Raw genomic sequence first — 72089 nt, forward strand, 5'->3', positions numbered from 1 at the left:
AAAAATACATATTAAGAATAAGGATAGACACACTGATACGCATGGACGGATTCATGTAGAAGGGAGTGGGGGCAAGTGCCCCCAGTGCAATTTAAAAATTTGTTAACTAATATATAGTAACAAAATTTATTTGCCCCCACTATATAATTAAATTTGACCCACTATAATTGAACTTCACTCGTCAATTTCAATAATCTAAAAACAAATAGTAATTCAAGATTCAAATAAATTTGTTATAATAACCTTTAAAAAGAAAGAGTGAAATAATTATAGATTTGTTATTTTATAATTGCAACTAATAAATAGATTTAAAATTTAAAAAAATATGTTTATATACTTAGTGAATATCACTACTATTGTGCCGTGTATATATATTATATATATTTGATTATTTGTTCAAAATAGAGGTAACTACTAATTTGATATCCAAAAGATCCAGGCGCAGAAAAAATAATTGTTAAATAATTTAAAAATTATGATAAAAAATAACTAATAAATATTATATTTATTAAAAGTGACAAAAAAATCTTTTAATATTTAACAAATGACATATTCATTTAATCTAAATATTTGATAGTCAATAGAATTCAGCCTAATATTTTATTAAATTTGATTATAAATATATAAATTTATTCTATTAAATAAATTTCAAATTAAATAGATGATCTTATTAAACTAATTTTAATATTAAATTAAAAATGACTAATAAAAATATTAATCTTATATTGACTATTAAAAATGATTTAATAATAATAATAATAAATCAAAATAATACTGTTTATTCATTGGTGTTTTTTTTTAAGTTAACTTTAGTTTTTTCTGGATAACATTAGTTGAAAAAACTTTTTAAATATGAATATTATAAAGAATCGATTTCGTAATCGTATGAAAGATGAATTTTTAAATGATTATTTAACAACATATATAAAAAAAAGACATTTGATTGTATTGACAATGAAAAAATTATTTAATTTTTTCAAAATATAACACCTAAAAAAATGAAATTTTAATTTATATATTATTATTTAAAATATTATTTTAGTATTTTAATTTGTTGATTAGATAATTTAAAGACTAATTATATTTTATAATAACAAAGTATAATTATAAAAATTATTATCATATTATGTATATTTTGTCCCACTCACAAAATTTTCTAGATCCGTCACTACTGATACGTGATGATATTTGTGTCTAATTAAGCGTGTTCGGAGATTTTTTTTATTAAGATATGGTTGAATATAATAAACACATATGTCAGACTAGTGTCATGTCTAAAATGTGTCTGACATACAGATACGACAATTCAGCGAAGTATCTGTATTTTATAGATTAATAATGATGATCAGTAGATGTGTTAAGTGTGATATCTGCTACCTAGTATGTGTTTGGATTAAAGTTTGTAATGGATAGTTTGCATCAAACTCATTTTCCAAAGTTAATTTTGATGAAAAGCAAGGTAACATGATTTGTATTTTTTTTGTATAAAAATAAATTATAGTAAAATGAATGTTGTTTGAATTATATTATTTAAATTGTGTCTAAATAAAAACTACTAAAAAGAATATAAATTTATATTACTGAGATCTGTATCTCTTTTTTTTCTTCTCAACATTCTTTTAGCTATAATTTTTTTGAGAAAAACTTAAATTTATGTGTTGAAATTTAATACTCTTTTGGTCATAATTGTTTAGTACTTTTTTTATTTAATTTAATCTTTTTAATGAAATCAATAATTTATATTATAAAAAATTAATAATAATAAACAAAATATACTCTAATTTAAAAATTTATAATAAAAATTATACAAAGCCAAAAAAAATTCATAAAAAAATTTATATTAATAAAAATAATTAAAAATTAAATTACTAAAAATGATATTATAAAAAAATTAATAGTAAAGTATCGTTTTTGTCCCCAACATTTGGGGTAAGTCCTATTTGTGTCCCTAACGTTTAAATCATCCTATTTGAATCCCTAACGTTTGTAAAAGTGATTCAATGTTGTCCTGGTCATGAGCTTTAGTTGGAGTTCTGAAAATCTCTTCTTAAAATTAGAATACAAATATCTGAAAAAGAACCGATGATCCACTCTGGATAATAGCTCATCAAAAGTTGAAACTAATCCCTCCAATATTTACATAATTCAATTTTCAGGTACATAATTGAACTTGAACACAAATAATGAGTACAATATTAAAATCGAGCATATTCAAATGAGACCTAATTGAGAATGAATACATACAAGTGAGAATAATTGAAAAATACAATCTGATCTATTAGTATAATTGACGGCAAGATAACATTGAATAACTTTTATAAATGTTAGGGATACAAATAGGACGATTTAAACGTTAGGGACACAAATAGAATTTACTCCAAACATTAGAGACAAAAATAATACTTTACTCAAAAATTAAAATATTTACTTATAAAGTATAGCTATAAAAAAATTCAAGAGAAAATGATAAATAGGTCCCTGACCTTTTGTCCCTCGGACATTTTCGTCTCTGACCATTAAAAAATACTTTTAAGTCACTGACCTTCACAAAACTTGGACGGATCAGCCCCTGACGGAGGCATTTGGACGGATCAGTCCCTGACGGAGGCATTTGGACAGAGGGACTGATCCGTCCAAATTTGGTGAAGGCCAGGAACTTAAAAGTATTTTTCAATGGTTAAGGACAAAAATATCCGCGGGACAAAAGGTCAGGGACCTATTTATCCTTTTTTCAAAATTCAAATATAAAGATTCTAATGATGATTTTTTATGTCTTTTCTTACATATTAGAATAAAGAACAAAGATGACAAAAAAAAAAAGTTCAATTATTTCTTCAACCGTAGCTATTAAATATAAAAATTATAATTTGTTGCTTCAGATAAATAAAAGTTAGAATATAAAATTATATTTCCGTTTAAAAAAAAAAAAACAAACAAAAATTAAATATATATACTTTGTGACTTTGTGTGACTCAAACGTAAAACCAAACACACCTCTGATTATTGGCCCTTTTGTGGATGAGACGAGTCATAACTTCAACTTGAACCGTGAGAAGAAAAAAAAGAAGTTAATTTTCACTTTCTTAAATATACTTCCTTAGTGCACATGTGGGGAAGTTACCTTTTCTTGTCTATTCTTTTCGCTTTCCGTTATGCATTCACTGGTTCCACGAACTAACTTGGATCCCTATACTTTTACTCTTTCTCATCCTATGCATTAATGGCATCATGTTATTCAAGTCTAAATAAACTAAGATATTTATACATGATTTTCTTCATATTTATTAGTTCAAGCAATTGATGGCTGCATGTAGCTTTATCATTCACAGGGTAACATTTTTACCTAACCTTGCGCTACTTAATATGATAAAATGAAATTCATTGACTAATGCAACATCTCATATTAAGTGCATCTTTTCTAACTAGTAAACTTGGCGCCGAAAGAGAATGAGAACGAAGTATAGGTTTATGGGTTGACAAAGAATAACGAGAAAAGTAGTGGAATTGAAGGGCGTCAATCGCGGCATCAGAATTTTCATTGATTTTTTAAATGATGATATTGACTAACATCTTTAGGATCTTATTCCTCACTTATCTCAAATGTAAACGACAAAGCTCACTTTGATTTAATTTAAGAGGAGTGTTAGGGCAGCAGATTTTGTGAGTTGTAGCCATCAATTAGTCATCAATAGTATATTTAATGATGTGAGATTTTATCTAATAGTAAAGAATCACTTATTTTTCTTTTGTTGGCAAAATACTGGCTAGATTTTAATAAATCTGCTGCCTTAGACTTTTCCTTAATTTAATTTTCCACCCGAAAGTTGTAATACAAGATTAACTATAAGTGGCAGACATATATGGCCTTACGTATATCACGGAGGAATGGAAGCCACGCGTTGCTACCAAAGAAATTTGTGTTGGATTTCAGTCTTTTAATTTCGACTAAACCACTAAAATAGTACCGAAATTTAGATTAATAACAAAAATAATCACTAAAAATATGAATAAATGATAAAAATTTAAGTATAATTATTTTCATATAAAGTTAATATAAAAATTATTAAATAATTATTTAATAAAAAATTAAATTATTTAATAATTCTCAATTTTTAATTTATTTGTTTTAAAAGTTTTCGATTTGCATCAAATATATCATCGACAAATAAATTTTCAAAAAATTTAAGACCAATTTAACAAAAATACATAAAAATTATGCTTGATTTACTTGTATTAAGGAGTTGTTCTTATGAAATTGTTATTGAATCGATCTTAATTTTTATAAAAAATTAGTTGTTATGAGATATATTTGATGAAAATAAAAATTTTTTGGACAAAATTAAAATAAAATAAAATTTAAAAATATTTTTAAAATTTTTTTCAAATTTCAAAAACAAAAAATATACTTTATCCTAATATATATTTAGCCGTACCTCATGGGTTATTGAGAGATATCACGGTCACTCCAGAACATGCATTTTTAAATGTCTTCATACCGGCACACGTCCATATCTATTGGAAAGATCACATCATATCTATATATTTGTTTGTTTGCTATGGCGATATCGCTGCACTATTAACTATATAGATGTCATGTCAAATTAAAAAGATAAAATATAAAATAACGTGAGGAGTGAACTGAATCGTTGAGATTTATGGGGCAATGCATGCTAATTTCATGCCTCCAATCTAATGAGCACTAGTGCCATGTCGTGGTCCCTCCACTGTACCGAAACAAAAACTTTAGTTGTTCGTATTTTCCCTTTGCTTTTTAAGGAGAGCCATGGCACATTGGCACCGACGCCCTTCCAACATTCAAGTTTATTACTGTGGAGCTGACTAATTAACCCCATAAATATGCTAATTCTCCATCAGTCAACAAATAAATATTGATATATCAGGCTGGCTTAACTTATATTAGTCGATTTTTCACAAAATAACAAAATGTTTTGGAAAAATCAGTTCACAAATATATTCCATCTTTCTTCCACAAAAAGTTCATGTTTCTGTAATTGTTTTTATTTTTGTTTACTGTGGTCGTAGGCTCCTAACTTTTTTCCGAATAAATTTTGATTTAAATAATATCTAAGCCAAAAGAGTGAGAGTCTACCCCACAAAGGATTTCCCGATCCCGTGTATTCAGTTAAGTATGCAAACTTTCTGATGAATATGCACGGTGTCCTTTTTTGTCGATTTCATTTATTAATATTAGAACTTCAGCGAAATAAAATTGTATGATTACTGTTCTGCTAACAGGGTTTGTTCAGCTCTTATGCTTTAGGATCTGCATCCAAATCACTTGCATGTGAGGTTTCACTTAACGTACTTGTCCTAATATGTTTGAAGTTTCTTCCTTATTTATTTATTTATTTTGGTCAAGAATAAGGTAGTAGTAATGAGGATCATGGTAAGCACGGTGAGAAGGTTGATCCAAACGACCAAAAATAATGAAGTAAATATTTACTTGTCTTCTTTTTTTTTGTTAGAATCTTATCTTCTATAAAACTAGGAGTGTTCATGGCCCGGCCGAGTCCTAAGACCCGGCCCGGCTCCGAACCTTTTAGGGACTAATTTGGTGTGATTTCACTGGATTTAGGGTCGAATAAGGGTCTCAAAAATAGACCCGATCATTATTTCGTGTTATTAGTAATGGATGATGACTATTCTTATGTGGAATTTAAGTATTGTAAACCTTAATATTTTGTGTTATTAGTCATTATAAGACTATAAGTTAATGTTTTATGTTTAAAATGCATAAAACTTTAGACTAATGCATAATATTGTGTTATTTGTATTGATTTAAATATTTGGTGTTATTAGAGAATATTAGTATTGATTGTGGTTATACTTTAATTTTAGGAAATGGTTGGTTCTTGTTATATTTTTCTAAGTAAATTTTACCATTAGTTGGAGTCTTGGAAATTTGGATATTTTCACATATTTAGAAAGTAATGTTAACGGGATGGTTTTTACCCGGTTTTAACCCGGTGTAATCGTGACCCAAAAGTGTATACGTTTTATCGGATTTAAGGCCGGATTTGGGTCTAATAAATAGACTCGGTATATACTTCGAGTCGAGTCTGGATCACATCAAACCCAATTTCACCCGACCCATGCATCCCTGTATAAAGCATATAGAGTGATACGCAGGTAAAATCTGGAACTCGCTGACTCCACATACGGCCCAAGAAGCTTACCCAAAAACGCAGTTTTGAAATACGTGTCTTTGTTTTGCATTTTAATGGCCCAGTAAAGTTATTTAGTTTTTCACACGCTCATCTCAACCCATAAAAAAATAAAAATGATCATGACGAAAAACATATAAAATTGACAAATAATCAAGGACAAAAAAAAGGCCCATAAAATATGACCAAAAAGTACGAAACAATAAACATCTGACAAAAAAAAAAAATCATAGAACCCTAGGTTCTGTTTCATTAGAATCTTAGTTTATTAGTGTTTGAATTCCTCCTATCTCACTCACGAAACCATCATCCACACCTTACACCACCTAAAATAAACATAGATTTAATATAAAGTCAAGAGTGAACTATCAATTTGATCTGTCTATTTCTCAAAATGATAATACGATCATTCATAATAAAAACAATCTATTTTAATTCCTATTCTTTGTTTCTATAACACAATGCGTCTTTGTGAGTGTTTTTTCCTTAACTCTAAATAAAAAATGTTGATTTGTCAGGTTCAGAAATAGACAAAAGCTTAATTGTTTCTAAATTCAAATTGGTTAGAAATTTATTTGTCTTTATTCTTTAAACAATATATTTTTAAAAATTTTTTATTCATTATATTAATATTCTTTTTTCAATAAATTCTTGAATATATAGTATAATAAGTATAAACTAATTAATAAACTATTTAAATTTAAAAATATTATTTATTATGAATAATTCTCAAATATAATTTTTAAATATATATAAATAATAAATACTAAAATTCAGTTAATACATTAATAACGGGAGTGGATCCTCTCCAGTGGAAAAAAAAACTGGATGGTGTCCAGTGTAGGATCTCACCCTTCATTGCTCTCTCTCTCCTATTTAATTTTGGTCCCACTTATAGAATTAAAAGTGAGAGATTACACTTTATTCTCTCAAATGTTAAAAAAAATGGAGACGATCTATTTCCCATTAATAACAATAACCCTATGATTTATTAGTATTATGATCTAGATAATTTTCATAATAAAATAAAAACTCATGAACATATTATTTGATGAACACATTATTTGATATATAGTAAAATTTTTTTGAGTAATAATAAATTTAATTTTTTATATCTTTAAACTAAATTAATAAATTAATAATATTATTGATATTTTGAGTTTGTTGAGTTATAAATGATCTTCATAATATATATATATATATATATATATATATATATATATATATATATATATTTCATTTAGTATTAGTAGTTTATTCATAGTGTATTTTAGTGTAAGATATAAAATAGAATTATTAATTTAGTTTAAAGAGAGAAAAAATTAAATTTGTTATTACTCAAAAATTTTTTACTATATATCAAATAATATGTTTATTAGTTTTTATTTTATTATAAAAATTATCTAGATCATAATATTAATATTATATCATAGGATTATTATTATTATTAATGTATTAACCGTATTTTAATATTTATTATTTATATATTTAAAAATTATATTTGAAAATTATTTATTTAGTGTCATAATAAATCATATTTTTAAATTTGAATAATTTATTAATTAGTTTGTATTTATTATACTATATATTCAATAAAATATTAAAAAATTAATATAATAATAAAAAAAATTTAAAAAATATATTGTTTAAAGAATAAGGACAAATAAATCCGTAACCAATTTAAATTTAGAGACAACTAGACTCCTGTTCATTTCTAAATCTGATATGTCAGCGTTTTTCATTTAGAGTTGAGGGAGAAATTTTGTTCTCAATATGTCAAAGACCTCCTTTCAATCTTCATTTTTTTTTTTGAAACAAAGGGAGCTCAACACAATAACATGGAGCATACAAACTAGAAAATAAAAGAAGTATGCCTACACAAGAGTTATCACTTATCTTGGCATCCATTCTTGGTAGCTCAAAATCGTCCTGCTTTGTATTTCCTCCACACCTGCTTCTTTATTCCTGAATATTCTATCGTTCCGTTCCCACCAGATGTTCCAGATTACTGCAAAAAACCCAGTCAGCCACTCCCTCTGCTCTTGTTTTCTACTGTGCATTCCCGTCCAACTTTTAAACAGTTCTTTAATGGTACCAGGAACAGCCCAATCTGTACGAAAATACCTCAACCAAGTGCACCACACCTGCCATGTAACCTCACACAAAAGAAATAAGTGTTGCATAGATTCTATCTCCTTTCAGTCTTCATTGTATTTCTTTTAAAGGAAGTGCTAGGTAAACAATGACAATTTTGAATAACATGAACAACTATCAATCAAATAAAAACACACTATACCTCTAAATTAACCATCTAAATTTTAATATTAAAATAATTATCTATACACCTAGTGACATCCCATATATATCTATTGTTCACATTATTTAATATTTTCATTGTCTACCTATAATTTTTCTTCTTTTAAAGATGACCTCGTCTTTGTTTTTCTATTGGACTGGGAAAATGAACCGGAGATGTGATTATGGTGGAACATCTTAGCTGTGAAACTTGTTTTATTTATTGCATTATTTCTTGCTTGTGTGGAATGTTTTTCTGTTGAGTTTTAGATTGCAAAACATTTTTCTTCTATTGTTAGTCTTTTTTTTTTATTATTTCGAATGTTGTTCTCTCATGCTATCTTATTGCCATTATTGGCACTTCACTTAAATGAATTACCTCACGACCTCAGCCCTCAGAAGAGTTTCCATGATGTAGATGTCCAGAGGAATGAATTTGGTGGGTGATTGATGGAGTTCTTTGATTCAAGTATTCAGATTTATTAATGAGAAACACGGTGCTCTGTAAAAATTCAGTGACTGAGTTTCATACACTCTGGGAATACTATCTAATAGTAGTTCAAATATTTAGCTCGAAGCATGGATGACGAGTTGATGACCATAACATGATCTGTGGGAATAGCATTAGAACCAAAACAGGAGTATAAATCTAAGTGATGATGAGTTGCAGTTAGAAGTCTAACTTTTTGATAAAACATCTTTGAAGTTGATGTCACTTAGTAGTTATCTTTTCTTCATCCTTTTTATATCAACTTTTTAATTTGCATATATGTTGTTTCCACTTCTGATATTCCAAATTTCTGGTAATTAATTGTAAAGGTTGGAACAAAGGATCATCAGCGCTTTCAAGCTTCTTATGCAACTATATTAAAGGCCCACATGACTGCATTGAAGAAGAGAGAAAGGAAGGACAAGAAGAAATCTGCGGAGGCTGATAAGAGAGAAGGCACTTCAAAGAGACCTAAGAAATCTTAAAGTAACAACCTTTACTGCTTGAGCTTCTATACAAACAACATTTTCTGCTGACGCCCCTCAGTCCTTTTGTTTTGGTCATGGGCAAAGTGAGGAGTCAAGGGAAAGAGGAATACATTCTAAGGCATGCGATTTGTTACATATATATTCTTTCTTGAGACCGATGTTCCTTCGGGTGGCAATAGGTTAGAATCTTCCTTCAATTCCCTTGGAGATTATAAATTGAATTTGTAGGATACTGTTGAGAATAAGGAGTATGACCACAATCCAATCAATCATGTGTCAAATAATTTGTTATTGTTATTATATTAAAATATTAATATAATAACGTCTTTGATTAAATTTAGAGATTTATCATTATGATAGTGATCATAATATTGAGAGATAAACCTTTTATAATTTAATCTAAATTGTTCTTGGTTATAGGATTATTAAAAAGGACATTAATAATTCGGAAAGATCAATATATATATAATGGTCTTCATTGGATGAAGATTAATAGATCTCATTTATTAAATTATATATATAGATGGTGCATATAGAGATATGACCATTGAATTGACTCACTCTGAGAATTCCTAATGGTTATAATTACCGCATATTTGTCAATAGGATATTCTCAAGATGAACATAGTAATAGAGTTTCCTTTGACCTGCGACTGTCATAGTAATTAACAATGTATTTATTATACTTTGATTCCGGACACCTAATACCTTAGGGTGCTAGTTGAATGGATATTGGGTATGATTTAAATACTTGTAGAATTAATGATTAGTCAATAAGGAATCTGTCAACTCTCAGTAAAGAGTTTGAGCTCTATGATTATAATGACTGAAATGAATAAAACCTTGGACAAGGGGATTGAATGAATGAAGAAATGAGTTTTTTAGGTCATTCACAGTTCATTATAATAATGGTAATAAGTTAGAGTTTGACAATTAAACCATACTCTAAGGGTTAACCAAGAGTTGGAAAGATGGAAGGAATTATACTTTGTTCTTCTAAGGTTCTTAGTAAAAATATATTACTTCATACTATCGGGTCGTTGAGGAGTGTTGCTAGACGCCAATCTTGATTAGTAAATTTAGTATGACTAATTTACTACCCGCTTAGTATTGAACCTATGGGGTCACACACTAACGAGTGTTCTAATCTTTGCTGTAGAATTATTTAATTATTAATTTGATTTGATCAAATAAATAATTATATTAATTCAAATGGAATATTATTATATTTTTTGCTAGCACCAAGAATATAATAATAGTATGATAATTGAGAATATTATATGAGATTTGAGAATAATTAGTTATTCTATTTCGAAACTTGAATTCTAAATTTGGATGAGATCCTAACTGATTCTGTTTCAAATTGAGTTATGATATGATTCATAAATTTGAAAGATTCAAGTTTAAAATAACAAGATATGATTTAAATTTGAATTGAGAATCAAATTTAAAATCAGTAACAAATCTCATACTATATATATGTATGCCAAGAGTAGAGGAATGTGAAAGAGATGAGAATAACAAGAGTTTTATTCCGTTACCTCTATACACATAAATGTATGTGAGCCTGATTCTTGGAGAAGAATTTTATGGCGTGCAAAGAGTTGCAAGAGGTTTCTCAATTTAGATCAGATATCCATTGGTCAAGGAGTTGACAGCAAAGGTTAGTCTCAGTGTGGATACGCATAGCGCCTTCGTACCATCGAAGGAGAAAGTGATTTTTACTAGCGTACACAGGTATTTAGATCTGATCTATACATTGTATATTATTGGAATAAAGTTTAAGCACAAAATAGATCTTTAAGGATTACTTTATTTTCTTCCGCTGCATGTTATGAACACATAGTAATCCTTCAGTGGTATCAGAGCTTTGGCTTTTTGTATTTAAATTTTATTCCTATCTTCTTAAAGATTGTGAATTAATAGGATTAATTCAAATTATTTTTTAAGCATGCGATGCAATTATTTCCATTGAGATGGTTTTCTAATAAATTAATAGTTAATTTATTTTAATTACTTAATTGTGATTAAATTATCATTCTTTTAATATAAAAGTTATATTTATAATCAAATATTTTGTTTGATTTTATTTATTTATTAAATTTTAGTGTGATTTTGATCACAATAAAAGGAATAAGATGCAAAATATCTTTTGTTTGTTCCTTATATATATAAGTGTATATATAAAAGTCAAATTTGATTTGATAATTTTTTTAAGGCTAAACGTTAGTACATGAAAAATTAAATTTTGATTTGATTGATGTGTTTTGAACACTATAATTTTGGAAATTAATTTTTTCTAATTTTATTGATTATAAAGAGCGGCCTGACAACTAGGAGTTTTATTTTCAAGATACTAATCAGTATATACATTTGATGTATTAAGGATTTAATTTTATATTTTTACCTAGACAACCTGGGAGTATAAAATTTAATCCATGAATACTGGTACAAATTCTCTAACAATAGAGATAAATCCTAAAAATTAGGAAATTACAAAAAATAAATTTATCTCTTGTTTACAAGGAGCAACCTGACAACCAGGAGACTTGTACTCAAAGATAGAATTTATTTATGCATATGATAATGTATAAGGAGAATTAATTTTATACTTGAACCTAGACAACCTAAGAATATAAAATATAATTCAGTTAAATAATTGTTTGACAACCAGATAATTATTTGGGATTATAATTGTATTGGATGCAATTTAATCATGTTTATTTGGAATAGATGTGAGTAACAACTTGACAACCAAGATACTCATTCGTGATTCTAAATAATTTTGTCAGAAATATAGATTTCTTGATTTACTTTTATATTTTAAATTTTTTAAATATGTCCATCTTTCGTATGGCATACTTTGAAAGTAATAAATTGGCTATATACATTGAGAATTGTTCTTATGTATGAAAAGGTTATCATGGACATGATAATCATATTGAAATAATATTGTCTAATAAAATTGGTTATAGAATAGTTAGAAGTTGTGAAGAATTTGGAATATTGCTTTACTGCAATATAGGTTGTTTTGACAACCATGAGTTCCAATTTCAAAGACAATTTACTATTTATTATTAAACATCTTGAGAAGATGTATGATGCCCAAAGCAAGTTAGTATGACTATCAAAGATTTTATTTGAACTAGTGGGAGTATTGGGTAATATATTTTGAATTAAACAACTTTAGAAGTTGAAATGCCATTAGGCAAATGGCTTTTGCGAGAATTGTTCTTGCAAGCATTTTTTGGAGATTTATTTTGTTACAAACAATTTATAATTGGCCCTAATATAATTAAGGTTTGTGGTCTTTTTTGAAAAATCCAAGATGAGTATTGAGGATGCGAATCAAAATTGCTTTTAAGGGTTGGTTTGACCAATAATAAAGATATTGAGTATTTTTATTATAAGAGCTTAAAGTAAAATCTCTAACATCCAATTGATATTAGGTCCAATAAATGAGATTTATTGGTTACCCTAAAGAAATAATGAGATTATTTTTATCACTCTTCTTATGACAAAATATCTGTGATAAGAGGTTAAACTCCTTTTTAGAAAAGAGATTCCATCTTAAAGAAAGAGTAGGAGTACAATTACTTTTATTAGAATTGTATACCACTCAATAGAGGATATACTTTCTCCTGAAAGTATAAAAGGTTTGATCGTCAAACTAACTGTTTTAAAAAGTAGCCTATTTGTATAATGATACAATTCTATAAAGAAAGATCTAATGGTTACTTAGATTTTTTTTTTCATGTTCAATAAGGATTGTCCTTAAAATAAAATTATGCACTATTGTAGTGGGAGATTTCATATTTTAAGAAAACGTGATAATTATGCAATAGACATATTTTACAAAAGGTCAAGCACATGTGCTCAAGAGTTAAGGTATTTAAGGTCAAAAGAGTTTTGATAAATACAAATGTGCGTTAAAAAATTATACACATGATTGATTGGCTCTAGTGCAAGTGGGAGATTATTGTGATAATAGTATGCCCAAGATCCAATCTATCATGATTGGCTCTCGTGCAAGTGGGAGATTGTTGGGAATAAGGAGTATGACCACAATCCAATCAATCATGTGTCAAATAATTTGTTATTGTTATTATATTAAAATGTTAATATAATAACGTCCTTGATTAAATTTAGAGATTTATCATTATGATAGTGATCATAATATTGAGAGATAAACCTTTTATAATTTAATCTAAATTGTTCTTGGTCATAGGATTATTAAAAAGGACATTAATAATTCGGAAAGATCAATATATATATAATGGTCTTCATTGGATGAAGATTAATAGATCTCATTTATTAAATTATATATATAGATGGTGCATATAGAGATATGACCATTGAACTGACTCACTCTGAGAATTCCTAATGGTTATAATTACCGCGTATTTGTCAATAGGATATTCTCAAGATGAACATAGTAATAGAGTTTCCTTTGACCTGCGACTGTCATAGTAATTAACAATGTATTTATTATACTTTGATTCCGGACACCTAATACCTTAGGGTGCTAGTTGAATGGATATTGGGTATGATTTAAATACTTGTAGAATTAATGATTAGTCAATAAGGAATCTGTCAACTCTCAGTAAAGAGTTTGAGCTCTATGATTATAATGACTGAAATGAATAAAACCTTGGTTAAGGGGATTGAATGAATGAAGAAATGAGTTTTTTAGGTCATTCACAGTTCATTATAATAATGGTAATAAGTTAGAGTTTGACAATTAAACCATACTCTAAGGGTTAACCAAGAGTTGGAAAGATGGAAGGAATTATACTTTGTTCTTCTAAGGTTCTTAGTAAAAATATATTACTTCATACTATCGGGTTGTTGAGGAGTGTTGCTAGACGCCAATCTTGATTAGTAAATTTAGTATGACTAATTTACTACCCGCTTAGTATTGAACCTATGGGGTCACACACTAACGAATGTTCTAATCTTTGCTGTAGAATTATTTAATTATTAATTTGATTTGATCAAATAAATAATTATATTAATTCAAATGGAATATTATTATATTTTTTGCTAGCACCAAGAATATAATAATAGTATGATAATTGAGAATATTATATGAGATTTGAGAATAATTAGTTATTCTATTTCTAAACTTGAATTCTAAATTTGGATGAGATCCTAACTGATTCTGTTTCAAATTGAGTTATGATATGATTCATAAATTTAAAAGATTCAAGTTTAAAATAACAAGATATGATTTAAATTTGAATTGAGAATCAAATTTAAAATCAGTAACAAATCTCATACTATATATATGTATGCCAAGAGTAGAGGAATGTGAAAGAGATGAGAATAGCAAGAGTTTTATTCCGTTACCTCTATACACATAAATGTATGTGAGCCTGATTCTTGGAGAAGAATTTTATGGCGTGCAAAGAGTTGCAAGAAGTTTCTCAATTTAGATCAGATATTCATTGATCAAGGAGTTGACAGCAAAGGTTAGTCTCGGTGTGGATACGCATAGCGCCTTCGTACCATCGAAGGAGAAGGTGATTTTTACTAGTGTACACAGGTATTTAGATCTGATCTATACATTGTATATTATTGGAATAAAGTTTAAGCACAAAATAGATCTTTAAGGATTACTTTATTTTCTTCCGCTGCGTGTTATGAACACATAGTAATCCTTCAGATACATTCCTTTTTTTCATTATATTGCATGTTTTTAACTTGTTCAGAGTTAATGTCACTTGAACTCATTGAATCATGATTGGGTTTAGAAAATTGGAAATGAGGTTGAGGTTGCTGCATCATAAGTCTGAGACTTTGTCACCATTATTGGAAGCATTTGTTTTAGACTTCAAAATGATTGAACGTCACATATTGATAAATTGTGATACATGTGCGGACGTAAATAATTTAGGTATAGGCGATTTATGCTATCAAGGTTTCATACTTTCGTTGTTGAGCAATTGAGACATACAAACTATGACAGTTCGACTTATATGAGATAAAATTTGTACTCGGTCTCTGTGTTTTAACCTGTTTTTCTTAAATGTAAAAAGCGTTTCGCCAAGATTACTTGTTAAGAATACACAAATAAAAATGTTTGTTAAATTTTGTATATGTACTTAAAAAGTAATTTACAACTATGAAGCAAGAATATCCATAACCTCAGTTCCTTGTTCAAAGACAAGTTGGGGCAATATAATGTGCATGGTATTACTATTATTTTCAAGCCATGTACATCAATGCTCTGAAAGCCCCTGACCAGAAGTTATGTCTTCGGGCACGTAGTTACATCTATATTTCAGGCAACTATTCTTCGTTTTGCTGCATTCGGACATATTTCCAAGCAAGGCTCCTTCAAGACACTATCGTCCTCATGGGGTGAAGCAAGAACTCCGAATTTGAACTGCAAATTTATTTGGACATGGTAAGAAATTTATCTCATAAAATGGAGATCCAGCAGAGATTATACAATACTTACCTGACAGCTGTAATCACCAAAATTGGGTTCCATAAGTAATGGAACTCCCATATGATCCTTGAAAGAGTGCGGCATAATAACTCTATCTTGTAAGATTAATGTGAAAAACAAAATGTGGGTGAGAACGTTCAAGTATCTATCACTAACCTGAGTTGGAAACTTACAAGTGTTGATGCAAATACCAACACACTTGCTTTCCTCCAAGTACTTACATCTCTCCACAAACACCTTCAAGATTTTGAAAATGCATCACTTATACAACACATCTAAGATTACAAAGAGTATTACTTCAAGTTTACAAAACTCAAAGGTGGCTGATTCGGTAACTTTCTTAGGACAGAATAGAGACACAACTACGTGTCTGTATATTTATTATCACGATACTATTATAAATTATAGGATAATAATTATTTATTATTTTATTTGTTTATTATCTATAAAGATCTTGGACATATTTGTATCATTTTTGCATAATTCAGATGTATCTTTTTTTTCCCTTAATTCTCTGTTATTGTTTCTAAAAAAATCACATTTACAAATATATATATATAATTTTTCTATTCAAATGAAAAAAAAAAAAAGGAACAATACCAAAAGCCTATTCAACTCTAAGACTTTGCAATTGCAAGGCTTTAGACATTATTGTCAAAGCAAATAATAGAGGAGAGGAGAAAGAGATAGAAAGCAATAACTGTTTCTTTAATTTCTCATATATCAAACCATAAAAGATAGGGATACTCCGATAAAGATGATTAAAATATCTTTTTTTAAAGATATTTGTTATTAACTAAAATTTAATACATATAATTGATTAAATTATATTATTTTTGTCAAAATTAGATCAGACAAATTAATTTGGTCAAAAAATCGATAAACCAAATCTTGAACTGATTTAAATTAATATATTTTTATAAAAAATGACTACAATAACCTTATTATAGAAAATGACTAAAATATTTTTATTATATATTTTTTTTAATTTTAAAAGTCTTAAATTATAACCCTATAATGACACAGAAAAAAAAGGTTAGAATTTAGAATTTTTAAAATATATATATAAAAAAATATTTTATTTATTTTTTATAATAGAAATATTATAATTATTTTTTATAAAAAAATATTAATTTAGACCAGTTTAAAATATAGTTTATCAATTTTTGGCTAAATATTTGATCTAATTTTGATAAAAATAATATAATTTAATTAATTATATGTATTAAATTTTAATTATTTAAAAATATTTTAAAAAAAAATACGTTTTAAGTGTCTTTATCTAAATAGTTCCTAAAAGATATGAATGTCACATTAGTTTTCTATTATCAATATCAACATTCCTATTCATCATTATTTCAATCTCATCTGCTTCGAGGGACACACTCCTAACCTATACCAATGGGCAACAAGCACAAAAACTTGGTATACAAATTTCTTTAGCATCTTTTTATTATTATTATCATTATTATTATTATTATTATTATTATTATTATTATTATTATCCACTAAAATATTGTTCAAAATAAACTTGAAATCGGCATGTTGATAATTGATAATTTCATATGCATTGTTCATTGTAACTTGATAATTTGTTAGAGTATAGATACAAACATGTATAAGTTTATTTTGAACATTGTAATTACAGAACACTTTTCAATAATGAATAGTTATTACTTATGTTATTGATATGATAGGGAAACTAAATAGAAGCATAGATGATGAAGGCAAAAGAAGTTTGAATGAAGAAGTGAATGAGAAAAATGTGAGTAAGCTACACAGTGCTTCAAAGAAAGGAGGGGGAGGGGGAGGGGGAGGGGGAGGGAGAAGTGGCGGCGGAGGACGAGCACGACGGGACTATATTGTTTATTAAATGTATTAAATTGGTGGGGTCTATATAGTTTAATTGTAGTAAATATTAAAAGTTATTTTGTGTATTTTAAAATTTAGAATTTAAAATGTCTGATATTAAAAAAAAATTTGGATAATTATTTTTTAAACTATAAAAATTTATGATTATTTGGTAAAATTATTAAAATTAAGAGAATATTATACTTACTAATTAAGTCTCAATTCTATGGAGGAAAAATAAAAGTATATTTATTACTATTGTTGTTAATTTTTACACCTAATTTTAGATATTACATTATTACTTAGAAAATGTTAAATTGAGATCTAGAGGTAAGTTGTGTTACTTCAATAGTTAGAATTCCAGTTATTAGTTGGTTATACATTAAATCTATTCTAAAGGTTACCTAAAACGTTGATTTGGGTCTGGACATTAGGTCCAAGTCCTTTTGAGGGGCAGCGCCTGACTTGTTTGGTGTTGACATGCCGTCTCATGAGAATGTGGGGGTGGTACCTGTAAGAGACTCTAATGTTTAAGTTAGTAAGGGCTTAGGCAGGTTCTTAGTAGATTAGAATGTAGATTATACCTGAGGAGTGTAGTATATTTATAGTAGAGTCAGTAATCACTTTTGTTGGAGTAGTTCTATCTTTATTGACGGATAATTGCTTCCTTTATTTTGGGAATCTATTAAGATCTCTCTACTAGATGTAACGGAGAGATATTCAGAGGTAATTACTTGTGTTAAGCAAGTAGAATTGTGTTTCTTTGTCGGTATCCAACCTTTTTAGAGAGGTCGAATAGAGGATGTAGGCTACCTCTTTAGATTGGATTTTTTATCTTTATTGGACTTGACTTTATATTTGGAGTCAGAATATAAACAAAATCCATAATGTATTATTTATATTTTCCCAATGTTTGAAGAATTTAATTTAATGCTACGTTGAGAAGTGGAGTTGAGTAAAGAATAAAGATTGTTTGTTTTAAAATAAAAATATTACAAAAATAAAAACATCAAATATAATATACACTCCCTTTCAAATTTTAATTGCAATCTTCACTATTTACCATATTTTATTTTTTGCTAATTTTTTTTTATATATATAACTTAACTCTGTTTATTCTCTAATTATTACATTACAACTCTCAACAAATATTATACCTTTTTTATATATATAATTCGATATGCTCTTTATTTTATTTAAGAGTCAAGTGTAGAATATAAATCAATATTAAAAAGAGTTTTTTTAAGTTTTCACAATAAATAATATACGTTAATTTTATAAAATTAATAATTAAGAATATATATGTCGTTTTATTTGGTAAAACTATTAGGATTAATAGAATATTAAGCCTACCAATTAAGTTTCAATTATCAAGTCTTTTATGGAGGAAAAATAAAAATATATTTATTGCTATTGTTTGTTAATTTCTACACCTAATTTTGGATACTACATTATTACTTGAAAAATATTAAATTGTGATGTAGAGATAATTAGTGTTACTTCAATAGTTTTTTTTTTTTGTTTCCCACGGTATCCCCCAACCCGACAAGTCAAGAACTAATCCGTCGCGGTACTGAGCTCCATTTAAGGGTTTGCCGCTGGCCAATGGGTTGCTGCATGCACAAGACGGGATTCGAACCCCCGACACTTGCTTAAGCGGACTAGTGAGTGTTACTTCAATAGTTAGAATAATCCAGTGACTAGTTGCTAGTTGGTTATACATCAAAGCCATAAGTATTATTTATATTTTGTCAATATTTAAAAATTTTAATTTAATGCTTTCGTGAAAAGTAAAATTGAGTATAGAATAAAGATTGCTTGTTTCACAATAAAAAATATTAATAAAAATAAAAAAATCTTATAGAATACACATTTCTTTTTAAATTAAAATTTAATTGCAATTTTCAATGTTTATCAAAATTTACTTTTCACCAAAAAAATCCCTTAATATATATATATATATATATATATATATATATATCCCTTGACTCTATTTATTTTCTATTTATTACATTACAACTCTCAACAAATGTGATACATTTTTATATACATCATTTGATATTTAGTTAACTTCTATGATGCACGGACACTGACACGGACACGAGACATGACACGACACGGGATACATCGATACGCGAATTTTAAAATTTTACATGACACGGTGACACGCATATATATAAAATATAAAGTATTTTTTAGATAAATTATAATGATATTTTGATATTTTATTGATATTAAAATATAAATTAAAATTTTTAATTATTTTTAATGTCTTATTTTTATTATATCAAGTATTTTAAATATTTTTTGTTTTGATAAATAATAATATATACTATATCTAAATTTATTTTAAGAATATATGTTAAGAATAAGACTGGACACGTGGACACGTGATGGTATTTAGGTGTGTCCAGACGTGATTTTTTTATTTTTTTATTAAGACACGGTTGGACACAGCAGACACGCGTGTCGGACGAGTATCGTGTCCGAAATGTGTCTGACACACGGACACGATAACTCAAAGAAGTGTCCGTGCTTCATAGGTTAACTTCATTTAAGAGTCAAGTGTAGAATATAAATGCTAACAAACAATAACTCAAATGGCATAGTTTCTCCATACTCAATTAAGAAGTTGTAGGTTCGAGTCTTCATATCTTCGGTAAAAAAAAAAAAAGTGTAGAATATAAATCAATATTAAAAAGAGATTTTAAGTTTTCACAATAAATAATATACGTTATTTTTTTTAAATTAATAATTAAGAACATATACGTCGTTTTAATTTAGTTTTTTTTGTTTATAGTTGAATAAAAATTTAATATAAATAATATTTAAATTTTATTTGATACAAAATCAAAGATATAGTTTATATATATGAAATGATGAATGTTAGAAATATAAACTAAAGTTTTAGAATTTTACAAATAAATATGCACGTATATTTTCTCATAAAAATTAAGATATTAATTTATTGTATATTGTATTTTTTTTAATTAATCTAATTATTTTTTGAATTTTTTTGTTATGTAATTTTATGTATTATTTGCATAAATAAAAAAAATATATGAGCTTAAATATATCAAATAATATTTTTTTTTTATTAAATAAATTTTAGTATAAGCCTACAAGAACATCTACGTAGTAGTAAAAATCATGAACATAAACCCAACAAGCAGATTCAGAATGTTGAGGGTGCCCAATTCACCAGAATCAGAATCGTCGACCTCTTTGCACATATCATACGTTCTGGTGATTCTCGTAAGTCCTCCGCCTTCTCTTCTCCGATTCACATGTGTGATTTTGTGCATCACCGAATTGAAACTCCGTGTGCTTCTCTCCTGTTTCTTTGTTATTTATTGATTGATTCTGAAATCAGGTTGACAGTTAAGAGAGAGATATGGCTTCTGTCGGAGATAAAAGAGGTAGCGATGGTGCTTCTAAAACGGTTGTAATCGCTGAATCTATGATGGAAATTTCTGAAGCACAACTTTATGATTATTATAGACAGTCCTTAAGCAGTCAGGTGCTTTTAAATTCACCACACGCTTTATTTTTTTTTTTTCTTTGTGTTCTGTTTTATGCTTTTTAATATAATCTCATAATTTAACTCTTTAGTTTTTTTTTTTTTTTAATGTTGTTTATAGGGATTCAAAGTTCCGGAGTATGGAGGTTTAATACCTGGCGGAATTGGACCCTATAGGATGTATAATGAGGAGCGTAAGCAACTTGTGACCGATTTGGCTAAGCGATGCTTGAAATTCTAGAATGACCAAAATGTTGTGTCTATGATGGTTTTTGCTTTATTGAGTTTTATTTATGTCTATAATCTCATTCACTAATGATTATTTTTATTGTTGTTATTACTATGTAGAGGGCGACTTTTGAGTTTGATAAGATTGACACGGTTAATAGCCAAGCTGTTGCTGGCTATATGTATTACATTATTTTTACTGCACGCTCTCGTGATAATGCATCTAAAACCTTTTATGGCAAAGTATGGGAAAAAATAGATCGTACCATCGATGTCAAGTTCTGTGAGATGGCTACTAAGCAGGTACCATCATCATTTGTCCATATTTAGGGTGTGTCTTGACATTTTAATTTGTTTATTTTAGTAATGACTTTGTTGTTGTGTGTGTGGATGCATTTTTACTTTGATAATGTGGTTTTGCTTTGTGATTACTTTATCATAAGGTTCTTAGATTGTGATTCATAATTATTTCTATTTTTTTTTTTTCGTCAAGATATCTCATTTGATTTTAGTTTCATGTTCCTTGTATATATTTTTTTATAATTGGCATCAAGTATTTCATAATTTTGATTAAATATTGTATTTAAATATTTTCTCCTTATATTTCATGTGGTTAGTATTTTCTCATTGATTATTTGTATTGGAGTTAATGTAACATGTTGAGATTCTCTTTCAATGTATTATCCAGGAAGCTGGTACATCTCAGGCCTAAGTTGTGGAATCTGAGTTTAGGTTCATGTTCTAGTTGTGTGTTTATGGTTTCTTCACGAAGGAAAACTCTGATGCTGTTATATAATTTTAATACTCATGAAATAGTGCAATGTGTATTAGCACAATGATAGACATAACTCACAGTTGATGAGCACTGTTTTCAGACTTTACGGAATTTATGTTTGTTAGTCAGAAAAGGTCGGTTGTCTTGAACATATTAAAGGGATTCTATCATTAACTTGCTCTATTAATAATTTTCAATTTGTGAATGGTGGTTTTGGACTGGAAGTGCTTCAAATTTTTCTCTTTCATAATATCAATTGACAGACACTAGAGTTCTGTGTTGTTTCGATGAGATAAATGACCCGAAAACTGAATATCGACCAGTTTTACTAGTTGCGAATGGTCAACTTTAAAAAAATCAAAAAATTGAGCTTCTTCATGGTCTATATATTATATTCTGATCATTCGATCAATATATAAATTATTCTTATTTGAATTGTGATTTTTCAATTATTTGTTCTACTTCTTCTTCTGTTATTCCTCTTAAAAATTTAATTGCAATCTTCACTATTCACCAAATTTCACTCTTCACCAAAAAAAATCCTTTATATATATATGAATTTAATTTTGATGTACTGTCAGTGTAAAAAATAACTACTTTTTACATTAACCGTGTGAATAGTCATCAAAGAGAATAGTTGTAATTGTAATTGCATGACTGTATAAAATGTGCATGAAAATTAAACTCAATATATATACACTTTTATTTTCCCATTGACTTTATTTATTCTCTAATTATTACAATACAACTCTCAACAAGTTTGATACATTTACATAATTCAGTTAGTTTTATTTAAGAGCCGAGTGTAGAATATAAATCAATAATAATTATATTAGAAAGAATGAAGAATATTAATCATTATTAAAATTGAATTGATAATTGCAAAACTTTCTTAAGGTAGAAAGATGTCTGGTCTCTGGTGTAAACTATTAAAAGGAAATTGCATAAACTGATCAGTAATGGAAAATTGAAAAGCATGCTTACACGCAGTTACATTTTCTTTGTCAGTATTATAAATTAAGCCAGCATTTAAGATAATTTTCTTTTTCTTTATTATAAATTAATATGAGTAAAGAAAAAGACTAGTTCTGAAGATTATGTCATCATAATCTAGTTCTATGTGCATCCTTTCTATTGGTTTTTGCAGCAGATGTTAGCTTTTATGAAGTTGATCCTGTTATTAAGTTATGATCAGAATCTTGCTTCCTGAATCAAGCCAGAAAAAATTAGAGAAAGTTAAAGCTAACTTAATCAACAAGACTGAATATGAGCATAACTTTATTCTATATTCTTCCATCCACTAAGAGTATTTCTATTACTTTTATGCTGTCTTCCAATTGTTGTGAAAGAATAACATATCACATGTTAGTTACCTTCAAATTTGGAAACTAAAAAGGAAGCTTCCACCTAATACTCTAATAGAGCCTAAGGAGGGTAAATTTATTTAATTTGCTTTTACAACTCGAAAGGATTTTCCGTGTTTTCAATTGATTATGTTCGAGTCATAAGTAGTATCACTAGGTTTGGTCGACTATATAGCTCAAACTACGCTATAACACTTTATTATGAACCATATTTGTGATTGAAATATTTATAACATAGCTTAAAGTGAGTGAAAAAATGAACATAGCTTGCAACTCCTGGTGGTTTTTTGCATATTCCATTTGTTGGTTGATTTGAGGAAAATTTCTCACTCAGAGAGCACCAAGTAAAATAAAATGCATTCTCATGTGTTTACCCCACCTTAGATTTATGTACAAGCAAGGTAGAACAAGAATCTGATGCAGACAGGGACAGGGTCAGAGGCTCCATGTTGCATTGATGCCTCATTCAGCTTCTCCTCCAAGCAAAATCCAAAATCTGCACTATCCACACACATCATCTTTTTTCTTTTATAGTGCTTATCATGATTTTACTCTGTGCCCTTTTCATGAAACTAGAGCCTATATATTTTATGGCAATGATGATTGAGCTTGATACTAATCACATAAGGGAATTAGTTCTAAACACTTATTGAGCCTAAGAATATGCTTTGAGTTGATAGACTCACTAGTGTTAAATATACCTTCTTTTTTTCGTCAAAAGGAAAACAAAGAGTGTAGATCATATATTATATAAACTCTCTACCCTCAAACACATTTCAATTCTCTTAGATCAAAGAATCTATAAACAATCACCCAAATCCACTATATTCCATACCATTCTCCATATATAGGAAGTTAGAAACAACTAACAAGTTCCAAATCTATACAAAGAACTTTATTCCCTATATAGCCCCAAAGATGAGGATAAAATTTCTTATTACACTGTTCCTTTTTGTCTCATACAGCCAAGCCATATCAAACTCAGGTTTGCATACAAGTTTCACTGCAGAAAAGAAAGGTCTAAACTCTTCAACCACCATAGTGCAAACACAGCAACCTTTTGGTAATTTGTTCTGTTCTGTTTTGATTTTTGAATATTATATCAAATAAGTGCATCATGAAGTGAAGGATTCCTGAAATTGTGGATACCCCACATTCGTTTTTGTTAATACTGAATTGCTTATTCTGTTCAAAACTGCAGAAAACTATGGGAGCATAAAAGAGACAATGATGTTTCACAGTAAAGATGAAGAAAAGCAAGAACTATCTCATGCCTCAGTAAAGAGAGCACATAGTGGTAGAGGAGCTAGTGGGGGTTCATCAGATGTTGATCGCCACCATCGCAGCTCTGCAAGCACCACAGCATCATTGTTACCTTGGAGCTCTAGATTTTGCGTAAGCATGACCTTGATATTGATGTCCTTCCATGTTAAGCTGCTCTGAGTGTAACTATTCAAAACTCCAGATTATGTTTAATGCTTTGGTTGCCTTAAGAGGAGCACCTTTTTGTACTTCAATTTGAGTGATGTGGGTTGAATCAATGTGTTATATACTTCATTGTACTTACCAAAACTCATTTGTTTAATTGTTTCACCTCTCTGAATTGGCCTCCCATGGATTATGTCACAATATTAGCCAAATCAAGTGGGCATTAGATTTTGCTGTCAATTATGAAACAAATTTGTGCAAGAAACAAGATTGAACTAATAATTAATACACTTGTCTCTAAGAGTTCAATTTATGTTTACAGAGTATAAAACTTGAAAAGGGCAATAATGAAGGCATAAGATTTTGCACACCTTCCATCCGTCGCAATATACAACTTTGTTTCTTGATCCATTGGAAGTCCCCTTGCTTTGCACACACGCAGGACCAGCTAACATCTCACAAGAGCTGTAACTCACAGTGTTTCCATCTTCCTTAGACTTTGCTTTCAACTTGTTCAGTTGGTCACGTGTCAGCTTGAAAATAGAAACCTCTGCAGCATCTAATCCTGGTTTTTGAGGTTGCCGCTGTGATACTGCTTGTGTTTTCATGGATGGTGGGGGCTTATATAGGTACAAGTGTTCAAAGCCCTATATTTTTCAGATTGTGATTTTTGGGAAGTGCCAAAAAACCAAAAGGACACATGGTTATAGAACAGCTTATTACAAGGGAGGGAGCTTTTAAAATGTAAAGGAAAATGGAGCATAGGCAAAGAAAGTGGAGTGAAAGTTTGGGAAGATCTATGGAATCAACAAGCCACTTAATAGAGGAAGCACTGACAATCAAAAAGTAGAAGAATTACTCACATCCTCTAGAGATTGGGATAGAGCGAAAATCCAAAGGAGTTTCCCCCCGGTTGTGGTAGAAAAAATAATTTAGACTTTAGTAAATAGGATCTCAGAGGAGGACATGTTATTGTGTCCCTTCAGGAAGGATAGAGAATTCACAACCAAAACAAGGTACTATGTAGCGAAAAAAAAGAAGATGAAAGAATCCACAACAACAACCCCTCATCAAACTCCGTATTAGAGGATCTATGGGAAGAGATTTGGAATATGAAGGCACCACAAAAAATCAAAATGTTTCTCGGAAAGGTCGCGCACAGTATCATACCGGTAAGAGAAAAAAAAATTGATTAATAGTGTCTGCCCAATCTGTTTGCAGGAGGAAGAGACCAACGAGCACACTCTTTTGCTCTGCGAATTGACTAAGCAGTGTGGTTCGGCTCACAGTCACAATGTATGCCAACAAATCAAAGCGTCAGATCAGTGGCTGCAATAAATGTACAGAAATTTCAAAAAAGCAAGCAAGCAGAAAAGTTCGCAAAATTTTTTTTTATAAATTATTAAATATTAAACAATATATAATTTTACAACCATTTTAATAAATTTATAATTTCTAAAGATATAAAAAATTATAATTTATAAATTCACAAACATTAAAATATTGATAATTATAAATATATAAAACCAAGTTTTTAAAATAGAATAATAAAACTAATATTGTCTAAAACAAAACATTGTCCAAAATATATAATTAAACATTTTTAAGTTTATATTCAAACATAAAATATAATTTAAAATATAACTTAGAACATTTTCAATTACCATCTTCATCATCTTGTAGATCAATAACATTATAGAAATTTGTAAAAAAATAACCCTGACAAAAAAAATGTCTGGCCCGGTGGGATGTGCCCCGTCCCACCAAAGCCCGCCAAAGCTCACGGATTAAGCAGGTTAGGCATGCTTTTTAAATTTGGCGGTCTCAAATTTCTAGCCCAGCACACCTTTTTAGCGGATTACGTGAACCAACCCGATGAATTTCGATCTGTTTGTTACCTCTAGTACTAATACATTGTTAAATAATAAAAAGAATAATTTGACTAACTTATGCCTTTAAAAGTATATTTTTTTAATAATAAAATATTCTAAATTTTTTATATCAACAATATATTAAAAATATAAAAAAAATTCTTCGATAATTTTCAGTAAAATATTTTTTATAATATTTTTAAAATATGTATTCTTAAAACACGTTAGCAAAATTCTAATAATAATAATAATAATAATAATAATAATGTTATGTTTTTTTAAATATTTTTTTCATTTTTGGTATTAAAAGTAAATGATAAGTGAGAAAAAAAAAAGTCTCTCTTACCAAAAAAAAAAAAGTAGAGAGAATCATATAAAGCTAGAATGACAGTTCATAGTGTCATCAAATTTTGTTTCCGTTAACATTACCTGCTAAGTGCTAACCCAGCTAGATTATCAAGCATTCGAACTATATATAGTAAAGTTGTCGTATATGGCCATGCATTTGCCAACCGAATAAGAACAAAATTTTGAGGGAGAAAAGTGAACAAAAATTATGCAAGAAGAAACGGGCGCCTGAAGTTTATTTCACTTCACTGCCGCTGTTCATTCGCATATGCCATCAGGCATGTGAAGATCTCTTATCTTCATCTGCTTGTACAGCCATTGCCGATTCTCTAATGTCACCTCACCACCAAGAGAGCGGGTAACAGATCCGCCACTACATGCACCTATTTTGCAACATTCTTCAAGGGACAAACCCTTCACCATTCCATACAAAAATCCACTAGCAAAAAGGTCCCCTGCTCCAGTAGCATCTATTGCTTTTGCTTCTCCTATGGCCGGGACCCGTACCATCTAACATGGAAAGAGAAGCATAGTTCATGATAGCAGATAGATATTAGATCATTAATCACATGAGCTTTAAACTAGTTGACATTATGATCGAGTGCCACAAATGTAAAACTACCAAGAAAACCTGAACTTTATCTTAATGGTTTTCCAGTTTAGATCATAATGATGTGCCTAATATGCATTCATCATAACACAATTAAAATATTTTTTGCAAATAACTAGTCCCATGCTCCTATACATGGTGAATTTTGCTGATAAGGACGATATAAGAGAATGAAGAATGCCTTTGGGCACACCCTTCTACCTCCCACCCTTATTACCTCTAAAGATTTTGATATATCTCAATTGTTTTGGTAGGCAAAACACAAATTTTAAGCCTATAAAATCTAATGCAAGAAACTAAATAAAATAAAATCCCAGCAGGAAAGCTTCATAAATCAGATCCTGATATGCACTATATTGGGAGGCAATGGCTTGAGAACAAATTCCTGCAGTGTGAACCAAACTACCATGATTGTATAGTTAGTCATGTTCTCCAAGTGATCAACGCACAACAGCAAACAGTTCACAGCAGAGTCAACTACACATTTTCCAACCAAAGCAAAAGAGAACGAGATTGGGAAAGAAGCCAGCAGGAAAAATTACAATTGAGGTGATTTACGCACCTCCTTGCCATGTTTAGCAATGCATCCATTATGGCCCAAAGTTACCACAGCCCATTTGCAATACTTAGCTAGAAATTCTACAGCAGCAACTGGATCGGCATTATGCTCATCCCTAAATGGATGTAATGTATCAAAAGAGTGGAAAAGGACTGGAGAATACATATGAAAATTATGACAATTAATAGCATGGAAAATGGTTTATTTATTCAATTAGGGTTCAGGAACCTCCTATATGCCGCAGGGTACAATCCAAATCCAAATGACAGTCACCTCACCTTAGAAGTTCCGTTGCTTCATCCTCATTGGCAAAACAGAGGTCTATATTGCCAGACTCCAATAACTTCATAAGTGGTGGCTTAAATTTCCTCACCAGCTTGCCAAAGAAAAGATGTATTAGAAAACAGTTAGCTTCATTAATTTTTTCATGGAAGAGAATAAAAGAAGAAGAAAAACAAATTGTGGTGGTTAGTACCTCAAAACTGGCCAAATCCAAAGAAACAAGAAGACCTTCCTGTTTGGCCAAAGAGATTGCTGCTTGAATAACTTCCAAATTGAGAATTGCATACCTCAAAACCAGCCACTGAAATGTAATATAGCAGCAACTAAGTTCACGGGGAACCCTTAGATGATAATATCTAATGTAACTAGTAGTGGTAGACCTAGTTAGACAGAAGCAAGGATTTATTATGCAAGCAAATGCACATTCACTTTCATGAAGAATGAATTTGATGAAGCAAACCTTGGAACCCTTGAAGTCCTCTCGAACGAGTTCGTGTGCCTGAACTTTGACAGCATTGGAGAGAGAGGGACGCATAGTACGGTTGCCTGAGTGATCAACCAAGCAGACGCACTGAGCAGTGTGGCCTTTCTTCTTGCGGAGGCAGGAGAGGTTGACTCCATTGAAGCTCATGTTGTTGAGAAAGAGGTTCCCCTGGTGGTCATCCCCGTAGGCAGCAATAATTGCAGTGGGAATTCCGAAGGAAGTGCGCAGGCCGCGGATGGTGTTGGCAACACTGCCTCCAGCGATGGTCTTCTCACCGTGATCCTCTTTCAGCTCTCTCCGTATATAATCAAGCTCTTCAATGCCAACCTGTACGGAACAAGAGCAATAGCAGCAGAATTCTTGATTATTATAAACTAGAGTAGTAAGTAGATTGGAAGAGAGAGACAGACGGGAATGGAGCCACCGGGTTCGCCGGGAATTCCATCGAGGAAGGAGGAGTCAACGAGGGCGATGGTGTCGACCATGGCTGAGGGTTGGAGACCCACCACCATGGAAGCCTCTGCTTCTGCTTCCGGGAACGGTTGTTCGGCTCCCATTGCTGGCTCGCTTCCTACGACCTTGCCGCCTTTTTTCCGCGCCCTAATTCCTAAACCTCGATCAATGCTAAATTTGAAATGGGCCGGCCCAAATGAACTGGGCTGGTCTGTTAAGCTAGGAAGATGAAATTCAAGGAAGAGGAAGATGGGATCCGAATGCAACTAAATATCGAATGGAAGAAGACGGGGAGGAGGATGCGTCGTCGTCGTTGCCGTCGCCGTCGCGGAGGGTGGCGCGGAGACGTATAAGCAAGTTTCGGAAGGAGTTACGGAAGAAGTTACAGTATTACTTGGATCAGTGGGCCCCACACGCGGGGCAAAGATGGATAGCGACACTGTTTGCTGCTGGGATCTACGTCCTCAGGGTCTACTATGTTCGAGGCTTCTACATCATCTCATACGGCCTCAGCACCTACATTCTCAACCTCCTCATCGGTTTCCTTTCTCCCCAACTTGATCCCCAGATCGATGTTTTGGAACCCAACGACGATCCTCATCATCACCATCATCATGATCATCATCCTCATGATGATGATGAGTTCAAGCCTTTCGTTCGTCGCCTACCCGAGTTTAAGTTCTGGTATTATTTCCCTCCACTAGTTCTTTCATTAATTCATGTCTAGTATATGCTTTGATATACATGCATGCACACAGGTTTTCAATCACAAAGGCAGTGTGTTATGCCTTCCTGATGACATTCATATCTGTGCTTGATGTCCCTGTTTTCTGGCCCATACTCCTCTGCTATTGGATTGTTCTCTTCATTCTCACAATGAAGCGCCAAATCATGCACATGATCAAATACAAATATGTTCCATTCAACCTTCATAAGAAGGTGACCCTTCCCCTACCATTGTCACTCATTTGTTTCATTACAATGTCGAGAGTGATATACTGATATCTCTCTATTTTTTCATAGAGGTACAACAACACCAGAAAAAAGAGTGGAATTTCCTGCAAGCCATAATTTCACTTGGCTTCCGACGATGATTTAAATTGTTAGTATAGCTTCTAGTTATTTGTTTGTAGTTGAGGGGAAAAACTAGCTGATACAGCTGGTATCTTCCTTGATTGACTTTGTAATTCTTACAATTATTATTAGGCTGTTACTTTAGCCTTTTATTTCTGGCTTTGTCTGATCTCTTTCATTGTTTGAGACTTCGAAGGAACCTTCTATAGCGTTCTTCACTCTTGATTGAAAAGGGAGTTCGAACGTTCGTGACTCTAGATGGATATAAGTATGGATTGTACATTTCTACATTTGCAAGTGGATGCCAAAATATTAAGCAAATAAGACAGAGACATTTGGAAAGAAATTATGTTTCTTTTAATCGTAAAAACTGTCAGCAAGCAAGCATCTTAAGATATCTGCTTTTGGTTTTTAGTGTAACTGTTTTAACCCCTAATGTTATTTTATTTCTTAGAAATTAGAATGCCGGCAACTTCAACGTAGTTTCGAATCATGTGAATTATTCCATAGGGTGCTCACTTGCCTTAATTACTACTATGGGAACACGTCAGAAATTCCTCCAAGGGAGTAGAAATGCAAATATATAAAATTCTATATAGAAAAGTGAAGTATGGAGGTGTTATCTTAAGCTAGTGGATGGTGTTTGACTAAAAAATGGAAAGAAAATATCTGTATGATTAGAAAAAACAACTTAGCAGACTGTTATTATGTCAACCTATAGTGTACGTGCCAATAGTGTTTTTGTTATTGCTATTATTATAAAAAGGTTGCATTATAATGTACTAGTTGGGGGTAAACATCAATAAGAGAGGGGCACGGGTTTATTAAAAAAAGAAAATAATACTAGAATGAGGGCCAATGGTAGGAAGCCACGAGAGATTCTGACTTGGAATAAACAGCCAACCATATCAATTGCTATAACAACCATCCAACAACCAAGAAAACAAATCACAAGTTTAGTTGTTAATCCTTGACTCTAATACTGGTTTATTTATAATGCATATTGAAAATAATATATCCAATATCAAATTAGTTATTAAATTTTTCTATAGCAGTTATGTTTTAAACATGGCCAGCTATGTTTTGAACCCAAAAACATTGTCTTCTTTCCTTTCTTCCTTTCTTTCTTTTCCTCTTCTCTTCTCTTCCCTGACACATAATAATAGTTAGTTAATAAGAAGATATATATTACATATTAGAGGTGCATGAAATTGGTGTAGGCGTCACAAATGAGTGAAAAAACTCTCGTTCCAATATTCTTCTTCTGGGCGTTGCTTACAATCATCACACCCACTCTTATACTCTTGTCAGAAAATTCAAAGGCTGACCTCGATGTAAATGGTATGCATATCAACACATAAACATGATTTCTTTTTAACTATATTGTGTTTGCTTACTCCTCATTCCTATAATTAATGAATGTTGTTTAAATTTATGTAGGCAACTTTGCAGGGAGTGTGACAGTTACAGAGGGAATGAAGGCGAGAAGAATGATTGGTTACACACACAATTACATGATAACAACAGCACCATTGCCAACCAAGTCGGAGGTAGCTGAAGGGAAACTGGCCTCATCACCGGCACCAGCGCCGGCACCGGTTATGGATTATTCACATCATAATCATACAAGTAACAACACCAATGATGGTCTTACTCTCTCCTCCAACAATACACACATCCAAGTCAATACAAAAGATAGCATATAAACATCAAGTACTTGCCATTATATATTTATATTACTTTGAGAAAACAAGATTACTTCATTTATTTGTACATATATATGATTTGATATAAATTTGGTGGCTGGAGTGAGTTGTTTACCAAATGTAGTTCTTCTATTGTTGGAATAATTGAAAGAATCAAACAAGAAATGCTGTTGAAATTCTTTCCTTTTCCTTTGATTTGAAAAGAGTTTAATTAAATTCTGCCGCCAACTATTATTGCTATCTAATTATGCTAAAATAAAATAGATTAACAAGTTTCTTTGGCTTTAATGTGTTATGCACTTGTACTTCATATGCCATCATTGCACATCATGGCATGATTGGTCTGCAGAATTGATTCTTACTCCACCTTCCGAAAAGGAATCACAAATTATCATGCTATTGGCAATTGCCAATGTCTAGATAGTAATAATTATTAATCTGTTTGTTAAACTATGGTGTAGGTGTAATAGACTAATAGTTAAGCTTCCCTTCCCATTGGTAAGGCTTTGACTTACTAATGAAGCATCCGGTTATGATTCATGAAATATTGGACACGATATATTATGACAAGAGTCATTATACCATTTACTTTCCTTCAAAAGGTGTAAAGCAGATTAAGTGTGCCTTGTAGTAGTTTTGATAATAGAGTTGGGTCATGTTCTCAATTCCATTGATGCTTGTAGATTAATTTATTCTGAGAGGCATATGTATGATTGGAAACTTAATTTGTCCAACTTCTCCGACGTGTTCCTCTGCTGTTCACTCTGATTATCAAGAAAGGCAAACCAGTAACTAAAATGGCTAATTCTATAATACCTATGAATTGATACCTAAATTTTGCCTAACTTTATCTTTTGTAGTAAATTTTGATTTTTTATTTTTATATTTTTTAAATTAAATATTAATTTTTAACCTTTTTTAATAAATAGACACTACCTTTTAGCCACAATAGCATTCACCAACTAAAATATGTTAAAACCAGAGAGTGGGTGACCTCAGCCAAAATGTTATTACTTGTAACAAAAAGTACAGGGTATATGGTACTTTTAACTACTTAACCACTCTGTTATGACTTATGGTTAGAGTGTTAGAACTTAGAACTTAGAAACAAGTAGCGTACTGAGATGGACATAGATTCATCGAAAGGTACAATTAAGGTTATTGATTATTGATGCTCTCTACCAACCGCATCTGGTTGTTAAGGCTGGCTCCGGAGGGTGGAGATTCCCCTGCTAAGCTAGTATTGTTCTTTTTTCTTTTATTAGTAGAATTTTCAATGTATTGGTATGTGTCATTTATTTTGGATCTTTGTTTTCTCTGTTTTGTGACCTACTTCTAATTATTTTGTTCATGCACTCTAGCTCCAGGAGCGGCCAATGCTATTCCAAAGTTTAAACTATTAATTGCTCTCAATTTTCAATTAATTATTATCATTATCTCGTAGATATAGGTTAAGTAACCATTTTGCCATTTCTAATTGGAAATTTTGATAAATATTTGGATGAATATTCATGGATGCAATATTCTTGTTTAGCTCATGTCATTAAGTGCTGCAAACAGAAAGGTCTGCATTGAACTAGTTGAGTCCTAAGGACCTTGAGCTTTAAAAAAAATAAAAAATAAAAAACTACTAAAATTAGCCAATATTAGTCAACTTTAAATTTAGGTCAATAATTTAAGATTGAACTCCATTAGAGAGACAAGAAAGATCTTGACAATATGTACGATGGGTTTTGAATTTGGCTCAATACAAAAAAAAAAATAAACAGTTATTTCAAAAAATTAACATCTTAATCCTAACTTATCAAAGGAATTTACCCAAACACCCTCTCCAAACAGTCTGCTATCCCATCCTCATCAATCATTCCACCTCTCCAGCGTTAGAAGCTCTCTCACCGGCCATCAAACAACCATCCACGTAGCTATTAAAACAATCATCCGATTATCTAGTGAAATGACCATCTAGCATTTGTTAATTGTATATACTTAAACTGAATTAAACAAAATAATCATCCAATTAAGAATTAAAATAATCATCTACATCCTTAGTGGACTAAACATCCAATTGCGGAACTCGTTAATTTAATTTCACTGTAATAATTATACGTTATTCTTCTCGAGCAGCCGCTTCATTAGCTTCGTCTTCTCGCAAACTAACTCTACCACTGTCGGCTTCACTTCGATAAGATTCTCTATCGTTGCAAGCATCGCGTAAACTGCGGCAGAATTGTCGGGATAAAATCGTTGAGCCGGTAAAAAATCTGCACCAGGAGCTCGAGAACATTGTTCTCTATCAAAGCATCAACTAAAACCTTAGCCGGTTCAACATTGTCGTCGAGGACATCCTCGTTAGTGAGGTCCTGGAGGAGCTAAATGACGTCGATGGCAATGGTTGAAGAGGTCGACGATGGAGGGGACGACATTGAGTGCGACAAGGTCAGGGGCTCCGGCGAAGATATTCAATTTCTGGAGTTCTTTGTGAAGGTCCAATTCCAAATAAGCGTACGCATAAAATGGAGCAATACGTAACTTTTCCATAACTAAATCTTTATTTATTTAAAATTTAAAATTTGAAATGATTAGAAATTAATTAAATTAATTATTAACTGATTATAATTTTAATTTAATCCTTGTTATACACATTGTATATACTAAACTCATTGTCACTCCGTACTTTTTCTTTAAGATTTAAGGGTGTGACTTAAAATTTAGAATTTAAGATAAAAAAAAAATTTAAAACATTGGCTCTGAACACAAGAAGAGAGAGCCAGTTAAAGAGAAAAAGGACATCAATAAGTGAATATTAATGTAACTCATCATTTAAACATATTCTGCACCATGAAATAATCAAAGACATGACACACTGAACGCCATTTTCACACCAGCTCTTTCTTTTTTTTTCCTTATTTTCTTTTTCTCTTTTGATTTGGGGCACCATAACACAAGAGTCTCACATAGCAAACAAGTAGTAACAAGGGTAGCAGATTGCATCAAACTCCAAAGAAAAATCTGAATTATTTTGTATAATGAGCATCATTCTTTTTTGTTTTTTAGCTGTCAAACGAACTGGTGTAGGTACTCTTCCACGGTGGTGTACTTGACATCTGGGTACAACTCGGAGGCCTCAACCCCAAAAGAAGGCTCAATCTCAAAGTTGGTGTGGTCACCCCTCACAAACACCGAATGGTTGATTGATAATATCACATTGACTGGAATAGGTGCCTCTGTAACAAAACAAAACAAATAGGAGCTGCTGTTGGCGTTGCCGCCTTTCTCCAAGAAGACCTAGCGACGCGAGGAGAAGGGATCTAGGAAAAGAGGATCGGCGACACCGGGGCTGGACGCTGGCTGAGGAGAAGAGTTCGTCGGCGACGGCGGCGCTAGGAACTGGGCGCTGGCTGCTGCTGCTGTTGGCTGGGGGTGCTAGGGTTCCGTGGAGCTGAGAGAGAGAGAGGAGGGCTAGGGTTCCGTGGTAGTGAGTGTGTGTGTGTGTGTGAGAGAGAGAGAGAGAGAGAGAGAGAAAGTGGAGGGTTTGTGCAAGGTTCTGAGAATCGGATCGGTCATCAAACCGTTCTAGTCACTGGTTTACTGGTTTATTGGTTCAACCGGTCCAACCGTGGTTCAACTAGAAAAACCGTTTTAAAATAAAATAATAAATAAATTATAAGGTGCTTTATACAAGTAAGCTTATTAAAAATATGCAAAACTCTAAAAACATGAGAAAGTACCAGTTGAAAGTTCCCAATTACAATTGTTACCAAATATATATGTCCTTTATATAAGCTAAATTTTAATGGAAAAGCATCTTATGTGCAATACATCATAGAGGTAACATTCAATAATTTTATTGACTTGAAGCTCATTAAAAACACAAATAAAAATTAAAACTCCTTGATTCTTTGGCAACCAAATGATTGAAAAGATAAGTGAACATAGACCAAATATGCAGGGGATCGAGCACTGACATTTTGGAAATTAGCAATACTCAACATCTAAAACAGAGAGAACAATTGTACAAAAATAGATATTAACAGTTTATAATTTGTAGAAGCATTGACATTTGCTTATGCTATTGCTGTGAAACATGATCATTAATAAACTTCAATACATGGAATTCATGTAAGTTGTTTATGCTACTGGTTATTAACAGTCTATATATTTTGCATAACTCATGACATTTGCTTATGTTTTTTTGTGGGAATTAACTTAATATTCTATAGTTTGTGGAAGCTTTCTTCTCCTTTTAGTTTCTTTTTTTCAATGGAAACAAGATTTAACAACAAAAATTCAACAATAAAAATTCCATCATTCATTTTAATCAGTTCAAAACAAGATACAACTTAGCGAAATTTAACTAAAAAATTTAATAAATAAATTCAGTTCAATACAATAGAGAAGACTCAATCATTCAGATAAAAGCTCATGCTTAGTATCATTTTAACAAAGTGATTACATTGAACAAATAAAAGCTCACACCTCACCATAATTTTAACAAAGATTAGTAACATTTTCAGCAGACAGCAGATTGATCAAAATTTTAACATAAATTAACAAAGAATTATCAAAGTTTAAGCATAATTTTTTTTTCAATAGAGCATAAAAAAACAACCAAACAGAGTACAGCCCAGCAGTAGCAGCAAAGTTAATCATTCAACAATAGCATTAACAGTAGTAAAATCCTAAACCCTTCATTCTCACTTCTGAACAAAGCACAAAAAAAGAAGAACAAGCACTAGCAATGTGCACCGACCTTCGATTTAAGCAGTTGAGCGCGACAGCGAGTAGACAACGGCGAGCAAGACGGCCACCAGACGACGACCACTGTTATTCCTTCTTCTCCACTTCACCACTTCCTCAGAAATTAAAAAGAGCAGCAGAAGAGTTTTAACAAAACAAAATCAACAATTTAATTTCAATCCACATTCAGAAATCCACTAAACAGAGAATAAAAGCAAGACCCGAAGAAGTGAAAAAACCCTGTAAGCAGTGCCACTAACCTCCGACGAAGAGCAGAGCGACGAACAGACGATGGCGACCGGGGAGACGACGGCAACAAACAGACGGCAAGTAGCTCCAACCCTCAACCAGACGACGTACCGAGCTACAAGAGAGTGGCTGGGTTCGAGACAGGGGGAAGGAGGAGGCCGCGGAGGCGCCGAGAACAACGGACGGTGCGGAGGCGCCGAGAACAACGGACGGCGCGGCAGGACCTAGAACCCTAATTTTTTAACTTGCAAGCTTTGCTTTTCAATTCTGAATTTCACTTAGGGGGTGTTGGGGGAAGGGGGTGGGTGAGGCCTGAGGGTGAGCGTTTATGCTTTGGTTTCCTTTTTTTTAAAAAAAAAAAGAGCTCAAAACGATAGCGTTTAAAAGAACCGGTCGGTTCTCGGTCCAATCCAACCGCCCGGTTACCGGCCGGTTCAGCGGTTTACTAACGGTTTTAGATGGAAGGTTTTATAATTTATACACTGGATTGGACCGTTTTCTTTGCCGGTTTCCGGTTGAATCGGTTCGACCAGTCGGTTCGATCCGATTTTCAAAACATTAGGTTTATGTAATTTTTAATTGAAAACCGGAAAAAATCATCCGGTTCACCGGTTAATCACCGGTTTGACCAGTTTTTTGTAGAACGGTTTTGTACTTCAATCGAATTGGCTAAATGATCGGTTTCCGGTTAATCCAGTTGAACTGGCAAATCCGGTTCAGTTTTCAGAACAATGGTCGTAGGTCACTAATTTAACCAATAAATCACTGATTCTTCTGGTTAACTTGGCTATAATTAAAAAATATATAAAAATATAAAATTAAAATTAAAATTGGCTTTTTCATCATGTTTAAAGATACTTTCATCATAATTAACTTTTACAAAATTTACTTTCAAACCTCACCAATAAACAAACAACATAATTTATTCAAGAACTCTGTAGCAAAAAAAAACTCCATTGTAAACATCTAAACCAATTAAAAATATGGTTATTGCGATTTAACCATCATAAAGTATAAACATTGAAAATATGGTTATTCCAATTCAACCATATATTCCAAATGTTAACAAGAAAGAGAATTTGGCTACGATCTTTGATGCCAGCCTAAAACCAATTTGCAATGAAAGATTAGTTAATGAGGTGTTGCCATTCAAAATTCAAAAAATGCTAGACACTATCTATCATACAATGCAAAATAGTTTCATTCTAGGCAAGTGATTATTTACCGCAACAAATTCAAGGTTTTTTTTTTTTGGTGTCTGACAAATTCAAGGTTTAGTGACGATAATAAGCAACAAATTTAATTTGGTGATATTTTTCAACAACAACAAAAATTGCTTAGTGAGATATTTAGCAATAAATTCAACTTTCAACAATAAATTCAGTTCATTGATAATGTTTAACAACAAATTCAATTATGATAATTTTCAACAACAAAAACTTTACCTCCAATTCTCCAAATATGATTTACAGCAAAAGAAAAAATTAGTTAAATTATTATTTCAATAACAAATTCAAATTTCAACAACAAATTCAAGGTGTGCTGATGATTTACAGCAATGAAATTGAAAAAAAAAATAACAGGGCTAAAGGAAGCTGAAGCTCACTTGGCTAGGGACCAACTGACAGCACAAGACGGTGTAGGAAGCTGACCAACTGAACACACGGTTGAAATAAGAAGACGACAACGACCACTACCCGAGGGAACAGATGCTGGTTCCGTCTATTTTTGCTTTCGGCGAAGCGAACGCAGGAAGACGCAACTGAGCTTGAGACGGTGACAGAGCACGACAGAGTTTGAGATACCGGAGATGAGAGAGGTCGCAGCGACACCAATCGTGAGAGAGGTGAGAGAGTTTGAGGGAGAGAGTGATGAGAACAAGAAAGAGTTTTTTTTTTTTTTAAATAAACATGACCCGGTTTGAGTTATATAAACCGGCTGGATCACTGGCTTTACTGAAGCCCATCCAAATCAAATCGGTTTTTATCAAAATCCAATGCTTAAGCAATTCAACGAGTAATTCGACCTAGTTAAATGATTGGATGACCGAATTTTCAATTGAACTGATCAGGTCGAACTGAATTTAATAACTATGAATTTCAATAAAGATTTTCTTAAAAATAATATGAAAACAACAATTTGAAATTTTAATGGGACTAAAAGCTATATTATTATTAATTATTCTATTTTATTAATTCCTTATAAAAATAATAACATAGAACTTACGGTCATATATATTATTTAGAGTAATTACTTAACCAGTTCTAAAATTTTAAAAATAAATATTTTAATTTTTAATTTAAAAAATTTAATAAACAAATATATTTTCAATGTTATTTTTAGGCATTCAGGCAATATCATTTTTGGCCACAATTTTTTGGCAATTACTATTATTAATTGTTAACTCACACACATAATAATTGAGTATTCACGTGTTGTGACAGAAATAAATTAATTATAAAAGTTTGATTAAAATGATAAACCAATTCCTAAAAAAAAAAAAAGAAGAAGGCCAACAAATTTTGATATAAAATTTTTTTTAGAATTATGCTTTCACATAGAATTAGAAAGTAATATATTCGGATATAGTATAGAAAGTAATATATTCGGATATAGTAGAGTCAGACTTTTTCGCCAACAACAAAAGAATAAATATAATTTAAAAATAAAATAAAATGAAAGAATCTTGCACAGAGTCAGAGGAGGAGTTTAAATTTTTTACTACTCTTACTAATATTCTCGCTAATAGCTTCGAATGAGAGCTAAAGTTGGTGGGTTAGCATCATAGAGGAGTTCATGAGCAATGCAGAACCGAATGCGAATCTCGAACTGGTGGCCAATTTATTCTGACAGTTTTTAAAAGGCAAAAAATAAACTGATATTTAAAAGATTTTGCAGAGCACCATCTCTCAGCTTAGGATTAGCTCAAAAAATAGTAGATGAGAGAAATGAGATGATCTAATTTCTTTTTCAATTGCTAATAAATGATAGATGTCTTTCACATTTTTTATTTTTCGTGGAACAATTCCAAATTTACCTTTGTTTGTTGTCCGTTTTTGGACCAATTTTTATATCAATAAAGCTATTTACCTTAGTTTAAAAAAAATAGTGAGATGCTTTTTGTTTTTCTTTTAAATTAAAAGTCATCTGTTTGTTGCGAGAAGGTTAAAAAATAATATTTTTTTTTGTAAAAAAATGTTTATGCACAGTGCATAAAATGATGTTTTCAAGTATTCACAAATAGCAAAAAAATCACTTTATCAGGTTGATTTAACAGAGTCAGTCTCTTGTTATAAGTGAAATAGCAATAGTTTAATATTATTTATACCCAAATTCACTATTTTGTAGTGAAGAGTAGTTAAAAATATTAATTTTTTTTATCTATATAAAGGATTGCTAGCAGCCAAATGAGAAAGAAACTTATACTTTCTCCTCTATCAGAATTGTGTTGTTTCTTTTTTTGGTGTTTCTTTCTTTCTTTAACTTCAATATCTCAAAGATTTTTAATTTAGATACAACAACTTCTTTTTTTTAGGAGTAATAGAAGGAAATGTGAGTTTATTAATATATTTTGATGGTGATGTTATACCATATGCAGAGAAGGTGTGGAATTTATTTGTAGGAATCTAATTTTTTTTATTATGTCTTACACGATGTCATTTGTAGAATTACAAAGTGGACTATGTTAACACATACACGGTGATATTTCAAAAAAAGTCAAAAGTATTTTATATATGTAACCAGTGTTAAGGCTTTGGTAGTGTAATACAATTTCAATTAATGAATGTGACTGATAAAGCCACTATGCTAGAGATGTTAATGATTTATCAACGGAGTTAGGCTCAAGTGTCGACACTAGAGTTATATGTTGAGTTCGAGAAGTTAACTATTAGTGACGAAGCAAACAAATTCTTGCTAAATGAAGAGGACAACACAGACTAGAAAGTAAACAGTAGTGACAGTGAAGAACAGTTCTTAGCCAATAATGACACGTTGGGAAGAAATGATGAAGGGAACAAAACTAGTGTCCCAAAAAGTGCATGCTTTAATGAACACAGTAGCAAGCCAATATTCCTTTGATTTGCCATCTTTCATGCGTGCTCTGGACCTCGACTCGACGCTATATGCGCCCCAGAATTTCCTGAGTTTGTAAACTCAGGTATGTGACTATCATTTTTTAAAGAATATTGGTTATTTCTATATTTCAAATTTTGCATGTTTTTTCAGTAATTGTTAATATGCTTCGTTTGCACCAAATAAAAAGAAACAAATAAGTTACATTATTTTGCTTGATATTGTAAGTGCTTAAATTAAAACGAATACAAATCAGTGATATTTTAATTTTATTTTGAGTTAAGACGTTAAATATAATGATATATACTTTTATAGAACTTTGAAATTGTTTTTCGTTGTCTGTAGGTGTTCCCTTTCATGGTAATTAGGAATTACACAATTTTTAAAAGGGTCGATTATAGGGTCTACGAGTTTGAGCCTTTGATATTTTATATGAAATGCCTGCAGTATGGTAAAGGTTGTGGTTGGCTAATTTGGGGCTAGTTTGATTCAACGAAAGTGTTATTGGAAAATTAGGCGATACAATGAAAGTCATATGTGTACTATGGGGACAATTTCTCAAGGCCATTCGAAACTGGATTCAAACACAATTGCAAATGCTATAAGGCCTCTAGTTGAAGTTGACCCATCTTTTAAGCAAAAGTCAATTGCAAAGTCTTTGGTGGTTGGGAAGTTTTCTCTAAGTATTTGCCTGCATGGTGTATGACAATGTGTGCTCAGAACCCAGGATCTATGGTTCAAGTAGATACTATATTAGCATATCATAGATCTAAGGTGGAGGAAGGTGTCAAAATAATGTGCCTGAATATTTTGGAACTTCCATCCATGCATTAGAGTGTTCCGACACTGCAAACCACTCGTGCATATTGACGACACACATCTGTATAAAAAATACAAAGGACCTCTTTCGGTTGATGTGTCTTAAGATAAGAACTAGAATATTGTGCCACTTGCTTTTACCATCGTTAAAGGAGAGACTACTGACGCATGACACTTTTTCCTAAATAATCTACAGAGGATTGTCATCAGAAGAGATGGTGTCGATATTATTTCTGATTGGCGCAACTCTATTAGCGCAGCAATGGCTATAAGTAATAGTGTGTGGAGTCCTCCTGGGGCATTTCATCTTTTATGTGTCAAGCATATTGCATCGAACTTCTTATGAAGATTCCAGGCACCGTACTTGCAGAAATTCATCATAAATATAGTTAAACATTTTCTTTATAGAAAGTTGATCTTTGTACATTTGTAATTTGTTATATACTTTTTGAATTAGTAATGAGTAGTATCATCTTGAAACAATTTTTTTTGTAGGGTATTCAAAAACAAAACAACAATACAACGAGCAGTACCAGCGATTGCGGGAGCGGAGAAAGGCATATACTCAATGGTATGTCAGGATTGATCATCGGTAGTGGGTTATGACTTTCGATGAAGGGCATTGCTAGGTTTACATTACACCCAATCTGGTTGAGTGCATAAACTCTGTGTTAAAAGATACACGCAATCTCCCTGTGACGACATTAGTAAGGGCAATCTTTTACCGCTTGAATGAGTTATTTACCTGAAAGAGCGCAGAGGCTCAAGAGCGCAAATTTACAGGCAAATTTACAAGAAGTTTTCGAGATTCGTGAGATGCCTAGTGGAGTTAAATACACGGTTGACCTCAAGCACATAATCTATAGCAATAGTAACTTCTAGGTGATTTGACATTCATGTCACCAAGTTTTTACATGTTGTGCCAACTAGCGTCTTGATTTGCGAGTTTATGTTCATGATGTCTACAAGATAGACGAAATTCATAGAGTTTACACTGAGTTTGTACCAGTTGGAGATCCAAGCACATGGCCAGCTGACACCGGACCACGGTTGATCCCTAATCCTGCAGCTAGGCGATGTAGTAAAGGTCGACTCAAATCAACCCAATATTTGAACGAAATGAATGCTCGCCAAATGTGTCATCTGCGATTATGCAACCTTTGTAGGGACAATGAACATAGGCATAGTCGATGCCCTCATCGTGCCGAGTCGAGTTCAAGTTGCACATGTCCAATTGCATAGTTAGTTATGATGTAGTTTTTTGAAAATCAATATGTTCGTAGGGTTTATTGATTAATTCAGATGTTGTCTTTGTGTTTGATGCATTGTTGTTGTTGTGATTAAAGTATTATTGTTGTAACATGTTGACATTAAGTTACTGGTTCTTTTTTTTTTTCCCTACTCATGTAACGTAAAACAGTGTACTCAATAGTAGGTGAATAAGGATCCACGTGAAAACCATCAATGATGTAATGGTGTCAATTTAGATCCCACCTAGTGATCCAGTCGCTATGGAATTCTCTATAGTCAGTGTTCTATTCACCATGCAACCTAACATTGTGATGCTACTCCAGATCCTTTTCTGGACCAAATAGAGGTTGTGGATAGCCAAATTGCTGACAAACTCGATCAGTTGGGTGTCATTCTATGATCTCAAAGTTGATCAAAGGGCCAACAACAGTTCGTACCTCATGATAAGCGTATACATCTTGTTGCACGTCATGGTGGATGTGGACTTACGGAATCCACATAAAATGTATTAGAATGTTACATCAACAAAGCAGATGTTAATAACGACAAGGATACTAATTGTTATTATAATTCAATGTTTTGAGTTATTACCACTTCAGCTTGCATATCATCAAGTATCTACCTAACATGTTAAACCCCAAAATAGTCCCTAAGATTGGCGTTGTGCACTAAAATCGTCCCTGAGATTCCAATTGCACCAATTACGTCCCTGAGATTGAAAAAAATGCACCATATTAGTCCCTGACCTATTTTCCATTAACGACGTGATGACATGGCATGATGACATGGACTGTAAGTGACACGTGTCACTTCATGATTTGGCCACGTGTAATGGTATGATGATGTGGTGACCGGTGACACGTGGCATGCTGATGTGGATGGTTGTGCCACGTGTCACAATGTTATTTGGCCACGGGTCTATTTGTGCCACGTGTTGCAACAGTATTCGTCCACATGTCATCCATTATGTCATCGTTGTATATGCACCGAATTAGTCCCTCACTTTGCATTAAGTGACTCATTTTAGTCCCTGAAATTGAATGTCGTGCACCAAACTAGTCCCTTCACCAGTTTTTTCTCATTTTTTTCTATAAATTCAAAATTCTCAATATTTTTGAATGCATTAATTTCAATTCTATTTTTCACATGTTCTTCAAATAAAAATGTTTTTATAAAATATTTTTTCTCTTACGAATATCCTAACTGCCGATTTAGAGTTGACGTGAAGGCCTTTCAAGCACCTTCACTACCATCTCCGATTTCTTTCAGTACTTTTATAAAATATTTTTTTCTTGCGGATATCCCTAATAACTGCCGTCTTGGAGTTGACGTGAAAGTATTTCAAGCTTCCCTCATTACCATCTCTAACCTCTTTCGTCTAGACTGTAGAGGTCAAAGATGGTAGTGAGGCTGTTTGAAGTGTTTTCAATCTAACTCATTTACACATAACGAAAACGTGTATTTCATAAGAAAAAAAATATTTATTTTAATTATTAATTTATTGTTAAAAACACATATTTTTTTATGAAAAAAATGTGTATAATCAATCATATAATTATTTTTTTATAATAACATACTTATATATTACAAAATTTACCAATGTTAAATTATTAAAAAAATTTATATAATTAAAACTAAAATCTTAAAATTTTTTATAAAAGCACTTGTATTTGAACGATATATAAAAAAATAGAATTGAAATTAGTGTATCTAAGATATTAAATTTTTGAATTTATAGAAAAAAAATGAGAAAAAATTGGTGAAAGGACTAGTTTGGTGCACGACATTCAATTTCAGGGACTAAAATGAGCCACTTAATGCAAAGTGAGGGACTAATTTGATGCATATACAACGATGACATAATGGATGACACGTGGACGAATACTGTTGCGACACGTGGCACAAACGGACACGTGGCCAAATAACATTGTGACACGTGGCACAACCATCCACGTCAGCATGCCACGTGTCACTGGTCATCACATCATCATACCATTACACGTAGCCAAATCATGAAGTGACACGTGTCACTTACAGTCCACGTCATCATGCCACGTCGTTAATGGAAAATAGGTCAGGGACTAATATGGTGCATTTTTTCAATCTCAGGGACATAATTAGTGCAATTGGAATCTCAGGGACGATTTTAGTGCACGATGTCAATCTCAGAGATCATTTTGGGGTTTAACTCTACCTTCATTGCTCTATGATTTTGGTGTTGCCTCAAATTATTCTACCTGAAAATATTAAGCTCCCTAATTAGAAACATAACAAAAATGACTTAATATAATAATATACAATTTACCAGATGGTAATTCTATTTTTCACATGAAAATACAATTTTATCTTCATGCCAACAGAAAGACTCCACCTGAAAGAATGGAAAGCCAAGGTATTCGCTCCCACGCCCAGATATGCAACAACATCAGTGGACCATCCATATCCTTCGTAAAATAATGCGAGACCTAACATAAAAACTTATATAGATATGTCAAACATGTCGATTCCCAGCTATAAGTTTTGATTTTTAAAAAATTTCTCAACAGGGACAAGTACTTGCAGCTCACCATTGACGTCAACTTGTTAGGAAATAAAGTGGTCCCAATCAAGTGGCATATGAGACATCAGACATAGCATTACACAAACTCTAGAGTGTCCAACGCTTTTGCATCACGGATTTATTTGATCCATGACAACTTAATCGCACTAGATACATGATCATTTTCATCTGACGGTATCCCAAAATTGGCTACGCATTCATCCATCATGTGAGAAAAACGATTGTTCGTCCTTCTACTTACAGCACGACCATCGGTTGGGAGACCATAGATGTGTATCACATCTTCCAGTGGAATTGTGCATTCACCTATTGGTAGATGAAATGTATGTGTCTCGGACCTCCATCTGCCTGTTAATGCAGTTATTAGAGATGATTTATGTTTTACTCTTCCTATTTAAGATACGTGATAGAAATCGATTTTTCGTAATGCATCAGTTACCAAGTAACTATACTAGGTGGAATGAATTTTCACGGTTTTAAAACTCTCATCGCCTGAATATAGTACGCTACTTGTTTCTAAGTTCTAACTCTTTAACAATAAGTCATAACAGAGTGGTTAAGTAGTTAAAAGTACCATATACCTTGTACTTTTTGTTACAAATAATAACATTTTGGCTATGAGGTCACCCACTCTCTGGTTTTCAAATATTTTAGTTACTCGTTTGCCTTTCTCTGTACTATATTAATTATATATTATTAATATTAATCTTATTATGATACTATATTTATTAATAATATAATACTATATTCATATTTATATGTGTAGCAAATTTTAATTTAATGATATTATATATTAAAGTTTTTAATTACTCCGCCAATCCCTATAATTTTTTCGAATTTTCAATTAGGTCTTTATACTTTTTTTTCTTTTTAATCGAATCCTTATACCATATCAAATTTTGTAATTAAATTCTCATTAACTGTAAATAATAAAAAAATATTTATAAAATATAAATTTACTGATTTACCCAAACTTTCTACCCTCTTCACCCTCACCACCATCTATCACTCCCCCATCCACCATCACCTCACCTTTCTTTTCCGTCACCACCCTCCTTCTACCAACAAATTTCCTTTCTTTCATAGCAGAATTTTTGCCATAATCAACACAAATTCATAAGGTGTAAAGCAGATTAAGTGTGCCTTGTAGTAGTTTTGATAATAGAGTTGGGTCATGTTCTCAATTCCATTGATGCTTGTAGATTAATTTATTCTAAGAGGCATATGTATGATTGGAAATTTAATTTGTCCAATTTCTCCAACGTGTTCCTCTGCTGTTCCTTTAATTAGCAAAAAAGGCAAATGAGTAACTAAAATATTTGAAAACCAGAGAGTGGGTGACCTCATAGCCAAAATGTTATTATTTGTAACAAAAAGTACAGGGTATATGGTACTTTTAACTACTTAACCACTCTGTTATGACTTATTATTCATCGAAAGGTAGAATTAAGGTTATTGATTATTGATGCTCTCTACCAACCGCATCTGGTTGTTAAGGCTGGCTCTGGAGGGTGGAGATTCTCCTGCTAAGCTAGTATTGTTCTTTTTTCTTTTATTAGTAGAATTTTCAATTTATTGGTATGTGTCATTTATTTTGGATCTTTGTTTTCTCTGTTTTTGTGGACCTCCACTTCCAATTATTTTCTTCATGCACTGTAGCTCCAGGAGCGGCCAATGCTATTCCGAAGTTTAAACTATTAATTGCTCTCAATTTTCAATTAATTATTATCATTCTCTCGTAGATACAGGTTACGTAACCATTTTGCCATTTCTAATTGGAAAATTTGATAAATATTTGGATGAATACTCTTGTTTAAAGAGAAAAAGGACATCAATAAGTGAATATTAATGTAACTCATCATTTAAACATATTCTGCACCATGAAATAATCAAAGACATGACACACTGAACGCCATTTTCACACCAGCTCTTTCTTTTTTTTTCCTTATTTTCTTTTTCTCTTTTGATTTGGGGCACCATAACACAAGAGTCTCACATAGCAAACAAGTAGTAACAAGGGTAGCAGATTGCATCAAACTCCAAAGAAAAATCTGAATTATTTTGTATAATGAGCATCATTCTTTTTTGTTTTTTAGCTGTCAAACGAACTGGTGTAGGTACTCTTCCACGGTGGTGTACTTGACATCTGGGTACAACTCGGAGGCCTCAACCCCAAAAGAAGGCTCAATCTCAAAGTTGGTGTGGTCACCCCTCACAAACACCGAATGGTTGATTGATAATATCACATTGACTGGAATAGGTGCCTCTGTAACAAAACAAAACAGCATATTAATTTATTTGATTGTGATACTAGCACTAGTTTATACTTTATACTAATTGAAATTAATTTAGGGTGTGGACAGACCTTGAATATCCTTTAGAAGTTTTTCTTCCGGGACATAAGTCTTTTCGAGGGTCTTGCCAATCTTTTTCTCCCACAAGGCAACAAGTTCATTAAAGGAGTAAGTGTTCTTAGGGGGTCTGATGTAGAGAACCTTGTTCAGTGTTCTTGGGTCATCCACCGCTCTAATGGTGTAAGTTCCAATGTCTGCCTCGCTGTTAAAAATTGCTACATGAACACAAACACACAAAGATTGTTAGTATTGTGAATAGAAAAGAAACACGAATATAGAATAATGGGGATCACTTTAATAAAGACAAAAAAAATGTCTTTTTCTTTTAAGACGTGTACACCTGTTATATTATGATTGGAAATCTTTATTAAATCGGTTGAGAGACACTAGAGCTGAGAGAGGGTGGGAATTTGGGTATGACAGCAGTTACACGGATGAGAGCTAGAGGTTCAGCATAGTGAGGTTGTGGGAGGAGTTTGAGAGTTTAGGATTGCAAAAACAATAGCGTTTGTGGAAGTGAAAAAACTAAAAAAAATTATGGTTTAGTCCGAGTCATGTAAATTGGTCAATTCGGCATTGTTATAAAAAATTGATTTTATTTTGATGAGTTAAAAAATTAAAAAATAATCGGTTCATTAATACGTCCATTAATAATATATACCTTTGGGATTTCCATCGCCCAAGATAATGACTTTGTCTCTGGGAGGAGGAGGTGCGAAGGCACCAGGCTGCACGAGTGTGGGCAAGAAATAGCCAGCAAAGCAGTTGGAGACGACATAGGTGAAAGGTATGCCTTCGGCTTCAATCTTCCTCCGAATTTGTGCTTTTACTTCAAATGCAGATTTTGCTGGCTCCACAGCATGCACACGGTCCACATCGTTGCCAAATTCCGAAGGGAAAAATCTCTGCCAACAAATAAATATCAAACCAATTAAGTTGGTTATTCATGGACATCACTCATTCCATTCAAATTCAACAAGTCAAAGTTTATGCCACGAACCTTGATGTTACCAGCTTCCTTAATAGCAGCGATGATCTTGACCTGATCGGCAAGCTGCCCGTGACCCACCGTGGATATCACCACGTCAACCTCCTTTATAGCTTTCACCAGCTTCTCATGATCATATAGATCACCCTGCGCCCCATTTTAATTAGTTTCATTACTTTAAATTCATATCTATAAACATATTACGGGAATAAAGTGAATAAATTCATACAGGAACTATATGAACTCCCAAAGACTTGAAATGGTCGATGAGTTGTGCTTTGGAGGGGTCGGAGATTGTGGATTCCCTAACCAAAGCAAAAGTGGGGTGGCCACCTTTTGCGCTTGCTTCCACTACATGCTTACCGATGTAACCGGTGCCTCCGATGATCAGAATCTTGCTCTTCTCACCAGCCATGTGTATTCTCACTCACTTGATCAATTACTTTTCGAAATGGAATGCAATATGTTGCTCTAGGATGCTTCAATCATTTAAATAGGAAAAGTTTGCCACCCATGGATGGGAATCTGTTTCTCAAAGCAAAGGGGTTGGTGGGAACAACAAAACAAAATACCTACTCTAATTTAAACAATATAGTAACGCGTGTATTGAGTGTCTTTAATTTTTTTTGTTTAAAAATCTTATCTATTTATTGATTTCTTGATAAATCAGTTGTTATATATGTTTCAATTTTCATTATTGGATTACCATATCTCAATATTCGGTTTTCAGCTCTTAATGATTTGTCTGATAATCTTTTTTTTTTTGTGACTATTTGTCTGATAATCTGATATGCTTTTAAACACGTAATAACATGCCAATAAATTATAACTCAAATGACATGATGTTTTCATATTCACTTATAAAATTGCTAATTTGAGTCTTTCTATTATCAGTAAAATAAAAAAAAACAATAACGTGTCGTTTCACATGTCAAGCGTCTCTGCATATGTTATTTTTAAATAAGCATAATAGGGCAATTAATAATTAGAAAAAATAAAAGACAAATAAATTTTTAATTTTTTAATTTAAAATAATATAAATAATAAAAAATATAAAAATGTCCCTAATTTTTTAAAATGTGAAACATTTAATTTTTTTCGTTCAAAATATATAAAGACAAATTAATCTTTTAAAATGACTTAAATATCTTATATTTTAAAAAATAAGAGACATTTTTATTTTTTTTAATTAGTCAATAATTTATTTGTCTAGGAAATAAAAAATCAAGAACTTATTTATTGTTTACTCTAAAAATTAATTGTCATCTATTTCTCTTTCAACCACATTTTTTATTTTTTTATTTTTAGGATTTAGTTAAAGTATATTTCGAGGTTATTAGTATAAAAATTTTATTAAAATGATTTATTTTAAATTTAATAAAATAAAAAATTTAAACGTCTTCTAATAATAGTAAATTTGATATTATTTCGGAATATATATTAATTAAACCTTTTTAAATATTTTTTAAAAATTTAATTATTTTAAGATTTTATTAACTAATGTCTTAAAATCAATTATTAATTAAAATAGCGAAAGAATATATTTTAAATATTTAAATGTTTGGAATCCTTAGTCACCCAAAAAAAATGTTTCAAATCCTTAGAAAGTAGTCAAAGTACAGTGCTGGCTAATTTTTTTTTCTTAAATCATTACTTCATTAGGGTATTTATTGATATTAGAAACTTTCTCGAACGTTCTATGGACTTCCACGACCACAAACAAATGGGGGTGGTTTGCTTGTCAATAGTCAATACTACATTCTAGAACGTCATTTTTATTCAAAATGCTTTGTCCATGTTCAATGTATCTAGACATATTTGTTTCTGGTCTTCTTTTAAATAGGTTTATATGTGATAAGATTATTATTAACTAATCTTAAATTTGTCAAAAAATTTAAAAATATTTATAAATTTTATTTTATTTTAATTTTATTTTTAAAGTTTTTAATTTATATTAAATATATTTTTGATAATTAAATTTTTAAAAAATTTAAAATTAATTTAATAATAATATATGACAACTATATCTAATTTATTTGTATTAAAAATTATTTTTATGAAATTATTACTGAATTGAAGTTAAAATTTATAAAAATTTAATTATACAGAAATATATTTGATATAAATTAAAATTTTTTAAAATATATAAAATTAAAATAAAATAAAATTTAAAAATATTTTTAAAATTTTTAATAATTTTTAAGAATAAAAAATACTTTATTCTGATTATTATTATTATTATTATTATTATTATTATTATTATTATAAAAAAAGGGACAAAAAATTCCTAATCTTTTATCCATGGTTCTGAGAATTGAATAAATCTGCTAGTTTTATCGAGTTAATCGAAAATTGATCAACAAATTAGTTTGGAAGAAAAATATATCTTATCCAATCTGAAATTAAATAAAAGATATGACTTTTAAATTAATTCTAACTAATTTAATTCAGCATTAATAGATTAAATCAGATTTGATTTAAATATTAAATTTTTAAGATTTGTTAACTAATTTAAATTAGATTTAATTTTTATAAATTAGATCATATTTGATTTAAATTTTAAACACTTAAAGATATAATAATTAATTTAATTCAGATTTATTTTTAATAGATGATGTCATATTTGCTTTAAAAAAAAATATATATATATATATATATATTTTGAAAAATCCTAGCAACAAATTAATTTTAAAATTAAACTATTTTAATTGAAATTTGAACTACTAAAGATAAAAAGTCCGAATTTCGAACCATAAAAGCGTGGCTATTGACCCCTTTCGCTACACTTTTGAAGGATAGCAAAAAAAAAATGTAGTCAAATTTCTATTCAATCGCCACCTCATAAAAGTGTGGCCATTGACTACTTTTAGCCACGCTTTTAAAGCGTAGTAAAAGAAAGCGTGGTCATAGATCCTTTTTTCTTGTAGTGTTCAATGAGAATTAAATTTGAATTTAATTTGAATTTAATTTTGATATGCTCCACAATGTAATTCTTTCAACTTGACTGATTGCACCTTAAGGTTGTATTTAGAAGAGAGATGGAGACTAAGAAATTAAGAATGAGAGACAGAGATGGAGAGACTGAGACTAAATTAAGTATCTGTATTATATTTGATATAAAATATATTGGGTTGAATTATATTTTAGTATTATGTTTAATTTAAGATAAATATAGAGATTAAGAGGTAGATTTAAAATTTGAAAAGTTAAATAAGGGTATTTTTGAGAATAAATGTTATTAATTTTAGTCTCCATCCTAAAAAATTTCAGTTTCTTATTTTTACTTTCTAAAAGTACTAAATGGACTAAAATTTTAGTATTGAATCTCAATCTCGCAGAATAAATTTAATATCTGAAAACCAACGCTACCTAAGTAATTTTCGAATTTAAACTAAATCCAACCAACTTAAAGGTGACTTAGAAAACTCCTGATTGCTTACACTCCATCTAAGTAGCTTAAAAAAATTCATAATTCTTGCTCTCTAAGTCGATATAATTGCATTTGAGACGAATTTTTTATTTCTTAAATCTCGAACGTCGAGATAATGTAATTATTTTATTCTTGAGCATGACAAAATTATTATCCCGTTCCTGAGCTCTATAATGACAAAATTTCCTTTGAGCATAGAAAGATATTGATACCTAATGAATCAATAAAAAATAACATTTTTTGGGGGTTGAATAGGTGTAGGAGAAACATATAGATTTAATTTGTTAGGTATGGTGGTTGCAGAGTCATTAGAAATCAAAGCGTGAGCTTCAGCTGCGACGAGAGTATTTATCCATTGTAACAACTAAGAAATCAAATTAGATTGTGGCAAAAGAAAAAAATACTGTGGATTCAATTTTAGGATATGGTGGTCGAGTGAGACCGAGAATAATGGATTTTTACTCTTTAGAAAAAGAAAATGGACGAAGAAAATGAAGAGAAAGAGAAGAGAATTAAAAGAATAATATTGTCTTTTTAATTTTTACTAGTGTATATTTCCGTGTTTAGCACGGTAATACATAAAATTATATATTAAAATTTAAATAAAAAATATCTATTGTAGTTATTATTATAAATATTTTACAACTTAAAAATATTAAAAATAATTAATATTTGTTTTAATCAATTTGGATTGGTTGAATAGTCATCTCATTTGTCCGCTTAAGTAAGTATTTGAAGTTCGAATCTCGTCTTGTATGTATAACAATCCATTAGTTAACGACAGACCCTTAATAAATAGAGCATTAATATGTGGTGGATTAGTCTTCGACTTGTCGAGTTAGGAAATCTGTAGAAAAAAATTGTATTTGTCTTTAAAATAAAATAATTTTTCATTAATAGCAATACTTATGGACTTTGTCTTTGTTGAAATTTATTTGGGACAATTTTATTTGTTGGTATCATATTCATTCTTGAAGTCAAAACAATATGATTAACATTGTTACTTGTTAAAACTTTACATTTTATGAAATGATTTTTAAATTTTCAAATTCATAAACTTATGTCATTACAAAAGTTATTAGATTAATTAATATTTCTTGATAATATAATGTACCGAAACACCATCGTTGAGTACTAATAACAACTTTTGTTATTCAATATATAATTTATTCTATTGAAAAATAAATTAGAGTTAAACCTCAGAGTGGTCCCTGAACTTGCACTCGACCCTCAAAGTGGTCCTTAAACTTGCAATGGCCTCAATATTATCCCCGAATTTAACACATGTGGTTCACGGTCGTCCCTGAAGCATTTTTCGGGGAATATTCCTTAACGGTGCGCTGACGTGTATGGAGAAGCGCCACGTTGGATATCTGACGTGGCTGTTATCATTTTTTAACTCAATTTAGTCCCTGAATTATTTTATAACCCTAATCCCCAATTTATTATCAGAAACCACTCTATTTCTTCTTCTCTGCTCTCCTTCGTCTTCTCTGCCATTGTTGAACGTGATTTGAGTGGGTCATGATGGGTGGAGTAATAGTTGAAGTACCTGGTGGTGTGATAATTGGCTTGGCCCTTACTTCCTTGATTCTGGCATTGAATACTTTGCAAGCATTGTTACATATGTTGTCACATTTTGGTTGGGAGGGGAAGAAGGCTCGACTCCATGCATCTCTTCGTCATTTGGAAAGGTACTCTCATGCTTCCTTTTTAGCTCTCTGAATTTTCATCATCCCCTCAATGAATCCCTCTTGAGTAGTAGATCTTACACACTCCCACAGTAATCCTCTAAGTTCATTGTCTTTCCATTGCTTATTGAAGTTTCTCCGCTAGTGCTATACACAAAATCTGTGGTAGACATCAGGGAAGACCTCCTGCACAGCTGTCATTAGCCCCTGTACGAAACCACTGAAATTAATAACTTACAATATCGGGACCCAAAATGGTCCCTCACCTTACATAAGTAACATCAAAATAGTCCCTACACATACATAAGTGACATCAAATTAATCCCTACACATGTATAAGTGACAGCAAATTCATCCCCACGATTTATTAAGTTCTACTCCTACCCCATTCTATCAATACAGGCAATAACAATGTGTGAAACAAACTAGTAAATATAGAAACAGAATCATGAAAGCAAAACATGGCTACAAAAAATACATCAACCTAAGGAGTTCAACCCTTACTAAAATACAATAACCAGTAAATAGCAAAGACATCGTTACCTTTTACATGTCCAAAATGAAACACCACTCATTTTGGGTGTAGCTCCCTAGATCCTCTTGCAGCAGCTGAAGAAACCACCTCCAATTATTCGTGTTCTCCACTGGTACAATGGCATATGCAATGATGTAAATGGCTGCCAAGATTTGTCCACCAAATTTGGTTTTCTGGAATGCTCTATCAAGCCTTATTAGAGGTCTGCATCCCGTCCTAAACCCATTCTTGCACCTATCCAGACAAATATACATCTTGTCAAAAGTAGACTCTTTTGCGGGGTTTGAAGTATGTTAAACTTTAGAGTGCTTCATATTTGGAAATTTTCTAAGCTTCTTCACCAACTTGTTTGCTAACCACCCTCCGTTAGCTAATTTATTTTTTGTCTCCCTTGAACAGGTATGATCATTATTGAAGGTTTTAACTTGCCAGCAAACAATCTCACTATCCTTAGAGATATAGATAACCCATGGACATTTCTCACCCCTACATAAAATCCTGCATCGTACATTATCATTTTTCTTGAATCTAACTCTTCTACCTTCCTGGATGCAATACTCCCTCACAGCCTCCTTAAAATCCATCTTCGTGTTGAATTTCATCCCTACCTCTAATTGGAGTTTTCCGAACCTTGTTTCTTCTCTGAAAACAGGAAATAAGTCGTCATCCTCTGAGTTAGGGGTGTCTTCATTTCTTCGGAATGCCAAGAATTTGTCCTATCTAACTCATCATGAGCATCATAACCTCCAAAATTCGGGCCTTCATCATAACCTCAATTTGCTGCCTCCACCCATCAGGACCCACTCAAATCACGTTCAACAATGGCAGAGAAGACGAAGGAGAGCAGAAAAGAAGAAACAGAGTGGTTTCTGATAATAAATTGGGGATTAGGGTTATAAAATAATTCAGGGACTAAATTGAGTTAAAAAATGATAACAGCCATGTTAGAAATCTAACGTGGCGCCTCTTCATACACGTCAGCGCGCCGTTAGGGAATATTCCCCGGAAAATGCTTTAGGGACGACCGTGAACCACATGTGTTAAATTCGGGGATAATATTGAGGCCATTGCAAGTTTAAGGACCACTTTGAGGGTCGAGTGCAAGTTCAAGGATCACTCTGAGGCTCAATAAATTAATATTTCCTAAACTTGTAAATATATTTTATTCTAATTTCTTACACTATTTTATTTGACAATATTTATCATTAAAAAATAGCAAATGACCATACTATCCTACAATATATATGAATATAATGTACAAAGTAATTTCTTATCTTGAAATGAATTCTGGTTAGTGAGATAAATTTTAAAATAATTTTTTTAAATTCTTACTCAAATTTAAATTTAAATTTAGAATTGATTAACAACTCATCCTTTTTTAATTTCAATAAAAAAATTGGTTAGATGCAAAATATTCAACATTTAATAATTTCAATCATTTAAATTTTAATTACCAAAAATTGGGTTAAAAATTAATTATAAAATCAATAATCGATAATATATATATTATATTAGTACGTAAATAATAATATCCAATGTATTGATTATTTATTTATTTTTGAGAGAATCAATGTATAATCAAAATTAATTTATTATCCAAATTTTTTTTCATAAACTTTGTAATATATGATAATAGTGATCTTATTTTTTATTATTATTTAAAAAATTCTTCATAATTTTTTAATTATATAATTAACTTAATTAATAACCTTTATTATTGTTTTTATACTAAAAAAATATCAATTTATACTATTTACATATTTTTTTACTACTAATAAATAAATAAATATTTACACTATTATACTTATTATTTTAGATGATGACTTAAGTTACTTATTTTGTATGTTAAATTTATTAAATATTAAGATGAAAAAATTATTCAATAAATTATACAAATAGTGATTACATAAAAGAAAAAAAATTATATATCATATATAATAATCCTTGATATATGTAGTGTCATGTATATATTAAGATTATCTATTTTAATTATGTAAATGATTATTGTTATTTTCACTTTTTTGTTATATTAAAAAATAATATTTAAAACTAAAAAAAGAGATAATTAATTTTTTAATTTGAATTAAAAAATGTCTTGTAAATATATCCAACTTTTAGATATACTAAGTGTTATAATATTAAAAATAATATAGTATTTGCTATAACAATAACTCAAAATATTAATCTAAAATATATTTGGACCTACTAAGACCTCAATGCAAGCAAGATCAACTAAAATTTATTGTTAAGGTCTCAAATCCGACTTAGGTTCATTACCTTAAAGGCCCAATGCAGATGAAGTCCACGTGTCCCCTCTTAAATCGACTAGATTGGATCTCCGTTGCTAGTTAGATATGGTAATGAATACTCAGAGGAGCATGAGAAACCCCCTTTTCATCCCTCACTCCTATTTAAAAAAAATGTCCTGTTCCTTCTCCGTCACTGCAAGTTCCTGTTTAATTACCCCTTAGAAAACGTAGATCTTCTCAGATATCTACGAATATTCTTTGAAAATTTTTGAAAAAAAATTAACACAAAAAATATAATATAATAATCATAAAATAATCAATTCAATATAATTCAACATAATTTATAACATATTCGTTATAAAAAATAACATTTTAAAAGGAGAAAATATAAAAACATATTCCAACATAAAAACATAATATAATTTTTTGGAACGATATTGAGCAACGTAGTGGCAAATTTGAGAGGCAGAAAAAGTGAGTTAGAGAGAAAGGATCGAGGCTGAGAATGAGTCTGGAAGAAAAAGAAATTCGAATTGGAGGCAGAAAGTAGGGTTACTAAATTCAAGAAATGGATTTACGTATATATAAATTAGGATAAATTAATAATTTTATATTTGCGTATATTTAATAGGTTCCATGAGGCGGGTATTTATGTCCGTGTCCCATTAGGAGTGGCAAATGGGAAAGCCCACCCTGTCTCGCCAAAAGTCCGCTATCTGGTGGCCTGACTCGGCCCGTTCTGCCTAATAAGGCGGTCCTGAATTTCTCTCCCGCCCCGCCTAATGGTAAGCTGGCGGGCTCTCCTTTTTTTATAAACCATTAAATATTAAACGATATATATAATTTCACAACAATTTCAATAAATTTATAATTTTTAAAATATAAAAAAAATATAATTTTTAAATTCACACACATTAAAATTTTTATAATTATAAATATGTAATAAACATAATTATAAATCAAATTTTATGAAACAAAATAATAAAATCAACATTGTCTAAAGTAAAACAAATATTATCTAAAATATATAATTAAACATCTTCAAGTTTATAATCAATCAAACATAAAACGTAATCCAAAATATAACTTAGAACATCTTCAATTATCATCTTCATCCTCTTGTAGATCAATAACATCATAGAAATTTTTTTAAAAATGGCCCTGACAAAATAAAAGCTTGGCCCAGCGGGGAAGTCTGCCCCGCCCCGCCCCGCCAAAGCCCATGGATTAGGCGGTGCGGTGGTAGGCGGGCTTTTTAAGTTTGGCGGTCTCAAAATTCTAGCCGAACCAGCATTTTTTGGCGGGTTATGTGGGTCATCCTGTTTGCCACCCCTAGTCCCCATCCATTTTCGCATGGCAGGTCGTGAGGATTTCATGAGTCCCCATCTAACTTCAAAATGTGAGTAATCCCTGCAAATACCCGTTTTGGTTATTTTTGTGATCATCCCTATTGCTAGCGTTCATTGGTTCGTGACGTGTAGCTATTCTAGCCACTTAATAAATTCTCAGATAATCAAAGTTTAGGTTATATCATTTTTATAAAGTCACGTGTATCCTTATTATAACAATATTAATAGAAGATAAATGGATAAACACTAAACTATTATTTGGACATAAGATGGAAAATAAGAGGAAAGAAAATGGAACGAAAGAAAATAAGAGGAAAGAAAATAAAAAGAAAATTATATTTTTTTGTGTGTTGTTTAGATAAAGAAAAAATGAATGGAAAGAAAATAGAAAAAAAACTTCTTTTACTTAGATGGAAGGAAAAGTAAGAAGAGAAAAAATTATAATAGAGTAAAATTATATTAGTGTTTTTATATATTATATATAAATTATAATTCAAATGGTAACTCTGTATTTTTACCCATGTTTGCACTTCTACATCAGTTTTCTTCGAAACTTTGTAGAGAAAAAATTTACATGAGTTGCACATACACTTTTATGTTTTTCATTCAATTTTTTTGTTGATCCAAACAATAAAAAATTAATTTTTTTCATCCATTTTCTTCTCCAACATTTTATTTTCCTATAAATTATTCTAATCTAAACAATGCATAAATAAGTCACATTTTTTATATATATAACAATAACTAATATCACATATTAGGTTAATTTACGTTGATAAATCAAAGTCACCCCAAAATTATCTGAATCACCCAAATTAAAAAACGTTACCTAGTTGTCTCCATTTATATTTCTATATAAATTGAATTTAATGAATTCGAATTAGGGTAATAAATAGTAAATCGAATATATAGGATTCGAATTACTTGAGATTGTGATTCGAAAGTAAATTGAATTGAAAGAATTCGAATTATGTCATCTCCTGCTAAATCGAATTTATAAAGTTTGATTTATATGGTCCATGTTAAATATCGAAGTAATAAGATTCGATTTATACTCACTTAGTAGCAATCCAGCTCATTGTAAATCGAATCCCCTTCGTTCGATTTAGTAGCATAGATAGCATCCAAGTAATTCGAATATTATAGATAATTAATTATGATCATTGATTATAATCACATATATTTATTTCAAGATTTATACTTCGAAAACTTAGTATATTAATATTTTGTATTTTTATTTCTCAATTTTAGACTATCACAAACATTAGTTACTCTTCAATAATGATAATGCTTTTAAAAAAATAACAAAATTAAATGATCATAAAATTATATAATAATTTTTAAAATAACAAAAAAATATACAATTACCTAAAGTATAATATTTGTGTAGTAACTGAAATTTAATTACCAATATGAAAGTAACATATAATATCATTTCGTAATTAAATAAGTGTTTAATTAAATAAGTTAATATTTATATAATAATATGATAAAATAAATTAAAATTTGAGTTTAACCATAGCAAGCACTCAAGTTTAAATTTTCATAAATTAATTTATTTTTGTTAAAATGAATTGCGCAATAAAAAAATTCATAAAAAAATTCATATATTAAATTAGAAAATAATTTATTTATAAATACAAAATTAAAAAAATTATTCTTAAAATTTGAATATGCAGATAAAAAAATAAATTATAACTTGCAAAAATTATCTCTAAAATTTATCACAATAAATAATAAAACTGTAAAAGTCATGTATTTATATAAATTAAATTATAAGATATCTAGATATTTAATCAACCTAATTAATTAGTTTGTAACTGATTTGATTTAGTAATTTTAAAAAAATTGAATAACCTTTTTAGAAATATGTCAATCTAAATAATATAGATTGAAGATAAGAAAAATAAAACTAAATTATATAATACAATATAATATTCCTAAAAATTTGTTTTATAGCAGATCTAATACCAAGATATTTGATCTAATACCAAGATATTTATCATCATCTGTGGTATAGCCTAATTTCACATTTATTTAAACATTGTTTTTATAAAAAAATTGTATTATTTATTATGAAAAAAAATATTTACTCACTATTATAGTTTAAATAGAATATAAAATAGATATTAAACCAATTTCTTTTAATAATTACTCAATTACAAATATCCATCAAGGACGTGAGATTTAAAAGTATAAAAAATAAATATAATACCTACAATTTTTACACTACCACGATAAGATGATTATCATAAGTCTTTTTAGTATAAATTAAACAGAACAACATATAATAATAAAGAAACAATCAAATCAAAAAAAGTTATAGAACACCTATCATACACTACGACGGTTAGTATTGAGAAAGCTTTAACTGTTTATTCTTTTATTAGCTAGCTATCTTTTTATCTACTCTATACTTTATCTACGAATATGTTAAGGACTAAACATATGCTTCAACCTTTCAAAATCCAATATATTCTTGCCAAACACAATATTATTATGCATTTTTTCTTTATGAAAACCATTGAATGGAAGAACCGTTGGTAAAAAGATGAGGTTCTCTTGTAATATGTATGACTTTTTATGATAATAAAATAAAAATAAAAAGCATGAAATAATACTGTGTATATTTAAGTTAATTTTAATATTTTTTAATAACCAGATTTATCATAACGTAACTAATAAACAATGACAGTTAATACAGATGGGATATGTTTTGAGTATGATATACATTTTATGATTTTGTACGAAACAATATTAGTTTACTTTATATATTTATTATTGGGTATTAAAAATAAAATATATTTGTATTATTAGCATTTTTCAAACTTTACTCAACTTTGACCGTGATTAGGCCTAAAAGATCACCTACCTTCTTGAAAATAAATGTAATCCAATCAATTTTTACCTCATAGTGTTGTACATTCGCATAATCATAGGAGAATTAACTTTAACAAGATAACAATATAATATTTAGTTACTATATGTGTATTTTTATATATAGAATTATCAATCAATTATTTATGACTTCTGATGAAAATAATATATTCAACATGGATATTGTTTGTTAGGTAAAAGATAACAGATTGACAAAGAAAATTAATTACAATGGGTATATTCATTTTAAAAAATATTTTTCTATGTAATATTACAAAAAATATCATAGTCACCCTGAATTACTACAGGTTCAACTTTCATCGACAGCAGTAGAATGTCTAAATTGAGACATTTTTAGACTATAATATTTGTCAAACAAATAATTAATGAAACACTCATCCATACCTTCTCATTTCGAGTACATTTATACATATAAAAAAAAAGAGTTGAAATAGCAAAAGCGATAAAAATGATGATTTTTATAATTTTGTGTGACTATTTATATATAGAAGACTAGAAGACCATGATTATCTAACAAAATTAATTTTATTTATTACATTTAATTTGAATAAGTAAAAAATCATCTTATTTTAATTTAGTCCTTAATTCACATAATTTAAATTTTACTCAATAAATATGATTTAATTTTATTTAATTATTAGTAAAAATATCTCGAGAACCTATTTAATATAAATTTATTATTTTAATAGATTTATTATTTTAATGATTAATTAATTAATCTAATTAATTAATTAATTCAGATAATTAGTATAATTAATTTGATTTAACAAATTAAAAAATACTAATAGAACATTAAAAAAAATAAATTAAAAAACACTACTAAATCAAATTGATATAAATTATAATAAATTATGTGATATTTAAATATCTAATGAAATCAATTAGTTCATATAATTAATTTATCTTAATAAATTGTATTTAAAGAGTTAAAAGAAATAAATCGCTAAACACTCTCATAAGCATGTCACGTCAACTCCAATACTCCATCATTAAGTGTAGAAACCTGATTTTTATATAATAGAATAAATAATAAATAGAATATATGAAAATATGATATGTGACATATTTTAATTATGAAATTGGTATTATATAATACATTTTTTCTGAATTCTTATTGTTTGTTCGTTACTAATTTTTACGTAATTACTTAATAATTTCCGCCTATAAAACTATCAACTACCTAATATTATGATTTAATTAATAAGAATGATGATATTAATATTTTTTCATAAGTCTTGTTATTATTTATAATTAGGAAATAGTCATAAATAAATTTATTTTCTTAATGAATGTTAATTTCGTTGCCAAATTCTATATTACCTTTAAAATTTTAGCATAATTGAGTTTAATTTTTACATTTTAAAATGAATTTACTCGAAAAAATTAATATGTAAATCACATTATTATTACAAAATTACTTTTTTAACATAATTAGTAGTGCTTATTTGAACCATTAAATTTAGCTTCTAATGATATTAAAGTCAACCTATTTTATTATCTTGTGCATTCAAAGAATTTACATGACTGACATAAAAATATAACAATTGAAAAAAAATATTTACAATGGGTATATTATTCATTTTAAAAAATATTATTCTATCTAATACTATAAAAAATACATCGACCACTTGAAAAATTGAGATATATTCACCAAACAAACAATTAATAAAACACTCATATGTACTTTCTCATTTTGGATACATTTATACCTAAAAGAAATTATACATAAAGAAAAAAAAAGAAGAAGAAAAGAAAAGTTGAAATAGTAAGAGCGATAAAAATCACGATTCTTTTAATTTTGTGTGGCCATCTATATATAGTAGACCAGATAACTATGATTATCTAACAAAAATAATTTGTATTTATTGCACTCAACTTGAATAAGTAAGAAATTATCTTATTTTAATTTAGTCTTTAATTCACATTATTTGAATTTGGTTCAATATATATGATTTGATTTGATTTGATTTAATTATTAGTTGAAAATATCTCAATTACCTATTTTATTCATATATTTATTATTTTAATAACTAATAAATTAATTAAATTAATTAATTAGTACACACAATAAATTTGGTTTAATAAATTAAAAAAATAAATTAAAAAATACTAACAGAATATTAAAATAAATAAAATTAAAAATACTACCAAATCAAATTGATATAAATTATATGATATTTAAATATCTAATCAAATCAATTAGTTGATATAGTTAGTTTATCGTAATAACTTGTATTTAATGAGTTAAAAGAAATAAATCAAAAAACACTCTCAGAAGCATGCCACGTTAGCTCCATCATTAAATACAGAAATCCGATTTTTATATAATAGAATAGATTTGGTCCTTCTCTTTAAATAATATATAAAACAATCTTTTTTAATAATGTTAGTGTTACGGTGGGTAACCGGAGATTAATGGGCTAGATAGCGTTGGTTGGCCCAAACGTAGGAAGGAGGTGGCTTTCGAGGGGATCTGTGACTCGGTGTTCCTCCGTCCGACTTGTATGTGTGAAAGAATGGGGGGTGGTACCTGCAAAGACACTCCGATGCCTAAGTTAGCAAGAGTGCGAGCAGGTTAGAGTGTATTGGGACTTAGAGATACCTGAATGGTGTCAGTGTATTTATAGTGGTGAACCAATAACCACCGCTGAAGTAGTGCCACCTTTTTAGGTGGATAACCGTTTCCATATCTTAGGGAGGTTAAGATATGGCTCTATGAAGTGGTTAGAGAGTTTCTAGGGGCAGTTACTCATTCGAATGAGTGTTATCTGCCAGCTAACCCTCGTATCCGACTTCTTTGGAGCAGGTCGTGTTCAGTACCGACTTCTTGGGATGAAGGCTAGTACTGGGGGAGAGCCAATCCTTTGGGTTTGGGCTTCTTTGCTTGGATCCTGGCCCTATTTATTGGGTCAGGGTATGAACAGTGCCCCTACTCGAGCCCAATTTCTTTTTAAGATTTGGGTTCGAGTATTCTGCTCGGGATCGTAGCCGATTTGTAAGGGGACCGACGTGATGATTTGAAACCGACGTGACTTTTCGTGACCTTTTGGTTCTGACAGTTGCGTCTAATCAAGCGTCGTGTCCGTTAGGGGTGTGCATAGGGATTCAATAGCCTTGGTAACGGTGCATCTTCATTAATGACTGCCCCTATTTTACCATTATGCCCCTAACGTTCTTATAAATACTTTCCCTTGCATTCGTTCGTGCTACATTCTTGTGCTTTCGAAGGCTTTTGCTTCCAACCCTTATTTCCAGATAAAGGTTAGTTCTTTAATATGTTTTTGTAGATAAATTTGATTTGCAGACTTTGGTTTCGCATCCCCCTTCCTTTAGAGACCGTGTTGGTGATTTTTCTTTTCCCCTTGTAGGTTTTGTCACCCCTTTTTTAGAAAAGAAATGGCTTCTGTAGATGCTCTCTCTCACTGGGTCGATGTCACAGTTTTAGGGGAGGAACCCTCAGTTGATTCTGAGTTTATCACCCACCTTCGTACTCGCCACATAATTTGTTCTTCTGAGGAGGACGAGCCGAAGTATGAGTTAGTGGCCCCGGGTCCAGAAGACCGGGTTTGCTTTGGGAGGGCTAATGAGGCGGCCTCCCATTTTTTCTTTATGTATGAGTGTATGATCACCCGTTTGGGTGTTTTTCTTCCTTTTTCAGACTTTGAGATGTCTGTTTTACGTCATTGCCGAGTCGCTCCTACCCAGCTTCACCCCAACTCTTGGGGTTTTTTGAAAATTTATCAATTTATCAGCCAGGCTTTAGAGTTCCCGATTTCTTTAAAGATTTTTTTCCATCTTTTTCATATGACAAAACCCTTTAGTGGGCTAAACAATAAACAACAGTGGGTATTGTTCCGAGCCATACAAGGTAGGAGGATTTTCACCCTTTTTGACGAATCCTTCCACGACTTCAAAAACTATTTTTTCAAAGTGCAAGCTGTAGAGGGCCACCACCCCTTTTTCCTGGATGACAATTCTTCCCCCCGCTTTCCTTTATACTGGTTGGAGGCCTCCCCTTGTGAAAAATATGGTCTTGACGACCTGGATGAGGTGGAGGCGGCCATTGTGGGGTTCCTCCGAGAAGTTTGGGGGAGGTCTCCATACTTGGACACGAAAAAGTTTCTCCAGGGGTCTCCAAGTTTTATCTAGGCACAAATAGGTAGCTTTCATTTGGTTCTCCGACTTGTCTGATTAATTCTTCCGACTTGTCTAATCTATCAATTGTTGCTTTTTTCAGAGATGGCAAAAACAAATGCCCAAGAGTCTTACCAAAGAGTTCAAGAGGCCAAGGCGAGGTCTCGTGCCAGGTCTGGTGGTGCTAGGGCGGTTGTCTCTCCTCCTCCTCCTCCTCGGAACGTCGGGACTCCCTCCCAACCTATTGTGATTTCCTCTTCTGCTTCCTCTCTGCCACCCCCCTCCGTCCGACCTACTCCTGAACCAGAGAAGAGGAAGCGTAAGACCTTAGAATCTGGCGCTTCTGGTGAGGCAGACGCTCTTGCGTTCATCCAAAAGAACATTTATCCCCATGCTCGTATGAGCATGGATGATGTTTCTGTTCGGCACTACCTCACTGCTGTGGTTGAGGAGAGTCTCAAGACGGCGGGAGTTTGTGGCAAACTCTTAGATATATTTGAGAAGACTCCTCTCAGCTCTTTAGGGACGACCTCGAGGGTCGAGGAGCTGGAAGGCAGGCTTCACATATATCAGGAGCACGAGAGGGAGTTGGAGGGGAAAGTCGCCAAGCTGAAGGAGGAGAGGGACAGCCTCCGGGAGAAGGAGAAGAAGTTGCAAGCCCAATGCAACATGGAGGTGGATTTGAGGAAGGCAGCGTAAGCCAGCTACAACAGTTTATTTGCTGATCTTGTGTTTGTAAAGAATGACTTGCTGAATGCCCGGAAGGCCTATACCGAGTTGGAGGACTCTATTGCGGATGGTGCTGATGAGGCTTGGAGGGTTTTTAAGGAGCAGGTCGGAGTCATTGCTCCTGACTTGGACCTTTCTCCTTTGGACCCTGATAAGATTGTTATTGATGGTGCCATCGTGGATCCTCCTGTCCTCGTGGTGGAGTCTGAGTCTGATTTGAAGACTCGGGGGCAGAGGATCATAGAGTCCCCTCCTCGCTCTAAGGATGCTCCGAGCTCTTCTGCCGCTCCTCCGACTTTCTCTCCAACTCCTGGTCCTGGTGGTGGTGATCCTTCTACTCCTCTTGCAAAGAAGTAATTTGTTGGCTATTGGGGGTCCGGCCTGTGGACCCCCCCTTTTTAAACTCTTTATGTTTATTTGTTGATGTTTGAACAATTTTTGGCCTTTTAAAGCCGTAAACAAAATAGTTTTATCATACCCTTTTTTGATAAGGGTTTAATTTTAACGATTAAATAAATACCCCCTTTTTTGGATAAGGGTTTTGAGTTACCTTGTGCGCGCATGCTCTTCTATTCATAGCTCTTTTGATTTTTGATCTTTTCTGGAAAAAACCTTTTCTTTGGGCTTTCTGAATCTTTATGATCTTCAGGGCAGCCTTATAATCTTTTCTTAGTTTTTTCCTATCTCTTTTTGTTATTCCTAGTACTCAATTTCGTTTCATTGAGCTTTTCGTGACTTAGGCTACTTTTGCAATTCATTTTAGTTTTACCCGGTTTCGCATTCCGACTTATGAGTCGGACTGTTCCCGAGTTTATCATGATCGACTTCCATAGCCTCTTTACGCCGACTTGTACCTCGTCGTTTTATCCTGACGACCATCTAGGTCGGTTCATGGGATTTTCACGTTTTGTCGAGCTTAAATCGGCGCGTTTCGTTGAAAGAGAATAAAAAAGGGAATTTAAAAGAGATATATGAAAGAGATCTTTATTAATTGAGGAGGTACCTTATTTCTACTAAGGGCTTTTGAAAAATCTATTTTCCCTTAGCCCCTACTGTGATGCCTCGTTAAAAACCCTTTTCAGAAAAAAACCCTTTGATTTTGGGAAAAAATCATGAAATTGGGAAAAGAGTACATCAGGGAGTAGGGTTCGCTTTTAGCTGTAGTACCTTTTCATATTACAAGCATGCCATGATCTTGGTAACTCGTTGCCGTCGAGGTCGGTTACCCTATAATAGCCTTTTCCTAAGACCTCGTTGATCTTGTATGGTCCTTTCCAATTAGCAGCGAGCTTTCCTTCCCCCGATTTGTTGACTCCAATATCGTTTCTGATTAGGACCAAGTCATCTGGGGTGAAACTCCTTCGAATAACTTTTTTGTTGTATCTCGCGGTCATCCTTTGCTTCAACGCTGCTTCTCTTATCTGGGCTTCTTCTCGGACTTCGGGGAGCAAGTCGAGCTCCTCTTTGTGCCCCTGTATATTCCCGATCTCGTCGTGGAAAATCACTCTTGGGCTTTGCTCATTGACCTCTATTGGGATCATGGCTTCTACGCCATAAACTAGTCGGAAGGGTGTTTTTCCAGTGGCGGATTGGGGGGTTGTTCTGTAAGCCCATAGTACTTGTGGGAGCTCTTCAGCCCAAGCTCCTTTTGCATCTTGTAATCTTTTCTTCAGCCCTGCCAGTATGACTTTGTTGGCTGCTTCGGCTTGCCCATTGGCTTGTGGGTGTTCCACCGAGGTGAACTGGTGTTTGATGTTCATGTCGGCTACTAGGCTTCTAAAGGTGGAGTCGGTGAACTGGGTTCCATTATCTGTGGTAATGGAATAAGGTATCCCATACCTTGTGATGATATTTTTGTAGAGGAACCTCCGACTTCTTTGTGCAGTGATAGTGGCCAGTGGTTCTGCTTCTATCCACTTTGTGAAATAATCTATTCCCATTATTAGGTACCTGACTTGTCCTGGCGCCTGAGGAAAAGGACCTAACAAATCCATTCCCCATTTTGCAAAGGGCCACGGAGAAGTAATGCTAATGAGCTCCTCTGGAGGAGCCACGTGGAAATTTGCGTGCATTTGACATGGTTGGCATTTTTTCACAAACTCTGTGGCGTCTTTCTGCAAGGTTGGCCAATAGAATCCAGCTCGGATTACTTTCCTGGCTAATGACCTTGCTCCGAGATGGTTTCCGCAGATTCCACTATGTACTTCCTCTAATACCTCGGTGGTTCTGGAGGTCGGCACACACTTTAATAATGGCGTTGATATCCCTCTTCTGTAGAGGATATTTCTTGCCAGGGTGTAGTGTTGTGCTTCCCTTCGGATTTTCTTGGCCTCCCTTTCCTCTTTGGGGAGGATGTCGAATTTCAGGTATTCGACTAAGGGGTTCATCCATCCGAGGTTTAATCCGACCACTTCGAAGACTTCTTGTTTGTCTTCTATTTTTACCACTGAAGGTTCCTAGAGAGTCTCTTGAATCAGGCTTCTGTTATTTCCTCCTGGCTTGGTACTTGCTAACTTGGATAGGGCGTCTGCTCTGCTATTTAGATCCTGAGTTATGTGTTTCACCTCGGTTTCTGCAAAGCGCCCAAGGTGCTCCAAAGTTTTTTCCAAGTACCTCTTCATATTTGGGTCCTTTGCCTGATATTCTCCACTTATTTGGGAGGTCACCACTTGGGAGTCGCTGTATATCATCACCTTTGTAGCACCGACTTCTTCTGCCAGCTTCAGTCCTGCGATCAAGGCTTCATACTCTGCCTGATTATTTGAAGCTGGGAATTCGAACTTGAGAGAAACCTCTATCTGGGTTCCCCTTTCATCTACCAATATTATGCCTGCACCACTTCCTGTTTTGTTGGAGGATCCATCTACATAGAGTTCCCATGTAGTTGGTTTATCCTCTTGATCTCCTGCGTATTCTGCAATGAAGTCGGTGAGGCACTGGGCTTTAATCGCCGTCCGAGTTTCATACTTCAAGTCGAACTCGGAGAGTTCTATTGCCCATTGAACCATTCTTCCTGCAACATCCGTCTTTTAGAGGATTTGCTTCATGGGTTGGTTCGCGCGGACTCTTATTGTGTGAGCTTGAAAGTAAGGCCGTAGTCTTCGTGAGGCTACCACTAAGGAGTAGACAAATTTCTCTAATTTGTGATACCTTAGCTTAGGGCCCTGTAGAACTTTACTGATGAAATATATTAGGTGTTGACCGTCCTCGTCTTCTCTTATCAAGGCTGCTGAGACAGCCTTGTCTGCCACGGATAGGTATAGGACGAGGTCTTTTCCGGCTACAGGTCGGGTCAAAATAGGAGGTTGGCTCAAAAACTTTTTGAACTCCTGGAACGCCTCCTCGCATTCGGGAGTCCATTCAAACTGGTGTCCCGTTCTCAATGGGAGAACAGTGGAAGAGATCTTAGTGCTGATCCTGCCAAAAACCTGGAGAGAGCTGCCAGTCGGCCGTTAAGTTGTTGGACTTCTCTTAAACAAGTCGGACTTCTCATTTCCAGGATAGCTCTGCACTTATCGGGATTAGCTTCGATCCCTCTTTGCGTTAGCATGAATCCCAGAAATTTTCCTGCCTCCACCGCGAAGGCGCACTTTGCAGGATTTAGTCTCATCCCGTGCGATCTTATGGTGTCAAAGACTTGTGAAAGGTTAGGCAGGAGGTCGACTTCTTTCTTGGTCTTTACCAGCATATCGTCGACGTATACTTCCATTAAGCTTCCTAGGTGAGAGGCAAACACCTTATTTATCAACCTCTGGTAGGTGGCTCCTGCATTTTTTAATCCGAATGGCATGACCACGTAGCAAAAGTTGGCTCTGGGTGTGATGAATGATGTCTTCTCTTGGTCTGGCTCGTACATCGGGATTTGGTTATACCCCGAGTAGGCGTCCATGAACGACAAGTATTGATACCCCGAGCTAGAGTCTACTAAGGCATCAATGCTTGGTAGTGGATAAGGGTCCTTGGGACATGCCTTATTTAAGTCGGTATAGTCGACACACATCCTCCATTTGCCATTTTGTTTTTTGACTAGCACTACATTGGCTAGCCATGTTGGGTATTTGACTTCTCTGATGAAGCCAGCTTCCAGGAGCGCCTGTACTTGCTCTTCCACTACTAGGGCTCGCTCTGGGCCGAGTTTGCGTCTTCTTTATTGCACAGGTCGGGACCCCGAGTAGACCGAGAGTTTGTGGGACATGAGCTCGGGATCTATCCCAGGCATGTCGGAGGCCTTCCAGGCGAAGAGATCGGAATTATCTCTTAGGAGCTTAGTCAACCCTTGTCTTAGGGTTTCCCCTAGGTTGGCTCCTATGTGGGTGGTTTTTCCTTCCTCTTCGCCGATCTGAATCTCCTCGGTTTTTCTCCCAGGCTGTAGTCGCAGCTCTTCTTTAATCCTTGCTCCACCGAGCTCTATTGTGTGGATTTCTTTGTTCTTTCCTCTCAGATTTAGGCTTTCATTGTAGCATTTCCTTGCCAACTTCTGATCTCCCCTTACCGTTGCTATCCCCGCTGAGGTCGGGAATTTCATGCAGAGGTGGGGCGTCGATACCACCGCTCTGAGTCGATTAAGGGTAGCTCTGCCAATTAAAGCATTATAGGCTGACCCCACGTTGATGACTATAAAGTCTATACTCAGAGTCTTTGATTTTTCCCCCTTTCCAAAGGTGGTGTGGAGGGGCAAAAATCCTAGTGGCTTTATTGGCGTGTCGCCTAATCCGTACAAGGTGTCGGGGTAGGCTCTTAACTCTTTCTCATCTAATCCCAGTTTGTCGAAAGCGGGCTTAAAGAGGATGTCCGCTGAACTTCCTTGGTCTACTAGTGTTCTGTGGAGATGGGCATTTGCCAGGATCATGGTAATTACCACTGGGTCATCGTGCCCCGGGATTATTCCTTGCCTATCTTCCTTCGTGAATGAAATGGTAGGAAGGTCGGATGACTCCCCTCCGACCTGGTAAACTCTCTTGAGATGTCTTTTACGAGAAGATTTTGTGAGTCCCCCTCCCGCAAACCCTCCTGAGATCATATGGATATGTCTCTCCGGAGCTTGTGGTGGTGGGTCTCTTCTATCCACATCATCTCGCTTTCTTTTTCCATGACTGTCCGACCTTTCTATGAGATATCTGTCAAGCCGACCTTCTCTGGCCAGCTTTTCTATCACATTTTTAAGGTCGTAACAGTCGTTTGTGGAGTGCCCATATATCTTATGGTACTCACAGTAATCACCGCGGCTCCCCCCTCTTTTATTTTTAATGGGCCTGGGAGGAGGCAGCCTTTCGGTATTGCAAATTTCTCTGTATACATCCACTACAGGAACTTTTAGAGGAGTATAAGAGTGATATTTTCTTGGCCTATCGAGGCCGAGTTCTTCCTTCTTCTTAGCTTCCCTCTCCCTCTCTTTCGTTGAGGGAGGGTGACCAGGTCGCCAACTCGGGTCTCTTAGCTTAGCATTTTCTTCCATATTGATGTACTTTTCAGCTCTTTCCTGTACATCACTTAAAGAGGCGGGGTGTCTCTTTGATATGGACTGTGAGAAGGGACCTTCTCTAAGACCATTGACTAGCCCCATGATGACTGCCTCGG

The 72089-nt window shown here is 32.1% G+C and overlaps 4 protein-coding genes and 3 long non-coding RNA genes across 7 annotated transcripts; 3 read left to right on the forward strand and 4 right to left on the reverse strand.

Annotated features, from left to right (window-relative positions):
* Nucleotides 1-20913: 20913 nt before the first annotated feature.
* Nucleotides 20914-22387, forward strand: LOC112765570 (uncharacterized). Its single transcript, XR_003183830.2, has 5 exons — nt 20914-21018; nt 21137-21283; nt 21405-21536; nt 21632-21814; nt 22200-22387. It is a non-coding gene; the product is annotated as an uncharacterized lncRNA (long non-coding RNA).
* Nucleotides 22388-24430: 2043 nt separating this feature from the next.
* On the reverse strand, nt 24431-25588 carry LOC112765288 (uncharacterized). Its single transcript, XR_011875524.1, has 2 exons — nt 25450-25588; nt 24431-25248 (listed from the first exon to the last, which is right to left on the reverse strand). It is a non-coding gene; the product is annotated as an uncharacterized lncRNA (long non-coding RNA).
* Nucleotides 24552-26463, forward strand: LOC112765287 (uncharacterized). Its single transcript, XM_025811200.2, has 3 exons — nt 24552-24713; nt 24852-25045; nt 25401-26463. The coding sequence occupies exons 1-3, from the start codon at nt 24569-24571 to the stop codon at nt 25572-25574; spliced, it is 513 nt and encodes a 170-aa protein (XP_025666985.1). The 5' UTR covers nt 24552-24568; the 3' UTR covers nt 25575-26463.
* An 884-nt stretch (nt 26464-27347) lies between these two features.
* Nucleotides 27348-29797, reverse strand: LOC112762571 (uncharacterized). Its single transcript, XM_025808443.3, has 6 exons — nt 29643-29797; nt 29209-29559; nt 28942-29049; nt 28745-28842; nt 28470-28581; nt 27348-27807 (listed from the first exon to the last, which is right to left on the reverse strand). Exons 1-6 carry the CDS (start codon nt 29787-29789, stop codon nt 27556-27558), a joined length of 1068 nt encoding a protein of 355 aa, XP_025664228.1. The 5' UTR covers nt 29790-29797; the 3' UTR covers nt 27348-27555.
* Nucleotides 29795-31105, forward strand: LOC112762569 (protein RER1A-like). The gene is made up of 3 exons (XM_025808442.3): nt 29795-30369; nt 30444-30624; nt 30709-31105. The coding sequence occupies exons 1-3, from the start codon at nt 29963-29965 to the stop codon at nt 30754-30756; spliced, it is 636 nt and encodes a 211-aa protein (XP_025664227.1). The 5' UTR covers nt 29795-29962; the 3' UTR covers nt 30757-31105.
* Nucleotides 31106-36872: 5767 nt separating this feature from the next.
* Nucleotides 36873-37751, reverse strand: LOC112762573 (uncharacterized). Its single transcript, XR_003182724.3, has 2 exons — nt 37463-37751; nt 36873-37314 (listed from the first exon to the last, which is right to left on the reverse strand). It is a non-coding gene; the product is annotated as an uncharacterized lncRNA (long non-coding RNA).
* A 10243-nt stretch (nt 37752-47994) lies between these two features.
* On the reverse strand, nt 47995-50258 carry LOC112764598 (phenylcoumaran benzylic ether reductase Betv6). Its single transcript, XM_025810276.3, has 5 exons — nt 49727-50258; nt 49510-49644; nt 49171-49414; nt 48521-48724; nt 47995-48421 (listed from the first exon to the last, which is right to left on the reverse strand). The coding sequence occupies exons 1-5, from the start codon at nt 49910-49912 to the stop codon at nt 48255-48257; spliced, it is 936 nt and encodes a 311-aa protein (XP_025666061.1). The 5' UTR covers nt 49913-50258; the 3' UTR covers nt 47995-48254.
* Nucleotides 50259-72089: the final 21831 nt, after the last annotated feature.

Source organism: Arachis hypogaea, chromosome 17, assembly GCF_003086295.3.
Source record: "Arachis hypogaea cultivar Tifrunner chromosome 17, arahy.Tifrunner.gnm2.J5K5, whole genome shotgun sequence".
In the NCBI taxonomy this organism is placed as follows: Eukaryota; Viridiplantae; Streptophyta; class Magnoliopsida; order Fabales; family Fabaceae; genus Arachis; species Arachis hypogaea.

Coding starts and splice junctions, on each gene's coding strand:
- LOC112764598 (XM_025810276.3), bottom strand. CDS start 49,912: ATGGCTGGTGAGAAGAGCAAGATTCTGATCATCGGAGGCACCGGTTAC. Junction 49,645..49,726: donor TGGGAGTTCATATAGTTCCT/GTATGAATTTAT, acceptor AATGGGGCGCAG/GGTGATCTATATGATCATGA. Junction 48,422..48,520: donor ACTTCTAAAGGATATTCAAG/GTCTGTCCACAC, acceptor GTTTTGTTACAG/AGGCACCTATTCCAGTCAAT.
- LOC112762571 (XM_025808443.3), bottom strand. CDS start 29,789: ATGGGAGCCGAACAACCGTTCCCGGAAGCAGAAGCAGAGGCTTCCATG. Junction 28,582..28,744: donor GAAGCAACGGAACTTCTAAG/GTGAGGTGACTG, acceptor ACATCCATTTAG/GGATGAGCATAATGCCGATC. Junction 27,808..28,469: donor TTGCTAAACATGGCAAGGAG/GTGCGTAAATCA, acceptor TTTCCATGTTAG/ATGGTACGGGTCCCGGCCAT.
- LOC112762569 (XM_025808442.3), top strand. CDS start 29,963: ATGGAAGAAGACGGGGAGGAGGATGCGTCGTCGTCGTTGCCGTCGCCG. Junction 30,370..30,443: donor CTACCCGAGTTTAAGTTCTG/GTATTATTTCCC, acceptor GCATGCACACAG/GTTTTCAATCACAAAGGCAG. Junction 30,625..30,708: donor CATTCAACCTTCATAAGAAG/GTGACCCTTCCC, acceptor ATTTTTTCATAG/AGGTACAACAACACCAGAAA.
- LOC112765287 (XM_025811200.2), top strand. CDS start 24,569: ATGAGGATAAAATTTCTTATTACACTGTTCCTTTTTGTCTCATACAGC. Junction 24,714..24,851: donor GCAAACACAGCAACCTTTTG/GTAATTTGTTCT, acceptor TCAAAACTGCAG/AAAACTATGGGAGCATAAAA. Junction 25,046..25,400: donor CTTGGAGCTCTAGATTTTGC/GTAAGCATGACC, acceptor TTATGTTTACAG/AGTATAAAACTTGAAAAGGG.